Raw genomic sequence first — 64,614 nt, 5'->3', positions numbered from 1 at the left:
GCAGACCAGCCTCATTGGTATATAACCAATAAACGACTTTTTGCCACCTTGTTGCTGTGTTTTCTTTGGCTGTTTCGGCTCAAGATACCCCTGCTCTTATTACATACGTACTTTTTTAATCTTAATAAAGCCTTTACATTTAATAATGTCGGTCTGATCATTTGGTTCCTTCGTTGTATTTTTAAACATCGTCTACTTCATTGATTAGAAAAAACGGTTTATGAAAAATTATGCTAACACTGTTTTAGGTATTAGTAACGGATTTAGTCAAAAGACAAGTTTAGCTTTCTAGATTATATGTTAGAGGCAAATATCAGTTTAATTAAACGAAGTATTTTAATAGGATTCTATTTAAATGCAATTAAAATATCGTAAGTGATAGGGCGTCGAACTCACAAACTCATTGCCAGCAACCGCGACGCCACGAAAACTCTGCAAGCAATCTTAAAAACTTTTAATCGAGCGCTTCACAAACAACTCATTAAGCATTTAAACTTTAATTCCGTCTACAGAGTGTAAACCGTAAAAGGCTCCCTAAAAATCGTATAAACTTTTTATTCGTGAGATTAGACAGGTCGTGGCGCTATCGGGTAATAAAGAGGAGATAAACAGAGGCTGTTACGCGCACAGACTGCTTGTAAACTATTTTCCATGTCAGCGAAAGTGCGCGATTATTAAAGACAAGTTTATAGCGCGCGCGCATTCCGCGCCCCCTGCCGCCTGCCGCCGTAAACCTCAGCGCAGGTGATAAAGTGGCTCGCGGCTTCTGAATACCGTCGGCATTTTAGCTAGCGTACTCTCGCATTATTTCAACACGTTTACACTTGATGGAAGAACTGATTTTTAGTTGGTAGAACATTTTAATCATATTAAGTACCAAAAACTAGGTAGAGAAATATTTATTACTAGGGTTCGCCCGCGACTCCGTCCGTAGAATTAAAACAAAACAAAACAAAAGTATGTAGCTATCCTCCAGACTATCCTCTACATCTAAGCCAAATTTAATCGAGATCCATTCAGCAATTGAGGCTATAAACTCTAACAAACATCCATCTAAACATTCGCATTTATAATATTAGTATGATTTGAAATGAATTGATATTTAAAACGCGTAAAAGAGTTTTTCTAACCTAAGCTTACATGATTTATTGTTACGGTAAAACTATTCCCAAGATTACTTCTCTTTGTCCGTTTATTTCCCGCCCATGGTCGATAGCGTCACTTCCGGCGACCGAATGACATCCGGCTTCCGAGCTTTACATCCGGTCCGTGGTTGAACCAGTAAATTGAATATCGTAACTTGTTGCTTAGTTTGTAATTTAACGTTTCTTAGAACTGTTCAAAATTCGAAATTATTTACTTTTAAGACAAATGATATTTTTTTTAACTTAACAATACAAATGAGATTATTTTAATTACATTAAAGCTAAACTTAATCCAGGGCAGTGCATAAAATAAGTCACTAACCCGCATACTTGTTGACTTTCTCAAGTAGTTCTGGTTTTATTGTGCGTGAGACAAGAGGAAGGGTCGCGGCATAAGTTTTGTCCCATTTAGAGGGATAAAAACTTGTCGAACCTCAATACAAGTAAGAGTTATTAGCCTCAAGAATATCTTCCCATACTTGATTTTTTATTAAGGGGCATATTTAGTGAATCCCATCGAAACAACAATAGGAAGTACAGGTAAATACTTCCAGTACAATTGATATGAGATTCGGGTAAAATAATATGTCTCTTGTCGATGTTTGTGTTTCCCAAATAAACAGATGAATGAATATTTGTTCTTGTGAAATATGGGAATTTCCCTTTCCGCGTATTACCTAAACTGACTTAAATCTTTCAATATAAAAAGTCCATAATATTCATACATACATATCATCTTTTAGAGAGTTATATTTTAAAAGTAATTACGCAATGGTAACGTAAGTACAGTCGCGGGAATTTGCGGTGTTCAGTTTACAGAAAAAATCCTTGTTCCTCACTACGAGACAAACGTCTTCCTACAAATACTCAACGGCGGAATAATAAAAAAAACAATTGGATGTGTATATTTTTCGTATAGACATTTAAAACGTGGAAGCCGTCAGATTCCTCGATTGTACATGAAGTATTCCGTAACGTATAACTTCAGCTGTTTGTACTTAAATTATACGGCACTAAGCGGAGTAATTAACGCTCTTTTCCAGTAAGCAGCAAGATGTGCGCAACTGCTGTTTCTGCAGTAACAGTTGTAGTATATTGATCGATCACAGAAATGATTGATATATCTGTCTTAGTGTATCAGTTTTAGTGTAACTGAATGCCGATATGTATGATTGTTTCTTGGTTTGCACCGAGTATAAGTTGGGTCGTTCTCTCTGCGAATCGATCCATCAAGCCGACCGCGTCCCGCCTGTGCCGATCATCGTGTTTTATAAACTCTTTCATTTATCTAATGAGTTTGTCGGACGCCCCGTTTTATAAACATAAAGCTCGTGTTTGTTGGGTCGTTAACGATATTTTGATAAACGTTCATAATTCTATTGACTGGAAGCCGAATGCTAAATATAGACTCGCTAAATTACAAATTTATAATTGTCGTCTAATGATTAATATTATAAATAGTTTTTTTTTTAATTATCACGAAGCCCCACTTATTTTTTAGCAGTATAATCTGACCAATGTAAAAGTTTACTTGTTTAAAGTAAGAACAGCGAGAGGGGACAAAGTGCAGCCACAAGTAAGCTCTCTGTCAGACTTAATGTTGGATTCGAGCTTAACTAGATCTGAAATGCGTTGGCCTTAATCCACTTAGAATAACAACAGGGCTAATGTCTACCGCCGCAGAACTGGCGTTTCTTATTGTCTCGTGGCTCGGGGATTTTCTACCAATTTATTGTAGGTGGGGACGTTATAATAAAGTCGTGTAAGAGATCAACTAAGGTGCAGGCAATGTTTTTACTTTGATGACAAAATACGATTTCCATTATAAATGCCCTGATACTACTTTGCATTATGTAGCACTAATAAATCGATAAAACCTTTGGTAATAATGTTTCAAAAATATCCATTGTACTCGTACTATGTCATACGATACGAATGTCACTTTGCGGCGGCCGGCTGTCCCGTGCGCGTAATCAATACGTGTACCCATATCCCAATTAAATCGGGAACAAAGCGGCATAGAGCCGGTCGATTGACGGCACTCATCCGACAAAAAGGCGACGGGGAAGAATGACGAGCGACCGCCGACTACAGCCACCAACTTCCCCGAACGGTGTTCATTAGAACTTGGACTTGTATGAATTTTAAGCAACTTTCCAATGTAATGAACACCGAAAGCGTCTAAGTTTTGAACGGTTCGAAATTTTAATACAACCATACACCGACGTCGTCTTCTTGTTTAGAAGAACAAAGTTTTATAGCCTTAAGCTCAAAGTGTGGAAGTTAATACTTACGCCTGTTAGAAAAAAAATGCAATATGTTTGCAAGAATAATTTGTCCGTAATAATTCTAAAGGCGTAAGGTAGTTATTTTTCTGTTAATATTAATGAATGGACTATAGTTTATGGAAGTAAAAGAATCTTTCTGATCTCTTACCATGTTCCAAGGCACATAAAAATATTCCTTTCTAAATTATACGCATTAAAGGTGGTTTAGTTTGGTATTACTAGAATATTATAATATTATAACAAGCTAAAGATCCTGTAAGTTGGGTCCGTACATACAAGGTACGCTATCGCATAACGTTCTTGTTACTAATATCATAACTTCTTGGTTCATTTAATTAACAATTTCCAAGATAACGTTTAGATTTTAACAGCAGCGTGGCTCAGTTACCTTTACTAGATTTTGAAATATATGTGTCTACGAGGATACGCTACATTTTGAACTTTACGTGAGAAAAACACACCTCTAATGAAATAAATTAACAGATGTAACTACATTCGTCGCAAGTACAACGAGCGTTCGAATGCGACTAATTGAAAAAGTAACATCCAAAAAAACGACAGCCCAATGCCGTTTTAACGTCGCCATTTTATTTAAATCCTTCGATAGAATTAATTCAAATTTACAGGCGCTGTGTAATAAATATAGCGGAATCGAGCGGCGTTTTCTGGCATTGGTTGACTACGGAATTTAATTCAAGCAGTTACAATAGCGCCTCCTTAGTTGTCGACCCCTTTCACTACAGATACTTCAAAGGGTCCGCCAGCCTGATATTTAATATACCGTATTTTGTATTCGACGTAACTTTTTTTCTGAATCATTTAATATTACGATTTTATAACTACCGTCGTTGCCCAAAACTAAATGGCGATGTGGTCAAAAAACACTGACATCGCCTGTACATTTTTAAATCTACCTCACAACTCTCGTGAAAGACTAAAAATATTTCTGCTCAATGAGATATCAAATCGCTTGCATAAAACGTAGAATTATTTATTATAAATTATTATTTCACTTTCGTAAAATTGAGTATTTCAACAAAAGTAGTGGTTTAAAGTCGGGCAAATGTGAAGTGTCATGTGGGCGACACACGGTGGTAACACCCGCATCGCTTATCACCGCGATACGCGAACCGACTGGCTAATGAGACGATCGATACCCACAGTCCTTATCAACACTCCAAACTTTAGTTATGAGAGTAACAGTCCGCTTTATTGTCCGACCTACATGTACCTGATAATATTCAAGCCTCCCTAAGTTTTATCTGTACGTAACGTTTGACCGTTTTAACAGATTATATACGAAACATTGTACACTTTTAATTTTTATTACAAGAACTTTTGTAAAAAGAAGTGAAAATTGACTCTAGTGATTTTCATTGATGTCGTATTGATTTTGCTTTTTGTAGATTAAAATTGTATGACACTTTATGAATATTTTCCAATTAACATATTAATTTTAATTAAAAATTTTGTTTCAAAAATGTTTTTTGCATTAAAAGTATATTTAAAGTAATTTTATTACAATTTAAAAATTGATTTTTTTGTCTTATACCTATATGTTTAATTCAGTCACACATTTTGATTTAATTTTTGTTTCAGTACTTAAGTATTGTATGTAATAAAGTATTAACAATTTTCATTTTTCTAAAGAAGTTAACATTTTTATTCAATTTCTTTTCTCCGAGTCTTAAAATCCAATTAAAAACAGCGGAGTTTAGTACTTTTAAAAACAAAAACTTAGTGACTTAGTTTAATTTCCGGGTTTTTGTCCTATAATTTTAGAAATATCACATTTAACGCTATTAAAAATACAGAAAAGGTTTATTTTTCATTTTTGTACCAACATCAATATATTACTTGCATAATAAAAAATATTATTACACAACGTAATACATTTATAATGCGATTGATGCTGTAAAATACAATAAACGTATGGATTAATGAAAATCATGTCAACTCATAATTTACGTGACAAAAATAATATTCTCTGGTGATACCCGTGAAAAACGGCGTAAAAGGTCTCCAGCAGGTCGTTATCAAAAAAGGCTGGTTATCTAAATTGCTCCGTAGCTGTTAATAGAAAAGAGAAAATCGTCAGCGAGAGGAGAGTTTCCGAGGTTGTGTCCGGCGCTGCCTTGCAACCTGTTGCCGCCGGCACCGCCTTCCGCCCCTTCGCACTTAGAATTTCCGCATACCCACATTTAAAGTTACATTTTTGGTCGAAAATGATGTAAAAATCCTGAAAAATAGAAATTTTGCCAGCACTTACCTTTCGATGTCTTGGGGCCCGTCACCGATTTTATTTTAATTTCAACACAAAATAATTGTAAAACCCAAAAATAAAACAATTTTATTATTAAATCAGTAAAAGGCTTAAATTATATTAAAACAAACTGATTTTTTTTTTTGAGAAAATTAAGGCACTAAAAATGATAAGATTGTAAATTAAAAATTTGGACGTAAAGTAACTTAGGAAAATGAATATTGCGTGTGTTAGCGCGAGCGGCGGCTTTCAGGAAGGCTGAGGAGCGAATGATCAGAGAAGATCAGGAGAGCGCGGTCCCGCCGGCGCGGCCGACTGCAGAGTGCCAGCGGGCCGAGCGGCGCCGGGCCCCACCCCTGGCGCAAGCGCGCTGCCGGTACCCGCCCGCCCCGCGCCGCCCGCCGCCCTCCCCGCCGCGCATGACCGACATCCTCCTAAAACTGGAAAAGTGACTCCTCCAACGGAGATACACCATTATGTACTAAATAAATATTGTATTGTAAAAGATGACGCCATCCGTAGGTATATAATTTTGACCCAGTTGGAGCTTTTCACTCTTCTCTTCGAGATTTTCCGGCATCTTATGATTTCCTTATTCTCATACTGTATAAAATTTCATCTTTCAGCTTCCGTAATAACCGCCCATTAACCGATCATAGCGTAGGAACCGTGAGAGGGAAAGAGTACAATACTTTGAGCTATATTTCAAGAATTACGCGTTAAACAACAAGGTTTGTTAGTAGCTAGAAGTTTTGTTTCTATGTTCTTCGACTACTGTGTTGTACAATTCTTTAATAACGGCAAAATATCCATTCCTAAGCGTGATGTCGTAACCGCGAGGTAGACTTTGGAATTTCGTCATTATTTTATGATCACTCTCGAGAAAAACGCGCATCTCATACGCATAAGGCGTGCTGTACTTCATGTAGACATAGTCGACGCTGTGTCCGCACACTGGCTTCCTGTTCATTGCAATGATAGAGCTGTTAGTCAAATATTCAATAAAACCGTACTTGTGATTTATTTTAGAGGTGATTTCGGCGGCCTTTTCTCTCAATTTATCGACTTCTACGGCACTGGTGTTGACGCTGGCGAAAGGATACAGCAAGGAGTGGCCGTCGCGGCGTATGGACACGTATGCTCTCAACTTGTTTTTGTACCTGTTTAGTGCGCCTAATATGAACGACGTCTCGCTTTCTGAGAATGGTTTTTTACCGGGAAAATTATGATCGAAGCCGTTTTGTATGACCCCACAATCGTTGAAAGACTCGTCAAAGTTTCGACTTATATCAACTCCAGCACTACGATCGTCTTCAGAAAATCTTAAATTCTTTTGCCAATTTCCTGGTGTCTAGAAAAGAAAACAAATCAAAATGAATATGTATAACATTTTCTTTACACAGTATTTTATCTTCTCATAGACTACCGAAAGATTTTTCTTAAAAATTGTTCATTCTAATAAATTTTAAGTATCATATGTGTTTATCAAGTGTTGTGACAATGAAAATCTATAGTATTTCTTAAAAACTCACGTATCTGCCGAATTCTCTTCCATCTGGATTAGTATTGGGGAGTATAACCCATCGAGCGTTTCTCAACATGTAAAGATTCTCTTTGCAGGCGACCAGCTGTTCAATAATAAACAGTGCAAAGTTGACAGGCTCTATACCAGCTTGCTGACCCGCCTCTATTAATATAACGGGCCTTGCGCTTCGCACCGTAGCATTGTCGTGAGGATGCTTCAATAAAACCTATTTAAAAACTGATTTTAATTTCAAACTTTTTGTACTGCAAAATCTTTATCTATATTTAATATGTTACTAATAAAAAAAAATAACTTACTTCATATAAATTTCTTTTTTGATAAGTTAATGTTTTATTATCAACTGAAACGAATCTTCCGCAATACTTTTGTATAGCCTTCAAGTAAATTGTTATCTGCATTCAAATTAATAAATTAACAAGGTTAAAAATAACTGTTACAAAATATATCTACACTATTAAATTAAATATAAAGAAGAAATATGAAGTCAAAAGGACTAAACTTAGGTTTCCTTACATAGGATTAAAGGAAACAAATAAACTTACAGCAGTACTCCCCATTTCAGCATTTTCGACGCAAGAAACTTCATTAGCGTTAAGTAAATCATCAAGCATATTCAAATAGCAACTGTTCACTTCTTTACATCTGAAATTAAACAATAGATATCAAATATATCGAATATTCCTTATATAATCGTATTATAAAGAATTAAGTGACAGAGTTTTACAATTGAAAATACTGATGTTAAAATCAAAAGGTACCAGTTACACTTACCCACAATACTGAAGAACAACAAATTGCATGAATCCTAAAATATAAACATAGCAAGTAAATTGTTATCTATCCTAAGCTTATTAAGAAAATTACAATGATATCATACCAGCTAATAAAAAACAAATTAAGATGTAGATTTTTTTCGTCTTCATCACTGATATTAATTTGATATGCTTAGACCAAAACATATATGAATTATTTTTTAGTACATTTATGCTGCGAACAATGTTATAAATTTATTGAGGTTATAAATAAAAATCAATAAAAGTTTCGAAATTTTATTACAAATATTGCAGAAATCACATCAGTCTTTACACGTTGTGGTCTCTAAAACGTTTGTTTGAGAACTCGTTGCGAATCTCCGAAGCGAAGGCTCTGAAACCTTCGTACAATTCAGGTAAAGTATTCCTTAACCGGTTCTCAGGGAATACGAATTCAAATCCATCTGTGAGTTCCATTGTATAAGAGTATGGTATATGAGCGGCGCCAAATGCGAAGTCATCGCTCCCGCCGGCCGCCGGGTACCACTGACCAGCGCTCATCACTTTAAATGGCTGACCTCCCGCATTCTGAACAGCCTGCGACACTTTCCTAGCTAATTCGTCCAGTTTCCTCCATTTCTGGGGCAGTATTGATGCCGTGTAACCCCATGGGTACACCAAGTACTGGCCGTAAGCGTGTAATGACACGTAAAGTTTAATTCGTTTAGGGTTCGACAGCATTACATCTCGCACCATCTGTGTCTCAAGTTCCGAGAACGGCTTATGTCCGGCGTACGTCTCCATATCGCATGGGTTATTTGATACTCCACTAACAGCCCAATGGAAACCGTAATTCCTGTTACCATCCACTCCGTAGCAATTGGAGATAGGGCTTTTAGATCGTGTTTTTCTCCACATACGATTCTAGAAAAAGGTAAGTTTTTTTTACTTAAATTCACTAGTACATTTTCTTCAAGGTTTTAATATTCATTGCTATTAATGTTTTACTTAAGATTTTTACATGTAGATATAATTGAGAATCAAGATTATTTATATGAACTAAACGTACCACCGCTAAAACTGGTTATTCTGGTCGCTTGTTACAGGCCAATATCATCCAACATAAATATACCGCAGTAGACAGAAATATAAATTTAAACTATAAACCTACTTTTTAGTGAACTCTTAGGTCTAAAATTGTAAAGATCTACTGACTTTATAACTATGCGGTCGCCATCAAAATTACCTTCCATTTGAGGAAAAATAAAAATCTGCCTCCAATTAAAAAATACAAAAGAAATAATATTGATCAATCGAGAGATCCTAATTTTCAAAGGATATTTTTACACCAGAGAAGGTTTAGCAGAAGGCCCAAATAAAAATATTTTAACACAGCGTCGACAAACATTCCTGACTCAGCTAATCTTATCTTTCTGTTTTAAAATACATGCAAAAGCTTATATGAAAGGATGGATGGATGTTTGTTACAAGGTCCACAACGGTTAATCGGACCTGGATATAATTTGGTACAGAGATAGTTTATTGTCTATCAAAGTGCACATACTTACTAGGTTTTATTGTAATTAACAGGCAAAGGTTAATGTTTTATAAACTTCCTGGTCTTGACTTGTTCCAAGAGCGTGTACTCACCGCCTTACTGGTGCGACTGAACTCGTAGCCGTCGGGGTTGACGACCGGCAGGATGTACCAGTCGACGCCGCGCAGCTCCCGCTTCCTCGCCTCGGGGTCCATGACCAGCCGGTGGATGAGGTACAGGGCCATTGAGGGCGCGACCCACTCGCGAGCGTGGATACCTGCAATGACACATTGGAACTTCCAACTTAAGGTGTGAAACTTTGACTAAACAATCCCACAAATGTTGTGCGATTGTCGATTGTTTTGCAGCTAATTCAATTGTTTAGTTACTTTAAACAAATCGAGAAGTGAGAGCACCTCCATATAAGGTAATTAAAGCGAGACTAAATAACTGTGCGATAGTTTGTATAATTTTTAAAAGTCGGAAAAATAAGTACCAAAATACATTTTTACATCAAGTTAGTTATTGATATTTCCCAGCCTTGTACTAACCTGCATCCACGAATATAACCGGGTTCCCCGCTTGAGGGTTTTGCGATATCTTGACAAGTTTCATTTTTCGCCCCTGATAACTTGATCCTAACGTTTGTAACTTTATCAATTCCGGGTGTTTGCTTGCCATCGTATCGATAAACTCTTGTATCTGGAAAATACAGTTACATTATTTTAACAATTTCTACATTGCATAAAAACTACTATCAATCGATATTAATGTGTGTAAAGCGTTTTATAATGGAACGTAGTAGTTATTAAAACATGGTTACAATCATTTGAGACATTTACTGTTATATTCTATTGGTGTAACATAAATTAGTGTTATAATTAAAGTTTAGATAGATGGATGTTTGTTAGAGTTTGTAACCCAAATGGCTGAACGGATTTCGATAAAATTTGGCATAGATGTAGGCATAATAGCCTGAAAGTACATATAGGCTACTTGTTTTTATTTTAATTCCGCTGGAAGGAATCGCGGGCGAAAGCTAGTTATATAATAAAACAACTAATACTAACAGCAGCAAAGGAATGGTATTCGTATATACTGAAACCTCTGAGAACTCTCCGCCTCGGTGCCCTCTCCGGAGACTCGAATGACCTTTACAATACATGTAACAAAAGTAATCATGTTTTCTGTTTGTCTAAATGTTTTACAAGCAAATAAGAATATTACAATAGAAACAATTTACTTTGATTATTGTTTTTTTAGCAAACACCTTTAATGTTGATATCGTAAATATATATTTCTTGTGAATAAACTTCCCCTTGAAATAAATTTAAGACATATCGAGATTAAGAAGATACTAGTAACAGGTTACAGTAATTTCCTATTTACGCATAAATTGCTTTGAAAATTGTACATAGCGCACTCAGTAATTTTAAATTCTTCCGATTTCACAGAAACATTGATCTTAGCGTATCTGTGAAATATTAACTACGCTGTAATTTCAACTTTAAACTAATGCGATAGATCTTAGAATCGCATACTGAATTTGTACCTGATAATACATTTTGAAATTTATACCTGCCGTATTGATTCTTCAGGTCGTAGTTAAAATGATTTTTCTCAGCCAAATCTTTAAAGCTTTGTAGTCGATTTGGTGGTACTAATACATCCGTACTGTCGTTGTATCCACGGCTCTTTTTTAATACTTCTATATCATCATTTGAACTCTGTAATAACTTTATGAATTCGAATTGTGATTCTTCTATAGGGTATATCCGAAAGAGTGTGTAACTAGAAATAAAAAAAAAACAGTTATTTTTACAATAAATATAGTAATTAAAGTAACATTGAAGTTAAATAAAAGATTACGTAAATACGATAATATAACAAAAAAGAAAATTTGTTTGGTTATACATTTTCTCTATCTCTATTAATAATCTGTAAATAATTACTAACAGCCTTATAAATAAACGCGGTGTAAAGTTAAACTTAGGAATAAAGTATACCGCGTTTATTTGTAAGGCTGTAATACTTATTATTACATCCTAGATGTATGTATTTAACATTTAAACGATAAAACAAACCTTTAATATAACTTACTTGTCATACTTATTATTACTCTCACCACAACCTGCTTGTGTCCATAATCCAATAATACCTTAAACAAATGAAAATACGTGAAATTACTATTTGCTAGTAAACATTACATTTTTAACAACTAAGGTACACACATTACACAGCTAATATAAAATAGACATTTGTTTTTTTTTTTAGTTTAGACTTCTCAGTACGTATTAAAAGCTAAAATGCTATTCTTCCATAATTCAATAACTTTTTTGCATTGTAATAATTTGTTACAATGCAAAAAGCGATTTATTAATGGAAAAAAAACCCTAATGAAACTTATTAAGATGAAGTCAAAGAAAATCAGAATTAAATTAAATCAAGCGGAAAATTACTATAGATTAATATTGTCAAATATCAATATTCAATTTTGTTTCTAAAATACAAAATTATAATTTACTGTGAAGTAATAATCCCATCAAAGGGACGTCTTTTATAATTTGACTTTAATTTTCTCTCGGCCTATGCAGCTAATATCAAATGAAAAACTCCGCCATTTATTAAATTAATATTATCAGGGATTCATTCGATCAAAGGGCAGCCCTATTGACATCAATCGGTACGGAATTGGTCCGGGCGAAGCCAAATCGCGTCGGCCGATGTAAAGACCTCAATTACCCGAAGCCAAACACGATAAATGTCCTCACAAATTAAAGAATTGCTCCACGCAAATAATCTGCCCTCTGTGGTCGGAGACGTTGAATGTTCTACGTTCAATTTATTATAGTTATAGCTGTTGTTCGCGACTTCGGCTTCATGAACTTTAAAAATAATAAAAAAAACACATCCTATACTACTCACAAATAACATAGCTTACTAATGGTGAAAGAATTTTTGAAATCGGCCTAGTAGTTTTTGAGTTATTTCAATACATACAAAAATACAAATCTTTTAAATTTAAAATATTAGTATAGACTTTACTGTTGCTTTAATTTCTTTATATTAAAAACATTTCCGTTTATGTGTTCACTACCTAAGTTAGGTTCGATATCACTGACAAGCAGGAGATTAATCTATAAGTAAAGAAATAGGGAAGCAGCATCCAAAATATGCGACAGCGTTCACGTGAAAATTACAAATATATACGTTACTCAGCGATAACGTAGCTTTTTAATGGTGAAGATTTTTTTTAAATCGGACCAGCATTCTTTGAGTTATTTCAATACACACAAAAATAAAAAAAAAATCTTCTTTATAATATTAGTATAGATATAGATTATTAATATGTTACGCCAGACTTTTTTTGTGACGAATAAAAGAAAAAACAATCTGTTCTGAATAAGATTTGTTCTATTGAAATTCATGAACTGCATGAGTAGTCTTGTGTTTTCGGATTTTACATAATTTGAGTTCCAACTTAGATATAGTTATCAATATGTACTTAATGGAATAACATTGAATCTTTGTAAATTTTTAATACACAGTACTGTGAAGTAACAGATAATTGGTGTAGCAATAATTATCACGGCAGTAAGAAAATCTGATTACTTCCGCACGATAACATTGTTGTGGAAAATAATAGAAGATTGTTTTTAATACGCTGTTTATTAAATACAATTAGCCGATACTAGGCATGTTACAGTTACGCTTGTAACCTGGTCAAACACGTTAAGGTTTCCGCTCTCGAATAGTTAAGCTTAATGTTATTAGAAATGAGTAAAAAGATATCATCATCATGAATTTTTGTCTGCCCACTGCTGAACATAGACCTTCCTCAATACCTTCCACAGGAAGCAACGCAGAATGATTCTGCATTCAAAACGATATACGAGTATCATTCTATAATAAATGCGAAAGTTTGTTTGGATGAATGTTTGCTACAAGCTATCTCCTAAACTAAAGGAATCTCTATTAAATTTTACGTAGATGTAGAGCATAGTTTGAAAGAACACATCGGTTATAATATTTTTTTTTCTACATTATGTTTAAGACGTGTAGCGAAAACGAATGAACGTGAAAGATTTATGATTTAAAAAAAAACGATTTCACATTTACTTGAAACTTTATGTACTATTATTTTTTTGCAACTTGTTAGGATCTCAATGACATATTTTTTGACACAAATCTTAATAATATTATAAAAGCGAAAGTTTAGATGGATGGATGTTTGTTAGAGTTTATAGGCTAAACAGCTGAAGAGATCTCGATGAAATTTGAAAGAACACAGTCTTCTTTTTTTTAATTCCACGCGGACGAAATCTCAGGCGAAAGCTAGTAACAAATACCTGTCACTTTAGTATGTAGAAATTCTATTAATTATTTGCACGTAAAAGGGACATCATCAATCATGTCAAGATCAAGGTTATCGTGGACTTTTTTTTAAAATCTACAACTAGAATTGAAACTAAAAATCAATAAAAATGCAAGAATAATCTGATAGCATGTGTAATATTTTCGAATGATTAAAATGTAGCATTTGATTCTATATTATAAGCATGGCTCACTTATAAAATCATTTGAGAGAAAGTGGATAACGTCCTATATGGAGGCGGAACTGATTTCAATACATCTTGTGAACTAGGCTAAAGAATTTATTTTATTGTTTGTATTGTAATTTTATCTTCCTCGAAACAATTAGATATAATTTTATTTATTACGAATATAAATTTTAACCTTACCAATAACATACTTTACAATTAATTCCTTTACTAATATTTTAGACAACACATTAATTATTTTATTCAATTTTTTTTGTCAATTACCCTACTTTGCACCATTTGTTTTTTGTTATTTTTTTTAAATAATTACACTTACCAAATACAAAAAATAAACTGGTAATTTTATCAGCCATTTTAACTGTTGTCACTATAACTAAAATAAAATAAATAATTTAATTTAACTTAGAATAAATAAATACTTCCGATGTAATAGAGCTCGCGCAAGCGATCGTCCGCGCGGACTGTCGCGCACTGACTGCGCACGCGCACGTAGGAATCTCCAATCTCGAAATTACCGTAACGGTACGCTCAGCCTAATTAGATATCGAGTTAAGGACCACCTTGATTGCCATAACGTCGTGATTATTTAAGCTTAATTAAAAAGATTATCGTGACAAGTTTTACGATGATGGTTTCTATTAAAACAATGTGTAAGCATTTCCTCCATTATTTAAATTTTCATCAGCTAAATTGTTTCTAATGCTATAATTTATTTTCTTATTTACGTTGAATTAACAAACATTGTATGTTTTTAAGTGAGCTTTTTTTTATAACTTTGGATTGACGTTTTGTGGAAAAATACTTAGGTAATTACGTATTTAAATTTTTATGTTAACATTTTGGTTTCATAATTTTCTTAAAGTAATATTTATTTCAAATAGATAAAATAGTTATTTTTGTTATTAGGCTTAGAAAACTAAAGAAAACCAATAAACAATTCGAAATCTACGATATAGCCTCATGGTATTTGACGGTATTGTTATACAAATAGAGAGAAGTTTTAATTTTAATTACATAAGCGAATCCGAGTGCGAAAGTTATTCTAATTGTGATAGTGAAAAACATGTCGAGTTTAATGAACCAGAGTGACACTGATGGCGTCGGCGCCGCGCCGCCAGCTCGCCCACGCACTAACGGACTCCATTGTTCCAATCTCTTTTATATTGTGTTAAATCTTTTCTTACACTATTCAGGTTATATACTTTCAAAGGTAACAAAGGCAAATCTTCTAAATGTCACCAATCTTTTGATCTTTTGGCCCATTTATAATCTGCCTGAATTCAATTCCAACACTTTTATCCCTAGTTAGTAGTCCCTATTTCTATTGCATATTGACGAACTGCACAATCGTTCTGTGACGTTAGACTTTTCAATATTTTTGATTAAAATTTGAACCTTCTATGACCTGGATTAAATCCCAAAGATGGTATTTAACTGCAATAGTAACATTCAAAAGGAACTTCACTTTCTTTATTTTCTTTGGAGTATTTCGTATGCAACACTGGCAGCTAACAACACACTACTGACATACTTTGTAGTATTATCAAGAACGAATTGAAGAGATAAAATTATTGTGTGCTGCACATTACGCATTATTCAAGTCGTACAGACTTTTTGATACTATATTACGCGTATTGTATTACAAACAAAGCGGAAAGTCGGTTTGCTAACGTTTAAGGAAAACAAACACATGACGCACCAAGGTATAAGTGGAAGAGAAAGTGATAAAATTCCATTTCGTATGTCCAGTTTTGACTTCTAACAAAATGTTTTTGAATTACCTTAACATCAATTAGTTACAGTTTTTTTGGTTGACGGATTTTTCCTTGGGTATTCGTAAATGACTACTGTGGCTTACATGACTTGACTAATTTTAATATAACTAATATTTGTTTACATTCGATGTTATCCCTTGAAATGTTAGTTTTTTTTTCTTTTTATTATAAGGTGGAAAACGAGCGAGCGGCCACTTATACAATGGCAATTGCAGATGCGTTGCCTACCTTTAATCAACGGAAGAGACGCACATAAAGATTTCCCCTTCCTATGCGTCTCCTCCACCGCCAAATCCCCTTTCCTTTCCCATCATTTCCGTATAAAAAAATGATGGTAAAGGGGCCAAAAATAGGTCTCTGTTACTTATTATTTTTTTATTTTATTACTGGCATAAATATCATTTCTAACTAACTTTTTTGAATTAAAGGAATTCTCAGTTGATTAAAATTAAACTCTATTATGCTTTCTGAATTGAATCTTGCCTGGACGCCTAATAAGTTTTGACTGGCGTCTCTTTTGTATATATCGAGAGCTTTCCCATATGTACTGGAAGACGGCACGAATTATCCGGCCCCAAATCGCGTTGAGAGAATCATATGCCACCTGATTTTCAAATGCATTGTAGTTGAATATCATGGAATAAGGCTGCATCAAAAATTCCAAGGAGAAAGGTACACCAAATACCTGAAACAGGTATAAACGATACAAATGTCTTACCTATTGTTAACACTTTAGTGCTACCGACATGCTTGGCGAATTCTTGACCAATTTCTTTAGATGTTTCCAGTTTTTTTTGTTTTAAGAAACTCGAAGAAATAAGGATGTGACGAAACGTAAAATAGGTTCTTGCCTTCAACATCTCATTTATCAGAAACTATCTGCTCGCGAGTTTCTTCGAGTGAAATAAAAAATAATAAAAAAATACCTATGTTACTCAGTGATAAGGTAGCTTTTGTACGTTACAAGAATTTTCGAAATCGGTTCAGTAGTTTTTGAGTTATTTCAATACATAGAAAAATAAAAATCATTCTTTTTTATAATGTTCGTATAGAAATCTTCCAATTATAAATTCTAGGTTCTCTAATTATATGAAGTTATGAATTATGTTGGGTCTCCAATTGCATACAAATAATTCTATAAAATAATTAATGAATCACTAATTGTTAACGTAAAAGTTATTATTACCGTAGAAGCATAGTCAACGCTGGCGCCGCCGATAATACCATACCAGCTATAGAGTGTATCTACAGTGACCGCCATCAGCCGGAAGCTGGCATTCCTCATCGCCTCGTCGATCTCTCCCTTCAAATCGATATAATGGTCATCGTCTTCTTGAATCTCTGTATAACCCTTCGGGTACAATACTGCTTCCCCCTAGCATTAAAAAGTTTAACAAATCAAGAACACAAATAGTAAAAATAGACACCCAGAAAATAGTTAAAAATAAGACAGTTTCAAAATTTGGATTTATCTTCCTAGACCAAGCTTAGAAGCGCTGACGACTACTATGTATAAGATACTATTCTTAATGCAATTAATCACTAAGGGATACTCTTAGTGTAGATTTAGTACGACCAATGTTTAACTAACTACGACTCTCTTAATTATCCTTTTTGGTGACAAATTACTTAGTTTACGCACCTTAAAAGTCCTCTCATCAAAGCCATTTCCGTGTACGTTGATGTATGCAACTATTTTGTGGTGATAATAATGAAATATTTTTCTTATAGCTTGTGTCTCTTGTTCAGAAAATGGCGTGAATCCCGGATAATTTTGACTACACGAACTAATAAGTTTGGTGAAATTCCACGCCACATCGAAGTTCCGATCCAATGCGACACCTGGACAGGCCTTTTGTTGAGACACATTTTTGTTCCAAAACGCACGCTACAACCATATAAAGTTACGTTACACTTGCATTTGAATTGTAGCTATCTAACTTTCGGTCGCAACTCCGTCCGCGCCGAATTAAAAAAAAACTTAATAAGTAGCCTATTTCTTCTTCCAGAGTATGTTCTACATCTGTGCCAAATTTCGTCGAGATCTGTTCAGCCAGTGAGGCTGCGAACTCTAACAAACATCCATGCATCCAAAGTTTATTATAATTTTATTAGTCTGAATATAACATAAGCTAAAGTGAAAATAAACAACTTACCGGGTAAGTAATTCCATCAGGATTGGCCATTGGTATTAAAAATATATCAAACTTATCCAAAAACTCGAAATAATAGTGTAGAAGTGTTTGGAAACTCGCAACTTCCGTAAGACACGGTATTTCAGTTATCCCTTTTACACCCAAACCGTGGACGATGAAAATTATTCTCTTTTCAAAGGAAGTATCTTCGTACTTTCCTCTTCTAGAGGAGGGTAATTCGCTCACTTTTAACAAAACTATTTCATTGTACTCAACAGTGCGGCCGATCACTTCAATCGTTATGTTGATATCCGGAAATTTTGTAGCTATCTTCTTTAATTGAGCTCGTATCTAGAATATCAAATAAAGTAGGGATAAACTGCGTAAAATATGTGAAAGAAGGGACTTAGTTCAGATATGACAACTGATAGAGATGTATGAAAGAATAGCCGGTTTGTCGTCAGCAAAAGGCAGGTCGGTGATGTCCGATCAACAGTCTTTGTCATACAACTTTTCTATAAAAGAAGTAATATGTTGATTTGTCTACTTTATATTGGTCTGTAACAATTTTAAGGTAACCTTAAATGGGGGATTTTATTTTATTTGTCGCAAATTCATATTTTACAAGAAGGAAGTAGCGTAAATTTGTAACATACTAACGTTGTAAGGGTCGAAATAGTTAGGCAACTCTACTTCCTCCTCATCATGAAATTTCTCTCTGTAATAAAAAATGTAAAATACATATGAAAAATACTAATTCAAAAATGTTCTTGTCGATGACTGGACGCCTATAATCTAATCTAGTTATACTTTATACCATTATAATGAAGCGTAAACACACACTTCTTTGTTGCCTAAGTTGTCAGCAATTACAGCATATTTTTGAATAATACTGCTTTTAATAAGAAGCCCTACACTTACGTCACGCTTTAGGCTATATATTTTTACGACATTAAACTTAGGGGCTAAATATTTTGGATAAAAACCCCAATGTGGGAAAGACACCATAAGTTGCTGCCAACATCAAGGAAGCAAGATTGCTAAGGTTTGTCATGTCATTTTGACATTGACTTAATAATTTGACAAATGTAAACCATAAAATAAAATTTTCATAATTTCATGCGGGTGCAGCTGCACGGGAACAGCTAGTAACTTAATAACAGGAAATTATTAGTTCCGCTTTTCCAAACTAGTTAATAAAATCCCAAGCTTGATTCCCCTCTTTCTACAACGTCTTTTCGCAATCTACAATTCCAACTTATACAAATAATCAATACTTAGTACTAACCTTTCATCCTTTGCCGGTGGTTGTGGATCTTTGTCTTGTCTTCTAAAGTCTTTTCTGGAGCAAAATAATGAAAGATTTTTATAAATAACTACTATTTAAACATCACATTACTTATAATAATTTTTGGAAAACATACACGGACTTGGTACTTCTCAGAGAGTCGACTGGAAAATAAAAGTTACATTATAAAACAAGTGATTTCGTGGAAATTATATTGTTATGGAGAATGAGTCTTTTTTCTTTTCTTTCTTTCTAAACGTCATTTCTAATGGAAGCCTAATTTGACACAGGAAGTATCACGCGTTGCCCATTAACTCATAAATGTAACGTTCAAAGCTTGAATAAAAAGTAAAAAGATTAAATTCATTCCAATTTTATTTACAACTAGCTTACGCCCGCGACTCCGTTCGCGTGGAAGTAAAAAAAACAAAAATGAGTAGCCTATATGTTCTTCGAGACTACCCTCTACGTCTATGCGAAATTTCATCGAGATCCGTTCAGCCGTTTAGCCTACAAACTCTAACAAACATCTATCCATCCATCGATCCATCTAAACTTTCACATTTACAATATTACTAAGATAAGATTAGTAAGATTACGCATTTTGTAATAGTTTACGTGTATTTTTAAAATTCGGTTTTTAAAATTAAAATTGTTAATTGTAATGATGAGTGGCTGAATTTAATGAAATTAGTCATTTTCAAAATTAAAAAGATATATAATTTCAGGAGTGTTATTCAAGTATGGAATTAAGGTCTAAACCATAAAATTAAGAACCGTAAATAACTGTACATTTAAGAAGTCGAAAATAAACATAGTTAACGCTATTTTTGTTTTTAAAATTATATACCTGATACAAAAGCTGTAAAAAAGATAAATGATAAAACATTACAAATAAACCTCGGCTCCATAACTTAAATATTTTTCCTCACATAAATGCAATGTCGTTACTATTTTTATTAAAAAAAAATATATTTTAGATTTTTCAAATATTGTTTCGATCATAAAATTGATTTCCTTGAATTTTATGTTTTATTATTCGATTTGTTGAACCGTTACAAAAAAGAAATTTTAATTAAATTCAAGAGTTCATTGAAGTAAAACATGTGTTTTCACCGCCAATAGACATGTTATGAACATGTTTTTAGCTGATTTCATGTTGTATATTTTGGTAACTACTTATTTACTGTTATTAGAGCCTGTCCCACCAAATTGTAAATTGTCTGATAACAATCCAACATGTAAAAAATGTGATGGAAATATCGGATTTTGTTATCTTATCTGACAGGCATATATTTAGTTGTCAGACCCTTAATAAACTTTTTTTAAATCTTTGTTAGGAAAAGGGGGGATTTTTTCTTTGGAAAGACATCTTAATCCCATAGTGCTACTTTTGAGGCCCTTAGTAAACTTGAAATATAAGCTTTTTTAAATTGAGAACAAGACAATTTATTATAATTTTTCATCACCCATGTCAGAACAGAGTTTTATGTCGTGTTACATTAGGAAATACTTAGCGGGGAAACAGCTATTACAAAAATGAGGCATCCGTTTTGACCGCTCCCTTAAATCTTGACCGTGCGGACGTTAAAATTTTCATGATCCCCTTAAAAGTGTTGTTTTACTGTTCATGGCTGTTATGGCACCGGCCAGCGATCGCTTGTGGTCTAAATTGTTAACGTAATTCAAACATTAATACGATTTTAACAAACAGCTTCAATACATGTAATAAACCAATACAACCTAGTACCTTGGTTAGTGTATTTTTTGTACTGAATGACTTTATAAACTGGTTTTGTTTTAGTTGTAGGTAAACCAACAAAATTAAAAACGTAATCTTATTAAGTTTCATACTTTCACACGCTTACAAATAAACGCGGTATAAAGTTAAACTTATGAATAAACTGAGTATAAAGAAATATTAGTACAAATTTTGCTTATACTCAGTTTATTCCTATTTATAAGGCTGTAAGAATACTCTCTCTTTTACATTTTAGTTATGCATTCAACTGACTATTCCACCTTTTGTTACTTTTCTATCTAGAATCGCCCATCTTCTCTCCCTTGCGCCGATAACTTAGAACCTCGTAAATGCGCTTTAAGATTTACACCTACACAAAAAAACTGTTAGGGCTCCTGGCTCAATCTTCATCCAAAGCACAAGTAATAAATCGGACCTTAAGGCTTTAAAACAACGCATTAAACAGCGCCAAGGGATAAATAAAGAGTTGATTCTAAGTACTTATTTAAGATTTTGGAATAGTACATTTGAACCTTAATTAAATTATTGTTTGCTTATTTGATATGCACAGTAATATTAATAAGAGGGATTAAATTGCATAATAACCTATAATGTAGTGTAATAAAAGTACTATTCTATATCTATACTATTATAATAAAGCGTAAACACACACTTCTTTGTTACCTAAGATCTCAGCAATTGCAGCATATTTTTGAATAATTCTCTTTTTAATAAAAACCCCTACTCTTACGTCACGCTTTATGCTATATATTTACCGCCATTAAACTTAGGGGGTAAATATTTTGGATAAAAACCCTAATGTGGGAAAGAGACCATAAGTTGCTGCCAACATCAAGATTGTCATAGTAATGTAATTGGTATTTTGACATTTGCAATTGTGAATTTGACAAATGCAAATATTAAATTTATAATTTCATGCGGATCAAGCCGCACGGGAACAGCTAGTTAGGAATACAAGTGGTTATTACTTTTTTGTGTAATCCTTTGTTGAACTCTGTATGACTCCTATAGATATAGGTTAGGTTACTATATGATATAAGGTACGTTTACATCTAACAAATAGTTTCCATCGCATCGCATTAGTTATTAAATTAGTTAGGTTTTCAACAAATTTATTTCGACACAAGAGCATATCCATTTAAATGACTATAGACTTATGTCGGTTTATTAAAAACGAGTCTTAATTATGCTGAAACTACATATTTTCAAAGTTATTAAAAATTAATTTAATAATGCGAAGCGACGGACATTTCTTGTTAGATATTAACTCACCTTATATCAAGAAGTAACCTAACATTTATTTATAAAAACTTATACTTAAAAATGCATTACGCCATTGTTTTGGAGTTGCCTGTGTAATAAATTATAGTGTAAGATTTGTGTGGCCTGCCGAAATGATGGCAACATTGTATTTTTTACGGTACAATTTACAACGTGCTAAACCATTGCAACGCGAGACGGTCACGAAACGCCACCATCGAACGAACAGCTGTAAAACGGTTTCATGAAAGCATTTTCTACTAAAATGTATAAAACAAATAAATCTTGTGGTACAACACAAATCAAATTTTAACTATAGTTACAATTTTTAAAGATAATGGCTCTTGCTCGCAATTCTTTACGCGTGAAATGTGAAAAAAATAAAAAAAAAGAAATGAAAAATCATAGCCTATGTTACTTACAGATAAATTACCTTTTTAACAGTGAAAGTTTTTTTTAAATCGGGTCAATAGTTTTTGAGCCTATACATTACAAACAAACAAAGTTTTACTCTTTATAATATTAGTATATATTTAGAAATTCTAGATGTTAAGTAAGTAGTACTTAGAACAGAAAATAAAAACATTAAAAAAGTATGTTTTACTCAATGTTTCGGCAGTGGAAACCGGATAGGACTTCTACGTTCTCATTCTTCCGGAACACTTACTAAAGTTAAGATATAGTGTAGTACTCTATACAAACTACCGAAACGTGCGTACTGTTGTACTAAATGAACGGCAAAGAGGTCGTTAACGCAAGCTATTGTCATAAAACTGCAGCTAACATCCGTCTTTAACTCGCAATGGATTACACAATTGAGCAATAAGCATGACCCCTCTCGCTTTACTTCTCTGCCTTAATTTTTCTCCCTTTTATGTCTTTACTTTATTTTAATAAACGGTAATAATGTCAAGTCATTTTAATAATGACAACTCGTTAACTTCCTTAATAAATTGTATCAAATAAATATCTGTAATAATAATGTTAACTGTTTTAATAATCACTCAGTTTAATTTATGTTATTTATATTAATAATATAATATATTAATAATATTTGTCGTTCAAAGTTTAGGAATAGATGACATTTAAAAAATGGTTTAAAACAAGAGATAGAATTGAAAAGTTTACTTAAAGTGGTGTTCAATGAAGTGACGTGAAACGTTTCACGCTGCCGATTTTATAGCGGAGCTGACGGTCATCCAATCTACTAATACGATGGAATTGAACTAAATCTCATGAGAAAACCTGCGTCTCTTATCACAAACACAATTCTTAGCCAACTATTTATAACAAGAAATGTCTCAAATCTCAATAAAACTATGCATCAGGTTGGTAAATGTCTTGTTTTAAATCTATATCTATATTATTATAATAACGCGTAAACACACACTTCTTTGTTGCCTAAGATGTCAGCAATTACAGCATATTTTTAAAAATCGTAATGTGGTAAAGAGACCATAAGTTGCTGCCAACATCAAGGAAGCAAGGTTGTCATGTCATTTTGACATTTGCAATTTGACAAATGTAAACAATAAAATAAAATTTTCATAATTTCATGCGGATGAAGTCGCACGGGAACAGCTAGTTATCAACAAATGTCTGAGGCAAGTCTTGAAAAAATCTATAATAACTGTATTTCGCCCGCGACTACGTCCGCGTGAAATTAAAAAAAAAACAAAAGAAAGTAGCCTATGTGTACTCTCAGACTGTCCGCTACATCTGTGCAAAATTTCATCGATATTCGTTCAGCAGTTCAGGCTACAAACTCTAACAAATATTCATCCATCCATCTAAACTCTCGCATTTATATTATTAGCAAGAAGTAAGATAGAACATATAATGGGCGTCGCCAGTCGATCTTCTAGTCTAGGTGTTGGTTAGGGGGTAGCTACAGTTAATATGGTCTTATTCGTAGAAGTTTAAAAAAAACATTTTTCGAATCTCTAGAGTGAAGGAGGCAGCTGCCCCACCCTGACGACGCCCATGCAACATAACCCTCCTCATTGACGTCACAAGAAAAATCAAACTCTTGGAAAATAAACAGGTTACACAATTCACATTCGATTTTCAGTTCGATCGACTCCTTTAATGATACCTTCCACGAAACTGTGGCTCTGAAATAGAATTTGTTGCGTAAACATCTACAAGTACCCAATGAAAAAGAGATTTAAAATAAATTATTTTCACAGAGTACAAAATATAACAAAAGTCTAATGTATAGTAACTATATCTAAATTTATTAAAAGATAGAATATTGAAACGACACTAGCAAAAAGCAATCAATATTCATCGACTTTAAAATCTTATTAAAACCCAGATCTTATCATTCCAACACTCAAATCTAATATTTAAAACATATACTGATACAAACCCTTCGTAGAATATATTAAAGCTTATGGGGGCAAACCCTCCGCTAGAGTCCATAGATTGCGAAGTCGAAACAATTCCATTTTAGCTGTCAATTACATTAGAAAACTCGGTATCTCTGGTCCCATTTACATACGAACATGGTATGTGCACTCGGACTGATTGCTTCGGTGGACTGGACGGAGCGATGAGTTGAAATTGTGGATACTTCGTTGAGCCCCAGCGGCCCTAGCCTCGCAACGACCTCTTTCTCTATGTTGATATTTTATAATGAAAAACTAAATTCAAATCAAAGTCAGCCGAACTTAATCGCGTGGCATTACTTATCTTTAACTATAATTCACTTTAGAAAATGTCGCTTTTATCGAAGTCTTACTAATATTATAAATGCGAAAGTTTAGATAGTTGGATGGATGGATAATTGTTAGAGTTTGCTTTGCTTTTACTGATGAACGAATTTCAATGAAATTTGTATAATTGATAATCTGGAAAAAACAAACGCTACTATCGTTTGATTTCTTTCATTCCACGCGGACGGAGTCGCGGGCGAAACCTAGTATTTATATATACGTTGATTTTATTATACTAATAAATTAATTTATACGTCTACATATTACATTGTCGTATCATTTTTATTCATACTGTTTAACTTTTATTATAGTTTCAAATAGATTAAATCTTCGAATTAAGGATCGGCACAATAAGAAATAAACGTTTAAAACAACAACTGTATTTCTGTAACCCGTTTTACATTTTGTACAACAAAACCCGGGCTCTCATCATTTGCATCGTTCTGCTCATCGCCTTGGACATACAGGAACATTTTCAACATCTGAATTCTTATAAGATATGCCATTTTTGTCTTTAAAACTGTACCCACAAGATAAATAATAGCTTGGCTTTTTGATGTCGGTCGGTATCTTTCGTATGTATAATAAAATAATGGCCATGTCAAAAGCACAGCTCGACTGACGCGAATACTTTCCGACTACTTGCCTTCATTTTATAGCGCATGTTTTAATATTAATTGTAAGTTTTCCGACTCGGTGAGCAGACGATGTAAATGTATAAGCATGTCAAAACGTTTAAGTCGACTTGCGAAATTCATGGTACGTCATTGCACGAGCGATTAAGTTTTCCCTAGAAATATTGAACCCTTATAAAGTAAGGGGACGGTGAATGCTGCGAACAAACTTTAAGAGAAGCCAGTTATATGCCAACTTTCGTATACATTGTTCTTGGAATTAAAAAAAAAAGTTTTTCCAAATATAATTTCATCGACTTACTGGAGTCACAAGGTTCTGCCACGTGACCCGACTTTGTCGTTAGACGATTTCAGTGGAGTATCTAAGAAATTTGAAATACGATTAATTTCGATATTTCTTTTAAATTCCACTAATGCTGGGTTTCTGAAGTTTCCATTTATTTTATACTTACTTTGTAATTCCTTAATGTCAGGTTAAACTAAATTTCAAAGGAGTGAAACTCAAGTTACGTAGTTCAGAAACTCATTTCAAAACAATTAACGAATGCTTAAACGTATCTGGGAAACTAGCTATAAAACAACTAAAACTACTCGTATAAGTTAAACAGATTTTTTTTGTCTTATAATTTGTTATGTATTGTTTTATCACGATAAAAATATTTCCTTTTTTATTTATTTTCGATTACTGTCGACACAGTAATATAATGAACAGAATCATTATGTTAAATCTATAACCATATATGTCCCTCAATGTATTTAAACATTGGGGGAGCAAATAAACGTCACATTATGTTGACAGTTGAATCGGTGAAATAATGAAATGGCACGAAATCCTTGGAAATAGATAAACTATGAGATAGCATGTGTACATGTCGGCCCCCGTTATAGGCTGACAGCTCGTTATAGCAAAAACAACGTCCCGTGCTGTTCTCTCTCTGAGAACAATCACACGTGGTTAATAAAATTAATTTACATTTTGAATTGATCGAAATTAATGGACTTACACATTTTACATGGCACGGGGCTGTGTTTATTTTTCATAGCTCATGTGTCAACCACGCAGGTTGGTTGATCCTCAGACACATATCCTTGCATTTTTTTACGAAATGTTCACGATTACTGCACGATTTTAAAGACAGATAATTTACTTTAGATCAGTCAGAAATCCATCTTTTTTATTTTCTAATTTTTAAATCTTAAATCTGCATTGTGACGCCACCTCGCGACTGTTTTATAAATAATGTAAGACCGTTTCAAGCAAACTTTTTTACAGAGACATCTATTTTCGAATTAAAAAAAAAGTTACTCAAGAATGTAGTTTAGGTTATAAATGTTAGATGGCAGTGAATTTTCGAAATTAAAAGTTTGCACTATTTTTACAGTAGGTGTCTCATGTTACGTCAATGCCAATAAAACATTTTAAAAGTATTTGAGTTGTTTTACAAATTTTGTATGAGGTGCCAGCGACTTGCAAACTTGTAAAATACACAAATGCTGATTTATAGTAAAAAAAAACATCAAATATAAATGCTTTAATTAATTTTGATACAAAGTTGGGCGTTTCCTTTCACCGTTTAATCTGTGCTCGTTTCCGAACACAAGATTTCTGTCTTGTGTCAAACTTGAATCTGTTTCCGATTCCGAAATCCCGAATCCGATTGGCTTGTTCGTGTGCCCGCCCGGGGTATTGGCGATGGCGATATGATAATGATAGTGTTGTTGAGTGAAAGATTTGTGTGATGTTATGTTTTTAAACTATTTTTTTATTTTGTACACACCAGAAAACTTGGTAAGTATTTCTGTTAAGTTTATTGACTGTTTATTTAGTTTATATGTAAATATGTTAACTAGTAAGGTAGTTGACAAGTAAAGTTTTGAACGGGTGCAATAAACTGAGAAGCAGGTGTTCTTTACAAAGTCAAAAAATGAAAAGTTTAGTGATAAATCTATAACTAGTTTAAAACAATTGTGTGTCATTCTCTCATAGAATAACATTTACCAATAAGATCATAAGTTTGTAGCTAGATGTTATATTTCTGTGTAAAATCTGTTCTTTTAATCTCATAACTGAAAACCCTTTATGAAAACTAAACATAAACCAACACTGTGATCTTAACAGCTACATTTTAAAACTTCTACAAAAAAATATTTCTTACAAATAAATCATAGTAATGAACTGTGGTTGATAAATAAAATTTGTTTATGATTCTGCAAACATAACATTTCATCCTTTTTATCTAACAAAGGAATCAAGATAAGCTTGTATTGATACCCCTAGTGTTCTTGCCTTGATTTTTTTTTACCAAGTTACATTGTGAACATACCAATAGAGACTCTTATATAGGTCACTAAACCACTCATTGTTCTTGAGGATTTTTTTAAAAACACCTAAGTTTTAGGACTTCACCATGATCATGCCATTAACCCCTGGCAATTATAGAATAATAAGTAATTTCACACAAAACACACCTTTTTGCATCAATTTTTCTTATCTCCATTGAAGCATAAAAGTGATCGGATTCCACCAAGTTTTTCAAAAGTTGCAACATATTTTATTAATGTGTATATCAATACTGTTGTCTACATTCATGGCTGCATACCAGCAAGTCAGTCTTATCCCAGCCATCAATGACATCACCAGAGTACAGTAAAGGAGACATAAATAATGTGGCAATTTTTGAAAAACACACCAGAACTTTTGGCTTATTATTAGATACATAAAGTTGGCTTTACAATGCTTTTTATCTCTTACATCTACTGAACTACAAATGTTACAATCATCCCATATGCCAGCAGACTCTTACAAATAGTTTAAAAGTGTGCACACATCTTTAACTAAACTATGGCACAACTGTTTAGCAACAATTTGATTCCTATGATCTTATATGGAGGTGCGCACTCTAGTCGATTTTTAGTTGTGCAACTGAACAGTTGAATTGGCTGCAAAACAATGCACAATCACACAATAGTCATGGGATAGTTTAGTCAAAGGAGTGCACCCGTTCTAAGTAATATTGTTTTTATCTTTTAATTTTTCATGATTATCTATTAATCAACTTGTAGTTTCTACTCTTAGTGCAATAAAACTCATGTTACTAAATGGTAGAACCCGTTCAGTAGAAATGTTGTTTATGTGGGCGTGGGCGAACCGTGGGCATTGCACGACACGCAAACTTGGATCTCTTTAAGAAAGTGATAATATTATATCTATAGTCAATTTTAATGAAAATGAGAATTTTTTATTTCTCTGACAATGTTGTTTATTTTGGAATTTTTCAGTGCTGTTCACTTCTTAAATGACTACACTTATGTCTTTGCAAAAGTCTGTCATTACTGCCTTATAAATGTAAAATTGTTTAATTGCAGTAAGTGTAGTGTAGTTGAAGATGTTCAGCATGATGTATTGGAGTGTGTTCGGAACGTGCGGATTAGACATAATTATTTAAGGCGTTATGGTTGTAATGTCGGTCACTTAAACACTATCCTGGATTACCCGTCTACGGACGAGGCCGGGATGGTGTTTAAGTTGGCCGACATCTGAAAACAGTTGGATAACTGAGTTTTGTAAGTTTTAGATTTATGGGGCGTTATCGTCGCTTCGCGACAAAGCCCCCTTTAGAATTAAATAAAAAAAAAATCTTTACGTAGGTTTCTTATAATTTCTCCTTTCCAGTCTATTCAACTTTACTTGTAATGTAAATACAAAAAAAGACGAATTTTTAATTTAACAGTTGATGGCAGTTATAAAAAGATTTATATGTAGTTGTATTAATTTTTATTTACTAAATATTTCTTTACATATTAATATCAAGTTCTAGTTGTCAATTTCATTAATCAGAGTATTGAAGTTTCAGAAAAAAATAATAATATTTCACTTAGGATTCTACTCTTTTTGGGACAAGTAAAGGATTTGCATCTCATAATAACAAATACCGACTAAAATGAACAATGGCAGCTTAACTCAACATATGCGGTTGGCTTCGGTAGAGGTCGTTGCACTCTCTTTGAAAGATAGCTGCAAGTAAATGTGTTAGAATACTTCTAAATATAACCAATAGAGTTAAAGAAAACTTTTTAAGAAAGAAGTAATTAATATCATTAGTATTAAAAACTACTTGTCTATGAAAATGTGATGAAAATATTTGTAAACTAGTTCTTGCCCGCGACTCCGTCCAGGCGGAATTTAAAAAAAAAAGTGAGTACTCTTTGTGTTCTTACAGATTATCCTCTACATCTATACCAAATTATATCAAAATCCATTCAGCCATTTAGGCTACAAACTCTAACAAACATCTGTTCATTTATCAAAACTTTTGCATTTATAATAATTAGTATGATTAATAGGCAACGTGCAGATGTTGATTGAACTAGAGGCATTGTATTGATAAGATGTCCTCTGTGATGTCTATGGCGGATCTTGCTATCTGATCACGTGACTGACAAATCCTAACTTGTTTGTATTGATATCGTCTGATTTATCGCATATAGAATTCAGTTTTTTATATATATCTAGAACAAATATTTAAACAGATGCAAGTATGAGGTGTTCGAAGTAAATTCTCTGTGTCCAAAAATGAATAAGTATTAAGAATAAAAATTTGTAAAATCTCGTATCTATTTCGCAATACAAAGTAAACAAACAGGGTGTTGCGTAACTTTTACAGGTCACGTAAACATTTTGATATCGAGGACAATTTTACCAAAGATAATTCACGTGCCGCGGTGTCGCAATGTACCTACTAGATGCCACATAGAGAAACTTATATCTTACTAGCTTTCGCCCGCGACTCCGTCCGCGTGGTATTAAAAAAACAATGCCTAGTAACCTATATGTTTTTCCAGACTATCCTCTACGTCTATGCCAAATTTCATTGAAATCCGTTCAGCAGTTTAGGCTACAAACTCTAACATTCATCCATCCATCTAAACTTTCACATTATAATATTAGTATGCGGTACCAAGGGTTCCTGAACCTATGCTTATCAGACATTTTTTATAGAAATGTTTTTTTGCGGACTTTGACTAACCATTTAGTAATTTGGATGTTGCGATTATTGGCTACATATCCTGCGCCTAGGGTATCACTCAATTTCCTCATCTAATACCTACTTAATCCTGTTACTCATAGTGCATAATCATTTTTTTGCTATCATCGGTGTGCCCACAGTATCGTATTACGTGCCATTGCTGCGCCATCTCCGTCTTATGTCATATGATATCCTTTTAATAGTCAATTATTGGTCGCTTAAGAAATTAAAAATTGAAGATACTAATTGTCTCACACAAACTTGTTCAATTGTATATTAGTGTAGTTTTATTATCAGAAAGGTAGTCTAAAGGGAGACCCATAGATTAACAATTCTGGGTGACGAGAAATCAAATCAATTTTCTTTAGTGATATTGGTTACAGCTACAATAGTTTTGATGACGCAAAACTAGCAGTGGCAATAGTGACCCTAATTCGGAATGGATCGGTGAACGCTATTCTGTCCTGAATTAATCACTTTATTTGCCACAATGAACCCGACAGGCAATGGGAGCGTATGGAATGGGCAAAGGATTGGCCGGCGCAATTCCATTGTACATAAAATAGAGCGTCTGTTGACCCTACATCATCAGCGTTTATTGCTCTCTTGTAAGAAACAGAGCGAGACTAACATACTTTGGTAATTTATATTTTAACTAGCTTTCGCCCGCGTCTCCGTGCATGTGGAATTAAGAAACAAAAGTAAACATAACCTATGTGTTCTGCACTATTCACAGTATACATCTATACCAAATTTCATCGAAATCCGTTCAACCGTTTAGGCTACAAACTAACAAACATCCATCCATCAAAACTTTCTCATTTATAATTTTGTTATTGGTATGATTATAATATTAGCATGATTGCATGTGGATAAAAAAAGAAATTTAGTGCAAAGATTATTAGGTTTTCGTTGTTAGAATTTGCTGTCATTGACTGCCACTTATGTCTTAAAAAGTTATGCTTACATATTCTATACTTTTATACTAATATTATAAGGAGGAACTATTTTCTTTTTTATATGTGTTGAAATAACTCTAAAATTACTGGGCTGATTTCAATTATTTCACCATTAAGCTGCGTTTTCACTGAGTAATATAGGCTACATTTTTACACGCGGACGAAGTCGCGAGCAGCAGCTAGTAACTTATAAAACGATTAACTAATAGGTGAATAAACTTCACAACACGATCGAATCACTGTCACCAAAGAAATTAACATTCGCTTCCGTATGCGTTCGGCGTATAGGAAGTTGTCATAGTCATTATGGTTACGGTCTATTTCCTTTGTATGACGTCACCAGCATACACTGCGACAATACACCAGGTATCAACGAATGATGCTTTTCAATAGCATAAAAACATAATTTAAGTAAAAGTAACTTTGTTGAAGTACTACTTTAAACATAATACTATAATGGACCGGATAAGTTATTCAATTACGTAGAAAAAGTAATATTGCTCGGGTCAGAAAACGTCGAGTTGGAATCTAATAATCTGTGAAATCTATTTTCATAACATGACATCCACTAGTCATTTATTAGTAATCTTTTATATTCCTTTTGAATAAGGTAAAAATCGAGCAGTAAAATGTGCACAGTATAAAAAAATTCTCAGTGTTTCAAGGTAGACAAGACTTTACGTAACTCGACTAGGTCATCGTCGGCCACCGACCGTTCCACGCGAAAGTACTGCGCGTAGCAACGGAATATGACTCATCCTTACCATGGGTTACGGCTTTAGATGGAGAATATTGTCATCTTTATCATTCACCTTGGAAGAAACGGAGATAACTATACTTTTTGCTCAAATATTGCGTCAAAATGAGGTAAATTGAAGAAACCAAAGCTGTTTCGATTAATTTAGGAACTTAACAATTTTAACAGGTAACTATAATATTTATTATATTATTTGCTGTTGCCCGACTTAGCCTGCGTTAAATTAAAAATATGACATAAGTTACGCACTGGTAAGGAAGCTTTTAAATGCTGTAAGAATTTTGAAAATCGGCCCAGTACTTTTTGAGTTTTTTCAATACATACAAAAATACAAATCTTTCCTCTTTATATTATTAGTATGGATTTCGGAGATTTTTGTAAGATATTGGCATAGAGTTTTGCTTATAGAACGGATTACTTGTTTTAGTCATTCTTTAGTTTAATGTGTTTTTAAATATGATGTCCTTCATCTTTTTTTTGTCCAAATCACATTAATGTCATATGACATCTGCGAACGAAAGGGAAGTGTTACATGCCATTGGTCGATTAATCTTGATGAATCCAGCGGGCAATTTGTACACATGATAGATTGCTGTGCCTAATGATACTTGCAACTACAATGTGCTTTAATTATTACAATATTGACTGTAATAAAACAAAGGAATCGATATATTCCGAGATGTCCGCCAGATTGTGTGAAGCTGACTCTATTTCATCTTCTTTCTAATGTTGTAAATGCGCAAGTTTAGATAAATATTCATCCATCCACCTCTCTATCCACGTATCTCCGGTACAGTCCAACAGATCTCGCTGAAATTTGGAATAGATGTAGAACATGAGTTTCTCTTTTTTCGCATAGTTGCGACCGACAGATAGCTTAACATGATTTTGAGACTAGTATAGTTTGACGAAAACATAGTATCCACACTAAGGGGAATACGAGGGGCACGCTCCAATATCTCAATGAAAAGATGATCCAGATATACTTTTCTAGAAATAATCGAATTTAGTGTAACTTTTTAATTACAGTACATGTCAACGCGTGTACTTTTATAACATGATAACGAATGTTGTACATGTGTAATCTTTCCAAAGATAATGAGAGAGATGACGTATGGTTTTGTAGAGACTTAGGGCCTGTCCCACCACTGGCTGATAGAGGGTCAGTTAGCTTAAAAATGACGTCACTGTTAGATGAAAGAATCGATATTACACGTTGGATTGTTATCAGACAATTTACAATTTGGTGGGACAGGCCCTAATATTACTAATACAGTAATCTCTCGGTTCAGTCTTACAGCGCTTAATAGATACTAAAATGGTATTGCCCTATCATATTAACTTTAATAAATCCAACGTACACACCTGTATACATTTGTCGCTTCAACAGTTTTAGTTCTTTTCAAATTATACACCGTGTCAAGAATTTACAATAGTAAGTTGTTTCCTGTATGGAACGCTATTTTATTATAGCTGAATTTTTTGTTTGTCATTTAAATTACAAACACGTACAAAGTTAATCGACCGCTTAATTTTAAATTGAATGAATATAAGCGTTTGACATGCAAACTGCTCGCGACAATAAATTCGGGGTTCTCAAAAGTGACAATGCATTGTTTTTTTAAACAGTGACTTCATTGAAATGTTGCAATGAAGCCGAATGTAATACAATAGTTATTCAATTCTAAAGATCAAAGAAAAGCGACACATATACCGATAAAAAAATGTAAATTTATTTAAAGTATCAAATAGTGTAGGTTCACGTATATTTGTAGCAGGCTCGGCTATAACTTTTGTACAGTAAAATGTATAAATCCAGCGATGTTTCACGTTTGCTTTCGTGAAACTTTAACAATAAAACGTTGGCTGAAAAAAATCCTTTCATATTTCATTTTTACACAAAAGATCTTTTATCGCTTTTTTTAGCTTACAATTGTAAAAAAAACACTTAAAATTAACATAATTATGTAGAGGTATGTGATTAGAATGTATTTAAATTGCCAGCTTATCTTTTTTATCCCTACAGGTATACTACATATTCTGATTAAAAAAATACCGCATTGGTAACCAAGTCATCAATTGAAACCTTCCATCGATATATTGCATAGATATAAAAATATTAATATAATTAAAAATGTCTGGCGCCAGGAAGTTTTTAATTACATTGATTAAGGCGCAGCTAGATGCATATGCAGCAAGTCGAGTCTAGGAATGTTGAACGTGATCCCACACTACAGGCTCTTATTACGAACTCAAATTACTAAGAATCTCTGATTGGTAACTCGCCGTTTGATCAACACTGTAGTAAGCTTTTGTGTTAATTATTATCCTACTGATAGTATGTAAGAATGGGCCTCCAACACACGAGCAAGACTCAAAACAAGTGAAATAGGTGTAAAAACCACTACGAATTTAACTAATATTATAAATGAAAGTTTAGATGGATGAGTGTTTGTGTAGCCTTAACTGCAAACTTATAGACGATAGTCTGAAAGAACACTTAGGGTAATTGCTATTTTTTTAATTTCGCGAGGACAGAGTCGCGGGCAAAAGGTAGTAAGTCCAAGTCAGTGGTAGCAACTCCTTCGTATACTAGATCATCGGCTGACGACCCCCCGTGGGCATGTTTGTATGATTGTCCGTTTTTGTTAAGGTCATACAATTTATATTTCAATACCGTAGTCAGCCGCGGTTATTGGTTTTTCAATAACGTATATTTGTTTATAAGATTAATGTACTCTTGCTTTATTTCTTTACTAGTTGTTCCCGTGCGGTCATCCGCATGTAATTAGGAACATTTTATTTTATTGTTTAGATTTGCCAAATTATCAATCACAAATGTCAATATGACATGACATGAATATTTAAATAAATAAATAAATGATGTCAACCTTGCTTCGTTGATGTTGGCAGCAACTTATGGTCTCTTTCCCACATTTAGGTTTTTATCCAAAATATTAACCCCTTTAAGTTTAATGGTGTTAAAATATATAGCCTAAAGCGAGACGTAAGTGTAGGGCTTTTTATTAAAAAAAGAATTATTCCAAAATATGCTGTAATTGCTGACATCTTAGGCAACAAAGAAGTGTGTGTTTACGCTTTATTATAATAGTATACATGAGTCAAAGTTTTTCAATAACAAATTTAATAGTCAATAATCATTTTTATTATCAACTAATGAAATGTTTGTTTCGTTACGAATATAATGTTATTTTTTATATAAGTTTATACAAACTGATGTACTTATATCAAATATCACATTCCAAGTGGTTGGTTAGTCATCTGAATAAAAATATACGTAGATAAGTTTAATGTAAACAGTAAATAAAAAGAGTGCCCTAACAATCTGACCTTTCATCATGATGTTGATAGTAAACAAACTTTTATTTATATTTTATGTCAATTTCAATAATAAACAATACAGAAGTTTCAACGGACGTTATAATAAATGTATGTAGTGACGTCATTTGATTTTGGACGATTAAAATCTGCAGAAGTTTCACAATATTCTCCTTCATATCAGGTAACTATTGTGTACAGGTATAGGGTTCCAATCCGGTAATAACAACGCAATGTCGGCCCAAGCCAAGGCTCCTCAGGGAGCCCTCGAACTTAGTTACTCATAAACGAGGTTTAGGCTAAGCGCCATCTGCGCTCGGCCACCTCAAGTCCGGTGAATCTGTAAATGCCTCTTCAAGGCAAACAGTGCCAATTCAGTTACAATAAATACCAGGTTAAAAAGCATGTAATTTCAATAGTTCAATAATTATGGTCAAGTGAACCTCGGTTAAATCACTCAACCTTTCCGTTTCCTTAAAAAAACATGGTATATAAGAGAACCAAGTCGGTTGTTCGAATTCAGCTCGAGCTCATCGCGTGTCTATACTGCTGACCCACTTTGCAGCAGATAACAGCTGATAGCTATCTCATAAGCGAACGCCCCGTTCGAGCTACGAAAAGGCCTTTGTTGTTTAGTTTTGATTACGGCACGTTACGTAGTCTCAGATAACGAGCTTCATGTACTGCTTTTTTTAAAGCCTTAATTGTTAAAAAATAGTTGCTGTCTTTATAAATCTGCGACGAATGGTTTACGCGCTGTTAATTAATTTTTCGTACTATAATGGTAATTAAAAAGCAAAAATTGAATTCTGACTTCGGGTTGAGTTAGATTCAAATAAAGAAAAAAGTTAAAACTAAATTTAATGCGAAATAGCTAATAAGCTACAGTTAAAATGGAACTTTTGTTTTGTAAATCCGATTTTTTGCGGTCTGTACCAGTACGCCTCTTATTACGAATTTTATCAAAACAATTTATTACAGACAATAATCATTTGTTATATAAAACAATGCACTCAAAATATTATGTATTTGTAAAACATAGACCTCGAATAGCCAAGATATACATGATGCGTGTGCCCTCAGACAGATATTCCGCACTTCCATTTGCTTCTCGCTAGTAAGTGAAATGTCTACTCCTTTCATACGTTCAACCCCTGTATCATTTATAATCATAACTCCTCCAGTGAACACTTTTAACTTTGCACTTCGCCTGGCACTCGTCTCGATGTGAATAAACTTGACGCGACGTTTTCGAGGGAAGCCATTGTGAACGCCATCTTAGAATTCCGGCCTCTGCACACCCGCGACACGAATATAAAACCTTTTTCCACTGTTAGTAATTTGATTTCCATACGCATGTAGGGATTTACATATAAATTGTGCAGGGTTGGTTGAAGACACTATTCATTGTATTTGTGTACTTAGTACTGATAAAAATATGCCATTACCGATATAATAATATTTATACAGAATGTCAACATAGTCGATTGCAATATATTTTTTTAGATAAGCACTAAAATAAACTAAAAGGTTATCATTAAGCTCTCTGTATGATAATTTGAGATATTTGCACATTTTTTTAATTATAGAGAAACTAGCTGTCCGAGGCTCCGAAGAGTTTCTGTTGGCTATTACATATTTATGCAAAAAACTAAACACGTTACAAGTTTTATGCAGCAATAACCGTTGAATTCCTAACAATATTGATTCGATTATATTTTATACTTGTACAAAACTTGGTTTTGCATCTTTTGTTGCTCAAACTTCGAAATAATGGATGTGGTTTTTTAATATATTATTATATTGTTACAGGTCAATTATTTCAAACTCATCGAGACAAACACCACATGAATTTAAGGTAAAAAAATTCAGCTCCATTAATTAAAATTCAACGTCCCTAATTCTTTTTCTTCGTCGCTCGTTATTAGGTTAATGGTGTAATATTTCATATTTTGTGAAAACTTACATAACGTAATTAAAGTGAAATTAATTACGAGTGAAATCGAGGCCACAGAATAGCACATAAGAGCATACGCTTTGATTCGTCCATCAGTCCAAACCAGATGATGGATTCCAGATGGTGGAACAACACCGTCGTCTGCTTTTCCATATCTTTCATTAAAATTAGTCCATTCTACATGGAATAAAGCATAATTTAATTTTAATAATTATTGTCAATTAATTTCTCATACGTTATAAAAATATAAAGATGTTACATTAAAATGATTATATTCTTATAGTACAAGTGCGATAACTTAAAGGAGACAGTTATTTTTGTTATCACTATGAGATACGTTTTGTTCCACTGTTTTTAACATCAAAATGCTAAGAGAAGCTAAATATTTCATTACTATACGTATATTCTATTTGCGCTTAGCATTACATTTTTGTAAACCGCCAGGTACCATCCTAACCATTGTTCATGGCTGACATTCTACAACCTTCTGGTTTTCGCGGAACTTGCTGCCCCGCACAGCTGCTTGTGGAATGGTTTGTCTTCTGCGGTATTTCCAAACCAATACAACTTAGGGTCCATTAAGAAGCGAGCCTACAATTTCCTCCAAGGCCGGCAACGCATCTGTAGTTCCTCTAGTGTTGCGGATGTCAATGGGCGTCGTTGACCACCTCTGTTTCCGCCGCTCGTTAGCCCCCTTCTCTTATATAAAAAAAAAGTTAGTGGAAGCTTACCTTAAATCCGAATCGTTTGGGACAATATTTAATTAGTGTCGGACCGTGTCCTTCCTTCTCGCTCCACTGCTTATATACCTTCGTAATTTGCCTTAATTTCATTAAATCTACGCTCAAGTTAAAGCGTGTGAATTCGTTATAAAATAAAACTTTTTTGTCGTTAAATTCTAGATTTAGATGGAGTCATTGAAACGACGAATGATAGACTTATTTTACGAATACTTAGTTTACATCCTACATAGAGTAGAGAAGGATATGGAAATTACCAAATTGTTTTTTTTTTACAAAATTCCTTTAATCAACTAGACGAATAGACACTGATATACTACATGTATTTTGCAATTAAAGTATTGTTACCCAGAAAAATGTAATTAAGCAGTGCACATTTCCCAGTAGGAATGAATAATGTAACTAGTTATGTATGTGTTTGTTTGCGGAGACGATGCGTAAGATGGTTTAATAATGTAGGAATCCTCGTCTCGGGAGTCTCCCGGTGCGCCACTGCGACAGAAACTTTGTCTCTCAAACACGTTATGTATCCTGAAATCTCATTACATCGCAGAATTTATTAACAAACTTGAGTTTTTTTTGCTTTATATCACATTATCTAGGCGTTTGATTAAAAAAAAACAAGACATCTCACTCTTCGATAAAACTAAAGACTGCATTTTGTCTGAAATATGTATAATTCATACAGTATTCCATACCTCGTAACATTAGACTCATGTCAAAGAGGAGTAAAATAGAGGACAATTCCAATTTGATAGGGACAGGACAAGTACTCACTTATTCAGTAATTTATAAAAGCCTTCAACTACATTGTAAGCCATTAAATGAGCAATTTGCGAATTTAATTAAGGTAAAATGTTGTTGAAATATTTGGTTACATAATATATGTCTAGTCTAGACTGACAAGCGATCGTATCACTTTTGTCCTTAATTAACTTTGCTTGTAACTGAGGGTACAGAAAACAATGGAAGGTCATTCGATCGTAAACAAGTACAAATTTCTCAGATTAGTTTTACATCAACACAGTATATCTATTCCATCGATTTTTTTTCAGCTATACAGTTTTCAGTTGGTTTTTAACAGACAAAAGCTAAGCGAACAATTCATCATCATCCTCCTTATCCTACTCCCATAGGGTCAGCGCAGCAGGTTTTTGTCCTCCACATAACTCTATCACACGTCATCTCTATCATCACTCTCTTTATGATCATGTCACCTTTCACGCAATACTCGTACATCCACCTCTTTCTAGGTCTACCTCTACCGGTGTACCCTTACACACTCATAACTAACGTTCTCCTTGTAACATGCGATTCATCCATCCCGTACTGTATCCGAATTGTCGAATTAAAAATGTAATATGAAATAAAACCTAACTGTAGAAATAAATCAGACAAGGACTGGACTATTCGTATCCACCAGATTAAGCAATCCAAATGCTACACAATAAGAAAAATAGGTACAAGAGAACATTCTGTTCAACTTTTTTCATATAATATTCTCAGTTTTTTTTTCACTAGTACTCCGGGGAATCTTTTATTCATACGTTGTTCTGTAATAAGGCAAAAAGTTTTCTACTCTAAAAGATTCCTTCACTACAATGAATGGTTTTTGTTTTTACAAGGGTTTTCTTCTGTCTAGGGTAAGGTAATGTAGGTTGTAGGTAATTATTAATTTGCTTGAAATTTCTTTAAGCTTCTTTACTTAATCGAAATAAACATTTTGTTTTATACAAATAATTCAGGAAACAAATTATAATACACGTTAATTATTAACTAATTAAATCGAGGAAGAATCCTGGAGCCTTAATAATGAACGGCCCTGAGCCCAAGACGACTAGCAAGTGTAGAAAGATATCAAGGCAAATGTTTCAGGATTTATTATTTATGACATAAATAAAGCATGAGAAAAGCACTCCAGTAACGAGATTGTCACTGCAGTCTACAGTATTGTATCCTTAAAAGAAAATAGGATGTGATTTTCTTCTATATTTATCAAAAATGTCAATAAACGGTTGAAACTAATAAGTTTTGTCAGTATCGCTTTGGAAGTCGATAGCGCTGGTATGGAAGCTATGGAATTTTCTCATGCCGTTATCGACAACGAAGTTTTAACATTACTGTTACGTATCTAATGGACGGTAAAAAGCGAATTTTCTCGCAATTCTCCAACTTTTCATCGTCGCTTAATGGTCTAAAGCAATTTCACGGCCTTTTCATCCCGTTGTTATGAATTCCTTTTATAATAATTTCAAAAAGGGACGTAGAATATTTAAAGCAACATCGAGTGATGCTTCAATATTTTTTCCCAGTACTTTAATCTACATAATTTTATTCGCTATCTTGTTAGTGATCAAATTTTGAAAGAATGGATTACTTGATAAATTATATATTGTTTGAGGATCAAGAATGAATAAGTAGATGAGGAATAATTATGTAATTGTCTTATTTCAATAAGATAAAACAATACTTATGTAAGTGGAATTGGAAATGTTTTTATTCTTCTAAATCTCCTTAGCGTTATTTTCTTCCTTATGTATATTCCGTCTGTAATTCTCCACACTTTGTTGAAGTTATATTTATCAGTCTGTATTTGTTGCGCGTTTTCGATTTATTTCTCCAGAATCAACTGTCATTTCTCGTCAATTCCACTTTCTTCGTTTGACGCGTGACTGCGCTCCATGAATTTCTTCACTACGATTTATATGTCAGAACCAACAACATACAATGTTTTTAAGTTTTTTTCCTGGATTTCCAACTAACTATAAGGCGTTTGAAAATTATAAATGACTAGCTTTCGCCCGCGACTCCGTTAGCGTGGAATTAAATAAAACAAAAATGATTAGCCTATGTGTTCTTCCAGACTATCCTCTACATCTATACCTAATTTCATCGAAATCCATTCAGCCGTTTAGGCTACAAACGCTATCAAACATCCATCCATCCATCGTAACTTTCGTATTTATAATATTTATATGATTATATGATATATGATTTTACTTAAAATAAATGTTAAATATGGAGATACTGTGAGTAGTAAATGTTTGTAAGATAAGTCTCGCTATAGTAGTTTGCAGCTACGTTTTGATCGATTCAATCTGTCTGTGATTTACCAAAAATCTATATAAAGAATATCTTAACTCACGAAGACGTGTTTGAATGTAGATGAAATGAAACACGTGTGTCAGTCTGTCTAAATATAGGGTACCGTTTTCACAACTATCTTGTTCCTTTAATATTTAAAAACGTCTACTTTCATATTGTTGCTTATCAAAATAATTTCCTGTTACAATTTGTCATCTTTGAGGTAACTTTTTGTTGTCTTTGCCGCAGTTTTGTTAAATTATTTAATCTTAAAAATGAGTAACAAAGCGACGCCCATTTTTTCACATAATGAACGACTTTTGTCTTAAAAATTCTTTGACAGCGGCCCTTTAAGGAGGACGCAAAAATTTGCTAACCCTCTGAGAGTACTATCGCGAAATTAGGAAAAGTTAAATTTGCAAATTGTAAATTAGGGAATTTTCAATGGGTTTTAAAATAATCTTAAGACAATAATCTAAGACAATCTTTTTTTTAATATCTATACAGAAAGTTTGGTATAATTTTTACTATTAATATGTCCTATTTCATCTTTAAATTCCGTGTTTGTTATTTGAACGTAGATATTCCGAGTGCTTTCGCGTAGTAAGACCGGATGTTGGTATCAGCGGATGTGCAACCTTGCTCCAAAACGATCTGCAAACTGATCGATCAACGTCAAATAAATGCACCGGGTAACCGACTACATAAGTCAATATATATCTTGCATTAACAACTAACCCTTCATCAACAGAATACGTCAAACGGCGTTGTCAACAAAATGATAAGAAGGCATTAGTGGAAGCTTATGGCTGCTTATGACACAGTTCGGCGATGATTTTGCAAAATAAGTGAGCAATTGACTAACCTTGTCAGTAGCAAAACTGCTAAAAAAAATCAATCTACGTATCGCTGTATATCTTACTAAATAATAATATTATAAACGACAAAATTTAGATGAATGTTTGCTAGAGTTTGTAGCCTAAAATGCTGAACGAATCTCGATGAAATTTGGCATAGGTTTAAAATTTGGATAGCGTGGAAGAACATATAAGGTGCTTGTTTTCTGTTTTTTTATTAATTACAGGCGAACGGAGTCGCGGGCGAAAGCTATTTAGAAGTAAATGCTTCATTATTTAAAAACGGCACACATAAAGTGTTTGTTTCTTATAGTTGGAGCGTCGTGAAGGCATCTATCAACACTTACCAAGTCAGACAGCTTGACATTGATAATGGCGCTCGTGTCGCCTACGACCCGTTGCTGAGATAAGCCTAACAACTTGTGTCATTCTTTAACATAAATCTTGAATGGTATAGATAAGTGATCGTTGATGAATGTAAATGTACTTTAGAATTCATTTATTAAAAATCATGTTTAAGCGTCATGGCGTAATTAATAATTTTAGTACTGTAGAGAGTAGTACTGTCGTAGACGTCACTCTGCAATGGTTGAGTTCGTATTCATAAACTTTTTTTAGAAAATATTTACAATCTTTTTTAATAAATGCATGCATCAGGCAATTTGTCTTGTAGTTAAAAACAATACTTGTAGTAATAATCCGTTATTTGCTAAGTCATAAAAACGGCTTTAAAACGTAAACGTATCCAATTAGCAAAGGTAACTTTAATGATGTCTGACGTTGAGAAATACGTTATAAATCTACAAAAGAAAGAGCTCAATGTTAATGTATTCTCATCATTATCCTCTTTTTCTTACGTTTGGAACCTTAGAACGAACACATCGGAAATAGATGGGTTTCTTTAGCTAAAGGAAAAACTTCAGTTCCTGTGGACAGTGGCTCGTTAAAGGATCTACGGCTTTTGCCATATTAGGTACAGTCGAGTTATCAGGGCTGGTTACTCTAAACGGAATCAAGCACTCGTTTCTCTATTCTCGGTTGTTTGCAACTTTAATACGAAGGGCGTGAAGTCGACAGCGCAGTATTTGAACGCATATTCGCTGTAAAAATAGTAATGTGTGTTCAAACAACAGCAGTGCTGTACGGTCATACTGGTCTACCTCATTGTCTGTCCTCGTGTGAAACTAACAATATGACTACGCTAACAAACAAACTTGGCCTTTGACAATTTGCCGCGCTTATGGAGAGCTCGGCGAGGCGACGTGTCTTATGGCTGCGGGGACGCATTTAAAATTTAATGTCTGCCCTCGCCTTCAAAGGTGCTTTCATACACAAAGTGTGCAAAGCTTAGCGGAATGTCAGAATTAGTATGCTATGTGTTCTTTTACTTTACCGTTCATTCAAGGTTTTTAACTCAAGGTAATCTCGTTTAAAAGAATAATCAAAACGTTTGAAACACATAAAATAGTGACAAAAAGTTTTATTAAGTTGCATGCATTCTATGCCGATTTGTTATTGACTTAACGTCGTTTGTGTTCGTATAATTCAAATATGCTTCATCTAAAGCAGAGGTTAAGTGCGTATAAAACTAACACAATCAATTCTGAGTAACACATTTGTTACCTCATCAACAATGTCTAATCCCGGCTTACAATGCATCTCGCTAAACAAATAGAGCAACACAAAGTTCGTATTCACCGTAGCTCCTCGCGCCGGTTCCGCCGGATGACTCAACCTCTATTTTAAGCTTTTCGATGCGCTGGCGCAGTTACACCACGACTTGTTTTGTGTATTTGCACTGTCGTACTTTTTTAAACGTGCTTATCCAAGATCAGAAGTTCATCTAGATAAGATTTATTCGTATACATTCATTTTTGTAAGTGACTTATACTTTTAAGGTAACCATGGAACTTTTTGCTACAAAGACTTTATTGTTATTAAAATGTTTGCATCGATTACGTAGTCCTAACTTTTATTTTGATAACGGAGATCAAATATATGTTTTAGTACTATTTGCAACAGTTCGGACACATCTTTCGTCGTTTCGTTCGTTGTATAAATTTCGTCGATTAAATGAAGTCCTAGCACATTACTATACTTTTGTCTTATACCTCAAGTTTCTTGTGTTCCTGTCACATGATACTGTAGCGTATGTTAGTCACAGCTGTGTGCAAATGCGCAGTGTGCGTTGCGGTTGCTATAATCCTCATGTCACCTGTATCGGGGATCGATCCATTGTTTCTCGATGAGACCATCGTTATTAATTAACCGTCGATATTGACACACGTGAAAGGTAATGACAATGGGTACGCAAGTCTTCATAAAAACGGATTAACCAATTAATTTCAACCGAACACTTGAACTAACGAGTTAGTTTGATAGTGCGTTACGAAAGTAATGGTAGATAGGTAGGTAGTTTATTTATTTGCATATCATTAACGATAGTCTAATCAACATTTGTTTGAAAGAATCTTTAGATGATTAGTTCTTTATAATATATAGCAGGTAAAAGTTGTATAAATAATCATTAAATGAGCAAAGTAAAAAAATGACACCTTATTAGTAACTTGGAACTATGTAATTCTTGTTAAGGAATGTCAAAGGAGATCTGCATATGACAGTTAATTTAACGACAACAATGTCTTCATCTTCTCTTACGACTGTAAACATCTGGGTGTTCTTGTTGTATCATTATGTTAATTGGTGACGACACATATTGTTCGACTTCGCCGGTCAGATGGTACTGGGGTACGCCAATTAAACCTATTAGAGAGCGTCGACATACTGCGTGCGGCGCGCGCGGAGTCTCGCAACCTAATAACGTTTAATCAATTTGATCGCGAACAACTGTATTGAGGTCGTTGGCATGGGTGGTATGGCATAGCACTTACATCTCTTCAACACTCTGCATCAGACAAATGCTATATTTTCATATTATTACATAAATAAACACAATACATTCCCAAAGAAGCTTTCCTAGCCAAAGAATTGGGTAGTTCAAATGAATACTAGGTACTCCAATTAAGGTTAATTACAACGCAAATTGTACGAACGCTTTTATTTGTACTTTTTTCCATGAAAATTTAATTACTTCCAAGTCAGCAGCGAGACGGAATGTTTAATTTTAAAACGGTGCAGTGGTTGATTGGTGACTCGCGGACGGAGATGCTTTCCTGTCAAGTGGATGAGCAGCCATTAGTGGTCTTTAGGAATACCGTTCACAATTCCTTTAGTGGTTTACATGCATATTACCTGCACCGTTTACTAATATAATTTGCTTTGTATATTTTGTTGTTCAACTTTTTAAATTTGGTTAAACTAGAAACTTGGGAATATAGGATAATCTATATTCTCATAACAATAATTAGACAGTGGTCGCTTCACAAGGTCGTGTAACTTGTTTCGAACCGGTTGCTGAATTTACACTTGAATATTTTATTTTCGACGTGCGTCTTTCAAACGATAACATCGCTAGTCACGTTTTCAAATAGACATTTTAGGAGCTGCAGTTCTCACAATTTTTCTGACGATACTAGCAGGATGTTAAAATATACGTTAATAATAGAGACTATTTGTCTCTATAATTTTGTAGATGTATGTCATGTTTGTAGAAAGAATTTTTTTTAATCTTGCTTAAATGATTTTTGTCACCTTCTAGTCGGGCTACCATCTATATTTGAATAAAGCTGAACTTGTGGCTGTTAGAAAGAAAATGCAAACGATTGCAATATGGTTTGGCGTCAAAGATGTCTCGTGTCGTTAGCGTACAAAAACCGATTGTTAATGTTACCCCATGTACTTTAAGCTTAATCCACATCAAGAGAGAAAAAAAATCTCTAATCAATCAACATTAACTTTAATTACTAAATCAACCGATTAGAATATGAAAGTGTATAAATATTGTATCCTATCTCTCTACCACGGATAAATCTGTGTCGAAACGTAAGCTATTTATGAATATAGCCCGCACGCAGCGCTTAGCTCGTGTATATTGTGTACATGGCCTTATACTCCATGAATCGTACATTTCACTCCGCAGTCACGTGTTAGTTTCCCGGTTGAAGTATCGCATTGGAACATTTATTATAGTTTAGATCCGTACAGTTGGTGACTTTCAGGATATCCGGGGTTATGCTATTTAATTGTCATTATTCGAAAACAAACCAAATCTTTAAACGCTTTATTTGGTTAATTACTTTTAAATTAATACAATCATCATCATCATTATCACCAGTTTACTATACATCCCCACCGAGGGGCTCGGGACCTACCATAAATTAGGGTGACTAGGCCATAGTCAACCACGCTGGCCCAGTGCTGACACATATCTTTGAATTTCTTCGCCGATATGTGCAGGATGCGTCACGATGTTTTCCTTCATCGTAAGAACGTCGGGTAAATTATGTACATATGAAAATTCGAAAAATTGAAAATCAGATTCGAACCCAAGACCTGTAGATTACAAGTCAAGTGCTTAAACCACTGAGCCACCGACGCTTTTTAAATTAATGTAATCCTTGAATTTAATTGTTTTAAACAAATAGGTGGAAACTCAAGCGTATTGTAGTTAGAAGCTATTCAAATCATGACAATACTGTTTTGTTGTGCTCGGCATATGGACTTGGATCGTGTTTCATTACGGGAACACCCTGCAATATAATAATACTATCGCAAAATTTCACATCACAACACAACATGTGACATAAATTTTATGACTCTTTTTATGAATGAAAATATGCTCTATTACACATGTTTTCCCGTCATATAAAACTAGTTACGTATTTAGGTCACTGACTCTCGTTTCGCGTAATATAACTAGTTATGACGACAAAAAATGGGAAAATCGGTTGTAAAAATTTAAATTATATTTCTGGATCTATTCTATGCATCTTATTAAAATGAAAAGAACCAGAATAAAATAGTAAATTTCAAGTTATGTCCATGTTTTTGTCATACAAACTTTATTGTATCCATATATTTGGAAACTCAGTAATGGTTAACAAATTACTTTTATAGGAAATACAATGTTAATGTTAAACTATTTCTTCGTTAAATGACCTGATTTCTATAAAAAAAAACAACTGAGTGTACACTTTGTATCAAATTGTTCGAATCTTTGAGTGACATCGGTTGACAAATGGCGTGAGATAAGAGAGCATAAAATTTTTTCTCGCTGAATCAATTCACTTTCGCTAATGCAGGCGGCGGACGTTATTCCGTCTAGACAGTGATGAATTGGCGCCGTATAGACAAAACGTCGAGATAACGTTAATATATAGTCCCGTGTGTACACAGGAGTTCCGGCGTAATGACACCGTTTCTGATTATCGAGGATTTGAAGGACATATTAACGCCTGCAGGTAATTGTGTCACGCTACGTTCTTGTTCTAGTTGCTCCGTAATTAATTTTAAATTGTATATTGTCATGGGTAGCGACATGTGACTGACTTAAAAGTCAAATTAAATTCGTCAAATCAATTACAATAAACAACAAGAACGATTATTTGAAACTCATACTATTTTAAAACCAAAAATTTTAGTTATTATAGAATCAAATTAATAAATTAATTATGTTACTCCAATGTTCACTTATACTCGATACTTCAATCTTAATTAACGGACGTATTAATGAACATTGAGTTTTAGTAATATAATCTCGTCAACAGCATAAAACAAACTTACTTCTCTGTAATGAAACATCCAACTATTATATATGTAGGGTAGGTAGATCTTCCCCCTTCATTCGTCTCCTTGAAAGTTTAATTTGGTGCTACAATTTCAGAAATTCGTGAAATTCTCGACGCGTCACGTAATTTAGACTAACATTATTTCACATTGTATATCCGTATCAATCTAGGACGCTTTTGAAATTTCTCGTTAAGCCGAGACTTATGTCGCCTTATTTACAAGTCTTATTTATGTTAAATTAAAATTTTCCGGAAACAGGTTCAATAATTGTTAGCAGTTCTCTCTATACGTCACGTTGCATCTTGCTCCTGTTTTCTAACAAAATGTATTGAATAATCTCCTATAACTTTTGTGTGCTTGTCAAATTCACTATTCTATATTCACATATAGATTTGACATACTTTAACGTGTTTCATACCACTACGATAGCAATCCAAACGATGTATTGTAAAAAGAAAATTGCCCATTAATTATGTAAAAATAGGTCGGCAGTTCGACGACCCGCGTTCGTAATGAAGCTCATAGAGGCTTGATAGGTTAGGGGCCGGGACCAGACCGCGAGCTAGGCGACTATTAAATTACTTCAAATGAAAAGTGTGCTACATTTTGAGGTCGTTATTGTGGCCACACTTTGCGTACGAGTTATTAACTCTGGTTAAGCTTGTTACAGACAATTTTAAAGTCGTTCTGTTTGCTAGAAATTTAACCATCCTCACCTCTGTGAGATAAATTGTGAAGACAGCTGAATGTGTAGATTTATCACTGTTAATCGTCACTTTTGTCACCTTTGTTCAAGAAGTAGTAAATGGTAACACGTGTGTGGTGTGGCTACCATAAATGTCGTATATTGATAACAGTTGACATATTAATGACGTCGAAACGATTCGTTGAAGGCACGCGGAGAGACATGGACCAGGAGCGCATGGGCCAGTGCATTCTATTTTCGTTATAAGACGTTGACCTGTTGCCATGTGCACCTCACCAATGAATCAGAGATTTTCAAAGAGATGTAAAAATAGTAACCGAATTCTTTGCTTCCGCGAATGAATTCTGAACAAGTATAACATAAAAACAGTGGAATACCCGATAACTGTTGTATTAATGGATTAGCTATCATTTAAAATTATAAGGAACACGAAACTATTAGTGATGATGTGGCAATTTAAATAACTTGTATATCTAAGCTAAAATATAGATTTTCCTAAATTCCTAGGAAGACATCTGAAGTTTTTTGCGATTGTTCGTTTCTTAAGAGTGTTTCATTACCAGTGTTGATAGCTACTCTTATTTTTTTTAAATGCAGCAATATAAAGACATTCCAAAGACTTGAAGTCAAGGTCAGTAAAATTGTAACTGTATTTTGTGTGTTTACATCTGTGACTATTATGTTAGCAAATGACGCCGAGGGTCTCAAACTCCGTCTGTTTATAACCGCCACAATGTGCTCTGAGCCTGATTGTTTGTCGACAATTCGTTCTCTGTGTGCTAGTCAGGCTTTTATGTTCATTCGTATTTTTAAGAAATTTATTATTGTTATAATGGATACAATGAAGCTCTAGTTGTAGCATGTGTTTATGATTTTATGGTTGAACAGTCTATACTGCAAGTTCTACAAATGATATTGGAGTTTTTAAATAACAATTTTTTTAAATAATTTGACAATTTTTATCTTAAATTCTCTTATTTTAAATATAACTCAATGTCTACCGCAAAACCTCTACAGTCAACTTTTGTAAATTACAGAAAAACTTCTGGGCTGCCGTCCTATAAAATACAAAAAAAAACATACGTGCGTGATTAAAAGTCGTGTTTTTTCTTTGTTTTCTTCAACTTTTTAGCGAGTCGAACATTTGGTACAGGAAGAGAGGGCACTATGTTGTGGGGTTTGTTCGGATTTTGTAAAGGTCGACCGGCCTGCGTCCCCGCAGACCCGCACGAGTATTGATCTGCCCCCAGGGAAAAAGTTTCTATTGTCATAAAGCTTACTTTACTTTTCAATACCGATGTAATGCTTGAAAAGCTTTGTGATCGCCTCATTAGGCTAACATTTAATATAACCCCGAAATTTGCGATACGAAATTAAAGGTCTTTAAAAGTTAGCAAGGGTCTGGTTGTGAAAAGCTCTTGAACACTTAAACAGTAATGTTATTTAATTAAATTGGTTTTACATGTAAGTGCAGTTTATTAAACTTAAAGATGTTGATTCGATTTTAATATTGTTAACATATATCAGCAAAATTTATCAGACAGATTGATTGTTGATAGTAGATAACTGTTGTCTATTATTTAGCTTTAATTTGAAGTTCGGATATAACTGGTTAGATAGTAATAGACATAAGAATGCATGTAATGAAAGCATCAACGTAACATTTTGCTTATTCCAGCAAACTTTGTGGGACACATCAAAGTGAACGTTATTTACGAAGCTAAAGATGAAAGCCCGAATTGGTGGACGTTTTAATTTACAAAACATAACTATACACACCGTTGGTATATTTACATTGTTTAACATTTCTTTGATGATTGCATAAAACAGCTATAACCAACTATAGAATTGGTATTATAGTTGGTTATAGGTGTTTTATGCAATTTACTATTACATAGGTGTGATTAATGTCTACATGAAACTGCGAAGTCTTCTAATATGTATTAAATGTAATTAATGTGGTATTTAAAACATTATTATGACATTTGAATATGCGGTATGATAGAAAAATTAATATACCTTCGTATTTTTAAACTAGTACCAATTATATCTGTTGGTATCAAATTATGTCTTCGAATAAGAATCGCTTCCGTTTGAAACCACATTAAAAATGTAAAGCTTTTACCCGTAACTACATCAATGATAAAAATCGTAAATAGTCTATTTGTCCAAACTGTGACCTAAGCCTTTGTCAAATTTAATCGAGCAACTTAAAGATGTTTTGAAGATTCCTAGTAACAAACATCTATCCATCGAAACTTTTGCATTTATAATATCAGTATGATAGTTAATACTATTTATAACGTATGAGCTCATATTGATAGCAAGCTATATCCCTAGATAATACAAACAGACGGGGAAGTATGCAACGTGCGTTGCGCGTCTGCGAACCGAAAGCTATTAGATTACGTATTAGTAAAACAATGCGATGTAATTACAGTTGTGACCGCAGTTTACGACCTGTTGCGCCCTTCTATTCAATATACAAGATCCGCTATTGAAATTCTGGTTAATAATGCACTCAAAATATGCTACTATTGATCCAACTCATTTATTTGGTTTTAACTAATTTTATAAATCGTACTACATACTTTTACAAAGACGGTTGATAAGATATTCAATAAGGTAATAAGCATACTTATTTAATTTTGTTAATCAAATTCGAAAAATTATAAATTGCTAGCTTTTGCCCGCGACTCCGTCCGCGCGGAATAAAAAAAAACAATAGCAAGTAGCTTATGTGTTCTTCTAGACTATCCTCTACATCTATGCCAAATTTCATCGAGATCCCTTCAGCCGTTTAGGCTCCAAACTCTAACAATCATCCATCCATCTAAACTTTCGCATTTATAATATTAGTATTAGTATGATTAGTATGATTGCTATAAATACGTTATTCTAATAAAAAAGCAGAAATAGTAAAAGGCAAAAGATTAACGTAAATAATTCGGACATTTTTGAGCAATGAAAATAAAAATCTGTGTAATCCATTTAACATTGATGATAAAGTTTTCATTTTATTGACACTGGAATAGTTTTATTTGATTTTTATATTGGCAATGGCAGTTAACGTATCAAAAACGATTTCGATTTGATTTGTCCTAACGGGAATTTGAATTTAGTAAATGTAGCTGCTAACCTCTCGTGACAAATCTTTGATATCATGAAAAATGTACTATTTTAGAACTTATATTTAAGACTCTTCTTTTTGCCATAACAAACTTCTGTCATAATTAGTTTCAAACAAATACAATAAAGTAGAATAATTAAGAAAATATGCATGAATTAGCTTTCGACCGCGTGGAATAAAAAAATAAAAGAAAGTAGCCAATGTGTTTTTCCAGACTACACTCTACATCTACATATGTCAAATTTCGTCCAGCTTCGTTCAGCCGTTTAGGCTACAAACTCTAACAAACATTTAATATGAGTAAGATTGTATGAAAAATTATATGCATAAGAGAGCGAATTGAGGGCAGCTGATAGAGATGTATGGACGATTAGATGATACTCCGTAGGGAAAAGGGCAGGTTGATGAAGATGTATTTTTTTGCAGTTGTTCTTGCCATTAATAGTATGTTAGTAAAGGGTTTAGTTGCTTTTAATAAAATAATGACCTTAAATATTATTTAAATGGTTATCTTTTATACGCTGTTTTTGTCTTTTGTGATGTCATATTTAGTAAAAAAAATGATCTTGTATCCATAAAGGAGTGTTTACACTTAGAGACTTACGTCAGTGCTTACTTTAACATGTATTATGCGTCACCGTTCGTATGTTTGTCACCAAACTATTATAAACTATTAATATTGTTTCACAACTTTTATAAATTACACTACGAACCAACAATATTCGCACGGCAATGTTTATGTAAATACATCTTACTTCTTACCAATATTATAAATGCGAAAGTTTAGATTGATGGATGTTTGTTAGAGTTTGTAGCCTAAACGGCTCAACGGATCTCGATGAAATTTGGCCTAGACGTAGAGGATGGTGTGGAAGAACACATAGACTTACTTATTTTTGTTTTTTTTTTTTAATTCCCCGCGGACGAAACCTATTGAATAATAGTCTTAAATATGAAGTTTTAATGAATATCATACTAATGTCAATCTCATACATAGCTACATTTTGCAATATAAAAACGTCAGGGTGTAATTTCCTCGTTTCCCGTCCCTCCTGTTTGCTCTCGCCCTAAATTTCCAAGTTGATAATGAAAAGCTCGGCGGTAGCGGCGGAGCGGCGCGGCCGGCCAATTTCACCGGCGTTCCGTCACAGGGCAGTTTGTTACACGGTGTAATCACCACCCGTTGAATATATTACCTTTTATGTGTCGCTACCTTTGTACTACTCGGAGATTACTCTGTGATTGGTGACGTTTTTGTTTTATACACAAATAAATTATTAGACGTTTTCTCTATGACGTCTATTTAGGCTTAGTTTAAAGGATTTAGGACAATTGAATAATATGCTGACCAAACTCCAAAAGATCTCGCTACACTTTTCATAATTTCGACTACAATCTATGCTTCTATGCACTAGTTATTGGTTCATGAACAAATACAAAATTGTATTATTTGAATACGAATTAAATGTATTTGAAAGAAGCAGAAATTAGTTGTAATTTTGGCTCGTTCGCGTGACTTATCGCACCGTTCCATTCCTTTTTAAAACTCCTCAAAGAACACCGCTACATAAATCAAACTCCACCTTGACGTGCTTTGTGACAATTGTGTTCGTAACATTGCTCTTTATGGAAAAGTTTCTGCGAAAGCATAAATAATAAATAAGGAAGGATATCATCAGTTTTACAACTTTATTTGAGCTTTTAGTTTATTACTTTGCTCTATGTGTGTCTTTTTTACTGATGTCTTTTCGTGGAATTAAAACTACATGCATATCGGAGGTTAGCTTTTATTCTTTATAAATTTATATCGTTCAATTAAAAGGTAGAATCGAGACTTACAATCTTTTAAGTTTTGTCCATATCTGCAAAGACTGATATCTTGTAATTAAAATCGATTTATTCACATTTTCGCTTAATACTTAATGGAATCCATTTTCTATTTAAATTTATCTCCAGACTGAACCGATTGTGTTCCGAAGAACGAATATAAATGAAAGTAACGACATCGAATACATTTTTATGTCGAGGTCCAAATTTAGGTTCCGTCGGTTGTCACTGATTGATGGCATTACAAAAATGCTCGGATTAAACGAGGAATGTTTCGTTTTACCGTCATTTTTTACATCAATCGTGTAAATATGAGGACATTACAACGTGTTTTTGGTAAACGAGGCTTACGTACTAAATGGTCATTGTCTTGTGACCTCTTAGTTCAAAATTCTCTTAAGAAACGGTAATTGCAATCTTATCTATTTCTAACAGTTAAGACAGAATCTATTAAGATTTATAATTCAACTAGCTGTTCCCGTGCGGCTTCATGCGCATGAAATTATAAAAACTTGATTTTATTGTTTACGTTTATTAAATTCTCAATTATCAAAATTACCGTTACCATAATAACCTTGCTACCTTTATGTTGGCAGCTTATAGTTTTTGTTCCCTTACCCATATGAAGGTTTTTTCCAATCAATTTACCCAATAATTTCAATGGCGTGAAAATATGTTGCCTAAAGTGCGTCGTAAGTGTACGGCTTTTTATTAGAGAAAATATTTTTAAAATACGCTGTGATTGCTGACATCCTACACCACGAAACTGTCTGTGTTTATGGTAAGCTTTATTATATTAGTATAGATATAACTAAATAAACTCGTTATTGTCTCATTCGTTAAACAAGCCTGGCAGTAGATTCAATCTATGGGCATAACATAATAATGGTAATAAGGGCTGCCAGCTGATCTCTGGGGCAATAGTGTCCGCGGGGGGAGGTAGAGGGCGTAGAGAACTGAAGTGCAGTAGCGTGCCGCGCGTCGTGGGTAACGGTCGTGTCTTCTCTCTTACCAGATTGTTCGTGAACAAAGTGACGCTGTGTGAATGGCCTCAGTATCCAAATTTTGTGTAGTGACATAGTGCTTGGCTTTAATATAAACTGTGACATTTTGCTGATTTCATCGCACAATCTCAAGGTAAGAGATATTTGATAACGATACGCGACTTCGCTGGAAGATTTTTTTTTGCCTTGACATTGTTGCAAATGATGACTTTTTTTTCTTATTTGAATTGTGTCTGTTAAGAAAATGTTTTAATTAATTAATTTAGTATCCATCAGTGATTTAAATTGTGATTCAAGTTTCGAAATAAATTTCGTTTAATTGTGTTGTAAAATGTATGGCAAACATTAAGTTTATGGCGGTTGTAATATGTAAGGTCGGCTTATTGATTCGCAACCCTTATAAAATCCATCTATTGTAAAGTGCCCCATTTCATATATTTCGAGGGAGGCGTTGCTCTGGGGTTGATTCGAGGTATGGACCGTCAATCTCATAAAAGTTATTTGAAGATTTTCTGTTCAGAAATACTTACTCGCATAGATTATTCAAACATTTTTTCTTCTGTTTTTTTTTTCTTTTAGAATAACGTTTTAATATTTTATTTCATGGTACAGTAATACGTCTTGTCTTAGTCTATTTCTAGAAATATGAGCGTAGTTTTTACAATTATAATTAAAGCTTTGAATATTTCCGAACCTAACTCCAAAAGTTTAAAGGTACGTCTTAACTATACTGTAGTCTTTTTCTCGTACAACTAAATATAAATCTTTTTCCTCTACCTACTCCTCTTCTAAGAAATCGTTATCTTCACGATAAGAAATGTGGTTCCGGGATCAAATACGGCAAAATGCGTTTACGGACAAAAATATATTATACTTGAAGAAACTTCGCCCTCTTACATTTATTATTTGTATTGCTTATTGTCCAAATGTTGGTTTTAGAAATTGCCTTATCCGGAAGTGGATTTCTTAATGCTTTTGTGGATAATTGATTTATCAATAAACGGTTTAATATTCACTAAACGATTATGAGGAACATCGCTATAAACGTTTAGCCTATCTTATTGGAAGCTATAACCAAACCGTTACATGTTACGGCCACTTTAATATTCACATCAGCTAGTAGCACTAAACTATCCGAATTGCGAAACGACTTGGACTTCGATTCGATTCAATTTTCTCTATAAGAGATATCTTAGCTTTACAATTATATTGCTATCTCAGTCTTTATAGTAGAATAAGAAGGATGATAGATGTTTTGTTCAAGTGTCTCAGCGTAGAAAACTACGGTTAGTTGAAACTCGAATTGTGGAATATCCCTTTGTACCTCTAACCTCAAACTTAATCTAGTTACAAATGATATATTGTTCTAAATTCTCTGATTAAAGAAATTATTGCATCTCCATTAATAATATAATTTAATAACTTAACCTATTGGTTGCAATTACGTATAATTTGTTAATTATATCCCATCTACAACCTCATATTATGTAATTACGAGCATAAATTACATTGAACGCTTTCGTATTAAGTTTAGGATATACTGGGCTTGAATGTTACACTTTCTTTTGTATATAACGCCAATAGCCTAATGGTTTCGGGTACGGACTACCGATCTTGCGGTCGAGGGTTAGAATCCCTTACGACTATTGCCGTGAACCATATCCTAGCACAAGCCTTGAGCTTAGTTGGAATGGTTAAAAGAAATAATAGTAATTTAACAAAATACAACTAATATTTTCTATATATACATATAAAAATAGTAGTCAAAAATTACTTAAAACGTCAATTCTAGTCATTTAAAGCGATTGTTCTAAAATAATTTTCTACGCTAACTTGTATAAGTGCAGATGTGACATGAAATAAATTCGATTCAGGATGTCGCGATTAAAAGGCGGAACATTACAAATCCGCTTGACTTAATAATAACTCGATTTAAATTTTAATGTGCAAGAAAAAATAAATCGCTTAGGCAGTTCTGACTTCCTGGAAGCGAATAAAAATTCACAAAAACTTCATGCTCCTACCCTAAAAAAACTAATGCAATCGATTCCTGGTAGCAATCTCGACTTTAATACTTTGGAACAAGGTGTGTTTTAGCTAATTATAATACAATCATGCGTTCTTTGCGGTAATGTAGGCGGTGGACAGTCGCCGGCGCAACGTCGCGCCTCCAATGAGCGGAAATGCAAATTTATATGAGCACCATCTACGACAAACGATGAATTGACAATACCCGTGGGATAGCGGTCCTGTGCTTTTTGATGTCATGATTGTCGTTAATAGATAGGTACAATCACGTACATACTCCTAAATACTAAATTATTTTTAATTCAAACAAGATATTATTCTTAATATAAATTTGCGCTACGCTTCTAATCACAGGTCAATCTTTGTTAATTATATAAAAGTTAGATGTTAGTTAGACGTACAGCCCTACAGTAAATGTATTGATATCAGGCTTAGAAATCCGTGTTACCATGACGACGGGTGCAAGGAACGCAGCGACGTCACGCACCGTCGCTTCCGACGCACTGTGCCGAGTCCGTTCTGTTCGCATTGAACCTGTAATCACATACGTTTTATGATCGCCTGGTACGTGGATATCGTTGAGTTGCGAAATTATTGAACACCTAAATTTCCTTTAGGAGAAAAAGAAGGAAAAATGCTCATTTAAAACTGAGTTGTATGGTTATAGTGCATATTAATGAACAATTAATCTTTGAAGTAAAGAACGAGTAACAATATAGATGACATTGCTAATAATAGTATGCTAATTAGATAACAGAGGTCTGTAAGTTCAACTTCAAAGACATCGCGACACGAATTTACAGTAGTACTTTAATTAATACGTATTATTAATGGTCTAGTTTTTAGTTAGAAGTAAATTAAGACTGTATTTGTACCGATAAGTCGTCGCTGAAACCCAATTTGTGTCGCATTTCTACTTAAAAATTATGTTTTAAAAATAATTTTAACTGTAACGGTCAAAATAATTGTCCCTCAGATTTAAATGTGAGCACACAGGACTGCATGTTAAAAGGGTATTTGCTTTGTATAGCGTTTGATATAAGCACTTAAATTTATTTTATAAATAAAGCATAGAATAGGATTAAGAGGTAAAGGAAAACCAGTTCGAAGCGTCCAAAGCAGATTAAACGGACGCGTTTGAACTCCCCATGGTATACACGATGTTAATTTAATTTCATATCAAGATTATAATCGAAATGTTGTAAATTACTAACTGGTACTTGCTTTTGAATATGGCGATTGAGTTTAATAAAACAGACTAAACCATTTTAAAACGATACTGGCAAAGTCTTGTTTGTGACCAGTTCGTCATGCATTCCTTTTCTAGGTAGGCCTTGTAAAAATTCTGTTTCTTGGGTTACTACACATATTGACAGCTTCAGAGAATAATTTCAACCATTCTATTTAGTTTCAATATTTGAGTAGTATCTGCCCCAGATAGAATTCGACCCCACAGAAAGGTACGTTATCTTAATTCAACACAGCCCCTCTAAACGGGGGACCAGTATTACCGGGAACAAGTCCCGAATCTCTTTGAGCATGTCCCGATTAAGTAACAAAGTTTCCCGTATATTTTATATCGCAAGGGTAATCTCTATCACCCTACAATTTCAGGTTAAGAATTATTTGTTTATTTTTCTTAAAATTTCGATATTCGGAATTGTATCTAACGGTAACAGATGATTTAAAAAAAAAAGTGTATCGTGGGAAAAACATAAAATATAATGTAAATTTAAAGAGTGATGATGTGCAATCCAAAGAAAATGGATATTTACTTTTAGAAGCTTTGAAAATGACCTGACAGCTATACAGTTTTATCTAAATATCAGAATTCACATTAACCGGAAAATTGTTGAAAAACTTTTATCACCCAATAGACTACTAGTAAAACTCTACGAAAAAAACTCATCACGAAGTAAAACTTTTGAAAGCGACTTTTCAAACTCCCAACATTGGGGCTTGTTCACGTTTTTCTTTCCAATGCATAAATAAATAGGCTAACTTTAATCGAATCCTTTTGGCAGCATTCTCGGATTAGATTGACAAGGCATGAAATCAATAGCGGCAAGGCTGGGGCTCACGCATCCCGCTCTATCGATTGTTCTTTCCTGTCTTCTGTTTTATTTCAAAGGCCTTTGTTTATTCATGACCGAAGAGTTCACTGATCGAATCGCGCTTTGCTTCGCTAACTTGCTGTCTGTGGTTTTTGTTAACGGCGTTAATAAAAGTAATTGGTGTTTAAGAATATTTTGTAAGCGAGTGGTGAATTTTTCAACGTGACAAAATCTTTAAAGCAAGATATTCATTTTGTGTTTACTAAAATATGCATAGCAATTAGTACATATCTAAGCCACTATTAAGTAACACCATACTATTAAATAAAACAAAATAATGTATTTAAAACTACTGATTTATTATGAGGATGAGCAGACCATGTGTGAAATTATATCGTTGAGTAAGTAGTAGATTTTATGAGTCATTGCCTATATTTGGTTTTGAAGAGAAAGAAAGTTGCTCCCTTCACTGCGATGACATGGGTTTTTATTTAGCAGCGGAGTGCGCGGGTGGTCGTACTGGCAACCACTGTACTGTGGCTTTCGTTGTGGTCAGACTAATCAATCAATATTGAGATCTATCACTATAAACATAGTAATGAAAATTAATAGAAGGATAGGTTTGTTTTATTGATTGTAATATGTATTCTTTATTTCTATACTAATGTTGTAACAGAAAAGATTTGTATTTTTGTATTTACTGTAATAACTCAAAAACTACTAGGCCGATTTTAAAAATTCTTTCACTGTTAGAAAGGTAATTTATCTGAGAGTAACATAGGCTTTTTTTAATTTCATACGGGTGTAGTCGCGAGCAACAGCTTGTATTAAATAAAATGAAATGAATGCCTATTTTCAACTTATTGATTAATTTAAGTGATTGTAATAAGACGTAGATATTTCCATTGGTTTCGATAGAAACGCACCGTTGGCAGTAATTAATTGATTTGTTAGCGGCGCTATTAAACTGATTGGGCGCCGGTAGTTAACAAATAATCTTAATTGCCTATCGAAATTCTTTTACTGCTTGTTCGTATTTCTGGTATAGTTTGTAGCTGTTGTATTTTAATTTGTTATCTGTAATTTAAATAGCTAAGACCGAATGCTTGATCAATTTCGTCACGATTAAAAATATCTCATATCACTCTTTTATTTCTAAAGTAATCTTCGATCGTTCTAGAGTTTTTAGAAAGAAACGCTAGTCCGATACCGAGTCACCACAACGATGCGTAAACATTCTAATAATCGGTGATAAGTGTACAATGTAAAGAAACGGGAAAATATTTCTATGACGGATTCAGTAATATTTATTATTAAAATTATAAATGCGACAGTTTTGATAGATGGATGGATGTTTGTTAGAGTTTGGAGCCTAAACTGCTAATCGGATCTCGATGAAATATACCATAGATGTAGAGAATAGTCTGGAAGAACAAGAGTCTACTTACTTTTGTCTTTTTTAATTCCACGCGGACGGAGTCACGGGCTAAAGTTAGTATTCTCTGTTTGATGAATAATTAACATTTGGAATGCAATTACTCGATACCAACTTTGTCTAACGATTACACTGTACGTCGCGTCGTCAACAAAACTAGTGGTAGTCGAGTTGCAGTAACGGCACTAAGCGAATTAATTCCAACGCGGCACAACTTCGTAATTACCGAGTTACTAAGTAATATGAGATTGTGGAGGATGTTACAGTCGCCCGCGGCGCTTTGGAACACACGACGTACGTCTCGTGTTTAATACTGACGCAGCCTTTTATTAAATCCAACTAGACCCGATGTCTCTAAACTTTATTATCTACATACATCAGTTGCTTTTATTAATCTATACATATAATAAAATTGGTGTGTCTGTTTGTAACGTCAAAAGAAAAATTCCAGATTTCGGGGAGATGATGTATTTGCGTTGCTGATAACGAAAATCGCTTTTAAAAAATGTCTGTCTGTCTGTACGTCCGCAAGCCGCGTTTATTCCGGGCATATTATAGGCTACTTTTTTTTTATTCCGCCCTGTCAAAATGGCGACCGGACCGCTAACTCTGGAACGGATGGACCGATTTGGTCGGGACTTTGACTGAAAGATAGCTGTTAGAAGGTAGATGTACGTGGGAATATGATAGATGACTCTTTTTTTTAAAAAAAAATCCGCGTTCTGTAGTTTGCGGGCGACAGCTCGTGCTTAATAATATGTTATTTCTGTAACTATGCATTGTGTAATTACATATTGCGAGTTCGTAGATTACACAAGAGAACGAGATCTATGTAACAAACAAGAGGATGTTCTATTTCTACAAATATCTTACAAATCATAGATATTTCAAACGTATATTTGTCGGCATTCATACCAACATTGTAAAATTACATTTGAAATAGCAGCAATATCAGAAATGTACGTAACATCTGCAATACATTTCAGAATAGTATTCGAAATAGTAAGACGTTGCGAGCTTCGTCGGCATGTGATAGCACTTCTATACAGAATCCATCAAATAAATATCCTCTCCGTAGCGGACACTTTGAAGATTGACCCAGTTTGTTGTTTGTCATAACATGATAACACTGAGATTGGTCGTCCAGTATATAAAAATAGTAAGAAAATAAATAATACGCTCCAGTGAGAGATAAATTAACGTTATTTTTATTAAATAATAAAACACAAATTCAAAGAGATAATGGTGACACAAAATGAATAAGTACAATCTCAACAAGAGTACGAAATTCAGAATTTATATGCTTCCTATCGTCTTGAGTCGAAACAATCTCAGTAAAATTACTATTTTTCTTCAATAATTACTATAAATCTTGTACAATAAACAACCGCGTTGTTTACTATTGTAAAAGTCTCGGCTAGAAAATCTATATTCCGTCACGCAAGAGTAGAGACTATGTCCATACCGTGTGAATATCACAATAGTTTTTATCTTTACGATAATGAAAACTTGCAGGCGATATTAACGTCTATTTATTATCATCACAAAACCAGTTTCAATGCAATTAAATACATCCTACACAAGTGTACTTTAAAATCCCAACTCTATAAAACACATCATACGAAATCCTGTCATAAACACAGACGTATTTGCTTACTTTATCAACACTTTTCATAATTAATGCCGTATTGTGTATATTCAGTGGGCTGAATCTCACGTGTCCAGGAGTCAATGCACCACGGTACAGTCGCGGAAATCCGCAGTGTACCACTTCAGGAAAAAATGTCTTGTTTATTGCAACGAGACAAACTCCGTCTCTTTCTACAAATTACTAATTAAACAAATAGCCGTGTGTCACTAACCGATTTTTTTTTCGTACAGATACATTTGTATGCTGCGTTGTTTTGGTTTATGTTTCGCGTCTCGTATCAAAATGTTCAAACGATTGTAGCTTTTAAGGTGGAACACAGCGAGTTTTCCCAACTGTACAGTGAGAGTGAAACTGTGTGGGTTGGGCACCCGTGGACCGCCATGTTTAACCATAATCCGTACCATCAACATTCAAGACTAACGATCGCTCGGAGCGCAAGCTAAACATTTCGCTTTTATGATTAGTTTTACGAAGATTAACATAACATTTTTACGATCGTAAGATGAATAGGTTCCTTGCGTATTCTTGGTTGATCTGGATATCATATTAAAAATGTTTTTAATAACGATCTAAAACTCGTGCTGAGTTAAAAAAATTATGATTGTTATATTAGACTTTCTACTTCTTGATAAGTGTTTACTATTCGATAAAAAAGATGTAATCGAAGCAACAGCAACTGGAATTAAATCGAGAATCGTGCTCTCACTTAACAAGTACCAATGTCTGACGTTATGGGCGTGTCTCAATTGTTTTTATCTAATTTCATGATGACTGATTCTCAGCTGATTCAAGTATTGAAACACTTTAATTGTACATAGAGTAACCAACAAATGTGAACGTTGCTAGTTACGTTTATAGGTCATTTTCACGCTAGTTGAAACTAGTACTGGCCATAATTAGTGCATGAAATTTTCGTTTAACCTTTGTTAGTTTAATGAACTCAATGAACGTATTTGATATGCACTTTCGTAACGCCTCTTAATCTACCAACACCTGCTTTCTTTACATACCTTTATGCCCTTAAGTGTGGTGAAACTCCGGCATTCATATCACGGTAACTCATCTTCTTCCCTCCTAAAATTAAAGAAATTTAAGCTCTCTAGTCCTAGAGATAAGGTATCAAGTTCGTTGTTCAAAGTTCTGTGATAGTAGGCTAAACATGTTTAATTAACATTTAGTTTGTTTACTCATTAAGTTCACATAACAATAAAAGTGTAGGGAGAAATCCATTTAAAGTATGTTTGTACATTTCTCCATACGTTTTGTTTTAAAAAATAACTATGATTTCTAATAATATCAGAAGTAATCAATCTATATTCCAGGTATTTAGTTGTAATAACTTTTTCCCATTAAACGTTATTTTATTTCATGTTACGTTGCCTTCCAATCTATACTTTAAAATTTGTTTGAAGAAAGATTTGTTTTTTCGTATGTATTCAAATAACTCAAAAACTACTGGGCCGATTTAAAAAATTCTTTCGCCATTAAAAAGCTACGTTATCAGTGAGTAACATAAGCTAATCTTTTGGTAATTTTTTTATTTTGACTCGGGCGAAGTCGCAAGCAACAGCTTTTATAAATAAATAATTATTTTTGGTACTTCTCTTAAACACATCTGGAAGTTCTATTAATAGCTATACTCGTAATGTAAACATTTCGTGGAGTGAAGATAATTTTTATACCTAGTATAGAGTTTAGTTTAAAAGATTATTAAATTGTTTTTACAACACTTAAGTGATCACGTGATCGAGTTTAAAAAAGTGATAAATTAGAAACAAAGTATCAGTTTAATAATGATCGTTGCATGTGCGTAAATGTTGTTTTTTATACGTGGATCGAAATTGAAATACACACGACATTCAAGAACAATTCGATCATGGAACTGCATATTTTTATTATAGTTTGTCAAGCGAGTAATCAGCCAACTGGGTTCGTGAAAATGCGAAGCGAAAACTGCCCTTAAACATTCGCATATGTAGATGAGTTGTCTATCTTTAATTGATAGAGGAGGAGACGCGTAGAACAAGGATTTCCCTTTGCAACGTTTCCCCTCCGCCATCCAAATCCAATTTCATTTCCCACCATTTACTATTAAGAAAAGGGGAGAATGGAGAAGAAGAGTAAAGTTAGGTATAATTTTTATAATTCTTTTTAATACTATAGGTGCGAATTTAATAACCCATCTCATAGCAATATTGTGTACTGCTGTCTAGTTTTTTTTTTCGCTTCGTACATTTGTAATTTAGTCTAGTAAAGAGGCTAATTACCTTGCAATTACAGAGCTCGAGACCAACATTAATTCTAGTAAAAGGTTTTTATTTTTCTTGCGTTGTTGGAGCTTAGCACTTTTACTTCATGATTTTTTTATGAATGCTTTAAAAAATTTTTGATTATGTGTATTTTTCATCGTTTTACTCTTTTATTTTCATATAGTTTATATTACGTGTTAAAATGAAGTTATTTTATGATATGAAATGTATCTTTACAACTATTTATTTAGAAATTGGCACATACTATATTATTAATATGTTTCCTTTAAAGGCATTTAGTTTGTTGAAGTTACCGCTCAGTCGATCGCTAATTCGGGAAGCTTTGAGTCCGGCCCGATTCGGCGCTGCTCAAATCCGTTAGACAAAGTTTCATCCCAAGTGCTGTTCTATAAATACTTTGAAGTTAACGTGTTTCGTAAGCTTTAGATGGAGATTA

The 64,614-nt window shown here is 33.7% G+C and overlaps 4 protein-coding genes across 4 annotated transcripts in view; 1 reads left to right on the top strand and 3 right to left on the bottom strand.

Annotated features, from left to right (window-relative positions):
• Window positions 1–5,839: 5,839 nt before the first annotated feature.
• On the bottom strand, window positions 5,840–7,452 carry LOC106102262 (zinc carboxypeptidase-like). The gene is made up of 2 exons (XM_013281687.1): window positions 7,229–7,452; window positions 5,840–7,047 (listed from the first exon to the last, which is right to left on the bottom strand). The coding sequence occupies exons 1-2, from the start codon at window positions 7,295–7,297 to the stop codon at window positions 6,433–6,435; spliced, it is 684 nt and encodes a 227-aa protein (XP_013137141.1). The 5' UTR covers window positions 7,298–7,452; the 3' UTR covers window positions 5,840–6,432.
• Window positions 7,453–8,277: 825 nt separating this feature from the next.
• On the bottom strand, window positions 8,278–14,583 carry LOC106102180 (carboxypeptidase B-like). Its single transcript, XM_013281592.1, has 7 exons — window positions 14,410–14,583; window positions 11,632–11,689; window positions 11,110–11,322; window positions 10,602–10,683; window positions 10,083–10,233; window positions 9,645–9,808; window positions 8,278–8,918 (listed from the first exon to the last, which is right to left on the bottom strand). Exons 1-7 carry the CDS (start codon window positions 14,444–14,446, stop codon window positions 8,325–8,327), a joined length of 1,299 nt encoding a protein of 432 aa, XP_013137046.1. The 5' UTR covers window positions 14,447–14,583; the 3' UTR covers window positions 8,278–8,324.
• Window positions 14,584–16,226: 1,643 nt separating this feature from the next.
• LOC106102090 (carboxypeptidase A1-like) lies at window positions 16,227–34,469 on the bottom strand. The gene is made up of 8 exons (XM_013281499.1): window positions 34,465–34,469; window positions 33,774–33,806; window positions 19,292–19,345; window positions 18,664–18,721; window positions 18,025–18,354; window positions 17,511–17,756; window positions 17,055–17,243; window positions 16,227–16,553 (listed from the first exon to the last, which is right to left on the bottom strand). Exons 1-8 carry the CDS (start codon window positions 34,467–34,469, stop codon window positions 16,317–16,319), a joined length of 1,152 nt encoding a protein of 383 aa, XP_013136953.1. The 3' UTR covers window positions 16,227–16,316.
• Window positions 34,470–54,694: 20,225 nt separating this feature from the next.
• The window catches only part of LOC106102089 (dystroglycan), a 51,842-nt gene continuing 41,922 nt past the window's right edge, over window positions 54,695–64,614 (top strand). The window contains exon 1 of the mRNA XM_013281498.1: window positions 54,695–54,873. The gene's annotated coding sequence lies outside the window, so the exon portion shown is untranslated. The remainder of the gene's footprint in view (window positions 54,874–64,614) is intronic.

The sequence above is a fragment of the Papilio polytes genome, unplaced genomic scaffold (assembly GCF_000836215.1).
Source record: "Papilio polytes unplaced genomic scaffold, Ppol_1.0 DF823923.1, whole genome shotgun sequence".
Taxonomy (NCBI): domain Eukaryota; kingdom Metazoa; phylum Arthropoda; class Insecta; order Lepidoptera; family Papilionidae; genus Papilio; species Papilio polytes.
The sequence above is the reverse complement of the archived record's forward strand: the minus strand, read 5'-3'. Positions and strand labels throughout refer to the sequence as shown.

Excerpts from the sequence above, each read along its gene's own strand:
- LOC106102262 (XM_013281687.1), bottom strand. The coding sequence starts at position 7,297 with ATGTTGAGAAACGCTCGATGGGTTATACTCCCCAATACTAATCCAGAT. Across the intron at positions 7,048-7,228 it reads GAAGAGAATTCGGCAGATAC|ACACCAGGAAATTGGCAAAA; the intron begins GTGAGTTTTTAA and ends TTTCTTTTCTAG.
- LOC106102180 (XM_013281592.1), bottom strand. The coding sequence starts at position 14,446 with ATGGCTGATAAAATTACCAGTTTATTTTTTGTATTTG. Across the intron at positions 11,323-11,631 it reads AGTAATAATAAGTATGACAA|TTACACACTCTTTCGGATAT; the intron begins GTAAGTTATATT and ends TTTTATTTCTAG. Across the intron at positions 10,234-10,601 it reads AATACCATTCCTTTGCTGCT|ATACAAGAGTTTATCGATAC; the intron begins GTTAGTATTAGT and ends TGTATTTTCCAG.
- LOC106102090 (XM_013281499.1), bottom strand. Across the intron at positions 18,722-19,291 it reads CCACCGGCAAAGGATGAAAG|AGAGAAATTTCATGATGAGG; the intron begins GTTAGTACTAAG and ends TTTTTATTACAG. Across the intron at positions 18,355-18,663 it reads ACTATTTCGACCCTTACAAC|ATACGAGCTCAATTAAAGAA; the intron begins GTTAGTATGTTA and ends TTGATATTCTAG.